Genomic DNA, 72,089 nt, shown 5'->3' with positions numbered 1-72,089 from the left:
TCCCTTGTTGGCTGTACGGCTATCCTAAGGGGATACAATTCTGCGTCCGTGTAAGCGATTCTCCCCCAATGTCAAGCAAAGTAAATGAGCGGTGACTGACATGCATGTGGATCAGTGCATTTTATATAGACTGACCATTCGGCCCACATAAAGACGTCTTACATTTATACAATGAGTGATAATTACTTCACTTATTGTACATTGTTCAGTTTTTGCAGATATAAAAATCATACGACAATCGGCCTGTGTAAACAGATAGTCATTCATCTAGGAACGACTGCCTGTATACTATGAATGGAGGCCAGAAGAGATCTCTGATGCGTTCTGCACTCACCGAACGATTATCTACCTGTTCACATGGCCGTATTTTTCACAGCTGTGTTTGTAAGAAGCAGCACACACTACTTTTGTCGACCCTGTTTTTGCCTTCATTGTTATTATTTTTTGTTGGGTAGATATGGGTCCATATTTGCACAAGAGAAAATAAAACCAAAGATAGCAAAAGCAGAGGTAACAACAAACCAAATACTAGTGACTGGCCGCACCCAATCATCACTAACACAATGAGGGGCGTCCGGGAGGTTTCTTTTTTTTTTGCTGCTAACTAATTGTTTTTGAACAAGATTCAACAATTACTAATTGACTTGTGTATCCCAGTGTCAAGTAGTCCATTATATGTATGCTAAGTGATGTGGATTGCTAGATATAGTTGGGTGGAGGGCGAGTAGACCGGATTTGTGAAACTGTTGCTTAAGTTCAAAATTAAAAGCTTCAATAAAAATAACATGATAAAAAGAAATGCACCAACATCAATTCTTTGTGCTCTGATAGTAAAACCTTTCATGGACCCAATCAATCATTTAGGAGGATCTTGACAATCAATTCAACAATCTAAAATTAAAGCAACTCTCTAGTTTCAAAAGAAATTTCAATCTCAGGACCAGAGGGGGCAAGAGAATATTTCCTGCAGTTGTTCTTCTCTGCCACCCCTTTCAATTTGCCACTCCAGGTACCACTTTTGGCCATCCGAGATGGCCAATGCAATCTACAGACTACCTAATCATCACAGTGCACTGTTAAAACTATTAATTCACTATACCTGCTCTCTGATTGGTCAAAGCTACTCACATGATCAGCACTGCTCGATCAGAGATCAGTGCACAGTGGGCAATAGGTAGTTAAAAAAATTACAGGTTCTGCTTCAGAGGCCCCCGGTAAGCCCCGCAATGCTCTCCCCTGCCCACATGTAGTAGGTAGAGACCTTTTAAGGTCTGTGTGAGCAAGCACTTTGGGCAAGGCCTACTAAAGCCTGAAAAACTTCCAGCTGCGGCTCCAGCCACAACCGGCAGCAAGAACAGCCCAGGAGAACACGGCTAAACCACAACACCCACCCCAGACCACTGTGGCAGAGGCAGGGCGAGAGAAAGGAGAAAGCATCAGGCGACATAAAGAGACGGAGAGGAAAGTTCTAACTATTGGTATACAGAGATGAAAAAAAAGAAGACCTCATTACTGGCTTGTAAGTAAAAAGCTAAATAAGAAGGTGAAATGCTTATAAAAAATTACAACCAGTTTCTATAAAAAATGGCGTACAGTACAAACAAAAACAATTACAAAAATAAAATGGAGTTAAAGTAAAATACCAGACCTTACAATTCTGGGAGCAGGAGCTTCACTGAAGAATGTCTCAGGCACATCTACAAGGTGTTGATAAACTCTGGAATCTAACACTGTACTTTGCTTCATAACACCTTTTAACATGACCGAGCCACACCCCAAACCCCTCCTCCTGACCATGTGATAGGGGTGGGCTGAGTGTATGCAAGATTAAACACTTTTACCACTAGCATTCTAATTTTAGTCATATTTTCCCATAGTAATTTCCTTGGGAGAAAATATGACCATTACGTTTCAGTACATAAATTTAGCAATCTATCAATACTAAACACGAATGTCATAGCTGAGAGGGTTGAGTAGATATTGAGTTTTGGCGGTTTCTGATGTCTTATTATCCCACTGTTTGGAATACAAGATGCGACTAGATTCCCCAAACACAACCATATCACTGGTATTACCTAGAAAATGGATTATGATGGGGAAATCCTACATTTTGATATTTCTGTTGTAATGTAAATGATTGTGCATTGCCAATGTGGTTACAATATACAGAAAGGGGTCAAGAAGAGAGCCTGGTAACCACAGGCCGGTAAGTCTCACTTCAATAATTGGATAACTTTTTGAGGGGTTTCTGAGAGATGCCATCCTAGAGTACCTCAAGGAAACCAATGGTATAGCTCCCCATTAGCATGGGTTCATGAGGGGTCGATCATGTAAAACCATCTTGATCAGTTTCTACAATTAAAAGTAAGTTCTAGGCTGGACCTGGGAGAGTCTATTGATCTTGTATATCTAGATTTTTCGAAAGCATTTGACACCGTGACACATAATAGGCTGATATATAAAATGAGACAGCTCGGTCTGGGCGAAAACATATGTAGCTGGGTAAAGAACTGGCTTGGAGATAGAAAATAGACGGTGGTAATAAATGGCTCATACTCTGATTGGGCCACCGTCGCTAGTGGGGTGCCAGAGGGTTCAGTATTAGGCCCTATTCTGTTCAATATATTTATCAATGACCTGATAGAGGGACTACACAGTAAAATATCAATATTTGCAGACAATACAAAATTATAGAAAATAATTAATACAACGGAGGACATGTACTTCTGCAAATGAACCCAGATAAGCTGGGGGCCTGGGTAGAAAAATGGCAAATTAAATTCATTATAAAAAATGGGAGGTTATGCACCATACACTAAATGGGGTACTGCTAGGGAAAATTGATATGGAAAAAGACCTGGGGGTAGTAGTTGACTGCAGACTTATTGGGGGTAAAAGCTAAAAATAAATGCTTTTTTTAACATTTATTGTTATTTTTTTAATTAGTATATTTATGCTAAAATAATATGTGAATGGGTTCTTCCTTTTGTTTCAGACGTTTTGATATATAGTATGTACGGTTTCGGATTACGGGGCACATACGCCGACAGTTTTGGTTGACGTCAAGTTTAGATCATTTGTTTTTATGCATATATTTTTATGTTATTCTGTAATTTTTTCTAACTTATTTTTGTAACTTTTTTTACTACTTCTACTTTTACTTTCACTTCTCAGTACATAGATTTTCCCTTTTCCTCTGGGTTCTCAGCTGTAAATCGCAGCTGAGAACCGGTCCTGCTCCTGCTTGATTGTAAGAGCAGAGACTTTAATCCTGTGCCATATTAATGCTATTGGCATTAATAAAGCCCGGGACCAAGTGCCATAAATGTACAGAGCTGGGTCCTTAAGGGGTTAAACCTAATTTCTAAGCTAGATATTTGGGTTAGGAGGGAGTTCACATCTTTGTGTTACGCCTCTGCTTGAAGCCTCTGATAGACTGACCTAAGGGCGCTTTCAGACGAGTTTTTGCGTTCAGTTTTTTGTGAGCCAAATCGAGGAGTGGGTCCAAAATACGAAAGACATGCAAATCTTTCCATTATAGTTTCTCTCCACTTTTGGTTTTGGCTCACAAAAAACTGAACATTAAAACTGTTTTGTGAACGCGCCCCAATTCCTTCATTTCAATGCATTACCCTTGGTCTTTCAAAAGACTCCACCATGGGTTTGTTTACTGTAAATACACAAAGAGTTTATTGATTAAAGGCAAAAGGCTGCAGGAGAGAACAATGGAATCCCAATGGGCAGAGAACCCCCCCCCCCCCCCACACACACTAAACACCCCCCCCCCCCCACTGCTACTGAGAACCAAAAATTAGCTTTTATTTATATTTATTAAAATTGGCGTGCGCACTGTATTGCATATACTTCAGAGTCCTATATGTATCCCGAATTTATGGATGTTCACTTGGGATTGATCAATATGATTAGATATACATGTTTTCTAACACATAGTAAGAGGGATAAACATATTCAAATGTAACTTATTTTCTTGCACTGTATTCCCGCTAACAGCTCTCTGAAGAGTATAGTATATGAAAAATGTCTCTTATATACATGTATATGCAATAGTATGACGGTAATCACTGCACATACATGTGTATGGCTGGTATTGATACATGAAGACCATCAAACCAATGGCCACTCCATATATCACTGAAGGAAACAGAGTCCTTCTCTAGATAGGAATTCTATGCCTATTCAAGTCCAGAGGTCCTCAGACAAAGAATCTCCTATGGGGGGATGAGATGTAGTGATGAGGTGATACTTTAATTGTGTTTTATTTTCAATTTCTTAATACTACAAACAGGGAGCATGGGACATCAGTGGTTTACTGATACTTAGAGGTGAAGGGTCTGTGCAGATTTTATTCAACACTAGAGATGAGCAAGTATACTCACTAAGGCACATTACTCGAGCGAGTAGTGCCTTAGCCGAGTATCGCCCTGCTTGTCTCTAAAGATGGGGGGGCGGGGAGGAACGGAGGGGAGATCTCTCTCTTCCTCTCTTCTCCCCGCCGCAACTCACCTGTCACCCGCGTCGGCCCCCGATTCTTTAGAGACGAGCGGGGAGATACTCGGCTAAGGCACTACTTGCTCGAGTAATGTGCCTTAGCGAGTATACTCGCTCATCTCTAATCTGTATTTTAGTCCATGTTGGCCTTTACAGTTGTTCGAAGTGGCCATACATGATTCAGGGACTGGCGCGGGTGACAACAGGTGAGGTGCGGGGGGGAGAGAGAGATCTCCCCTCCGTTCCTCCCCGCTCTCCCCCGCCGGCCCCCCGAATCTTTAGAGATGAGCGGGGAGATACTCGGCTAAGGCACTACTCGCTTGAGTAATGTGCCATAGCGAGTGTACTCGCTCATCTCTATTCACCACCATTAAACAGCATTTCTTTCACACCAGTAAGCTAATAACTGCTGACACTGTTATAACTATAGAGGATGCAGGGGATGCAGTTGCACCTGGGCCCAGATGTCTTAGGGTGCCCATAAGTCTTCTCTTCTCCATAAAAGAAGCCTAGTACTAGGAATAAAGCGTTATAGTTGGAGGCCCTGTTACAAGTTTTGCATTGGGGCCCAGGAGCTTTAAAGGGGTTGTCCCGCGAAAGCAAGTGGGGGTATACACTTCTGTATGGCCATATTAATGCACTTTGTAATGTACATCGTGCATTAATTATGAGCCATACAGAAGTTATTCGCTTACCTGTTCCGTTGCTGGCGTCCCCGTCTCCATGGTGCCGTCTAATCTTCAGCGTCTAATCGCCCGATTAGACGCGCTTGCGCAGTCCTGTCTTCTGTCTTCTGAATGGGGCCGCTCGTGCCAGAGAGCGGCTCCTCGTAGCTCCGCCCCGTCACGTGTGCCGATTCCAGCCAATCAGGAGGCTGGAATCGGCAATGGACCGCACAGAAGACCTGCGGTCCACCGAGGGTGAAGATCCCGGCGGCCATCTTCACAAGGTAAGTAAGAAGTCACCGGAGCGCGGGGATTCGGGTAAGTACTATCCGTTTTTTTTTTTTAACCCCTGCATCGGGTTTGTCTCGCGCCGAACGGGGGGGCTATTGAAAAAAAAAACAAACGTTTCGGCGCGGGACAACCCCTTTAAGTTACGCCTCTGAGTTAAGGGGTAAAGAGAAGTTGGGGACCCCAAGATAAATTTTTGCACGTGGGCCAATGCGCTTTTAGCTAAGCCCTTGACTGGTCACATTTACTTCCTATTCTCCTAATATGAGACAAACACAAGACCACTAACTTTCCAAATATAAGAAGTAACAACATAGCTTGCCTAACCCGGCACATAGTAGACTGGATAAAGAAGACTGATCTGTATTCCTGCAGAAAAATTGAATCCAACTTAGCTGCACCCTGGAACTTAGTTGCTTGCCTGCATACAGCCTATTCAAATCTCCCAGCAGACATAAAGAAATCCCAACTACTAAGAGACACCAAAATCATATAAAGGAAATTGAGAAAGACTTACAGCCCCTCTTTCCTCATATCTAAGAATATGCCCCTGATAGGTCACCCCGACTTCTGCAGGGGACATTATGGCAAAGTATATAAGACATGGCATGTAAATCGCCCAAATCTAGCCACCCACTTAATGCATGACACACAGCGAAGATGGCTCACCCAACTAGAACTACAAAGGAAAATCCATCTACCTCCCTCACATTTCTTGCAGATTAAACAGGCCCTTTCCTTTTGTAAAAGCAGGTTGCCAATCTACCAAGAGAAGCCGTTGTCATTGATTTTTACACTCTCATTGAGCAGTCGCATATGACACCATCCCTATCAAGAATACAGAAAACCATTAGAGGCAAATTCAATGAGCCAGGTACACATAAACTCTTTACACAATGGACAAAAGTCATACAAAACCACAACTTAGAGACCAAAATTTTCTGAAGTTGTAACACAATATACAAACATGTACAGAACAAGATGTAGAGATAGCCCTTTTGTCAATATAATGCACTATGCCATATATGGCAACAAATCTAGACGAACTGGTAAGGTGCCCAAAATATGGCCTTCCTGCCACAGACTTTGAGCATGGCATTGGGTCATGCACACAAATAAACCTATTCTGCGGATTTATAACACATCCAAACTAAATGGAAGATAAAAATAGGTGTAAACAGGCTCTCCCTACTTTTGTTGAACCATAAGAGACAGCAGACTTGACCAAACAACCAATCCCACCCCCTGTGGTATCACAGAAGTACAACTACAAGAAATAAACCTGTTTCCCTCTCCTCGTCCTTATATGCCTATGCCGATGGAAAAAGAAAGTTCTAGCTATTGGTACACAGAGATGAAAAAAGGAAGACCTCATTATTGGCTTGTAGGTAAAAAGCTAATACAAGAAGGTGAAATGCTTATAAAAAATTACAACCAGTTTCTATAAAAATGGCGTACAGTACAAAAAAATACATTTACAAAAATAGAATGGAACAAGAATAAAATACCACACCTTACAATTCTGGGCACAGGAGCTTCGCCATAGATGTGGGCAATTCCAGAAGGTGTTAATAAACTCTGGAATCTAACACAGTACTTTGGCTTCATTCCACCTTTTAACATGACCCAGCCACACCCCAAACCCTTCCTCCTGACCATGTGATATGGGTAGGTTGAGTGTATGCAAGATTATGCAGATGGTTGAGTAGATATTGAGTTTGGGGGGATTTCCAATGTCTTATTATCCCACAGTTTGTACCTGGATTCCCAGAACAAAGCTATATCACTGACATTAGCCAGAAAATGGATTTTATTGGGAAATCTTAAATTATAATATTTCCCTTCTTAATTAATTAGACTTTTTAGATGAGACTAGGGGACGCCTGGAGGACTACTTTTGTCTGAATGACATTGGTGGCACTCCAATAACATTTATTTGTTGCGTTCACAAAACTGTGATAAGAGGTCACATTCTAAAAAAAAGCAGCTTACGAATAGAAAAAAAGATTTAAAAAAAGATAGATGACCTTTTGTCATATATTAAGCAGTTAGAAGATTTTAAACAACTTTTCCGGTAAAATTCTATTAGAATTGAAAAGGTGAGATTTACTTTATACAATCTTATGAAGAAAAAGTATGGGCTACACCTTCGCAATACGAAGCTCATTGAGTATAACCAAGGGAACAAGGCCTCCAAATTCCTAGCTAATAGGGTTAAAGTTAAAGAAACCAAAACAAGAATTCCATTCAGCGCCATATTCCTTCTTAATTTGGATGTAAGAATCTTTGCTAAAATCCTAGCTTTACGCCTCAATAACAGTTTATTCCAAAATCATCAAATGGACTTCATAAAAAATAGGCATTTTTCGGACACCACTAGGAGATTCATCAACTTGATTAATTAACTGGTTGAATCCACTCTCTGCTTTTATCATTAGATGCAGAGAAGACGTTTGACAGAGTCCATTGGGGATACCTGCAGGCAGTTCTAGAGAAATTTGGTTATCATGAAAACTTTTTTTCTGCTACAATGTCCTTATATTCCTCCCCTAACACCTTTGTTTACTCCTCATGTCTATCAGCAGTGACAAAGATAGTTGAAAAGTTCTCCAAAGTCTCTTATTACAGAGTTAATGCTTCTAAATCACAAATGCGTAATGTTGGTATTAAAAAACGTTAGTCACCTACCTTATGGAGAAATTTAATTTGTTGGGTCAAAGAGGCTTTTCCATACCTAGGTATTTACTTAGCCTCTCCCTCTTCTTAACTATTTGACCATAATTTTAAAACCCTATCCTCATTTATTAAAATGTAATTAGATAAACTCAAGACTTATAGGATCTCTTGGCTGGGCAAAATCTCAAGGATCAAAATGATGATTCTCCCAAAGATACTTTACTATTTTCGCAATATCCCTATTTTCTTCCAATTTTCTATCTCAAAAACATCCAAACTACTCTTCTAGCCTCTATATGGAGGAAGAAGAAACCCAGAGTCAGAAGGGACATTCTTTGCCTACATCAGAGAAATGGAGGCCTGGGGACACCCTCTGTTATTCAATACTATTGGGCAACTATTTTAGATCAGCTCAGATTCTCTTGGCTAATTGACTCTACGAAAGAATGGGTTTCCATCAAAAATTTAAGGCTAAATAAATACCCTCTGAAATTTCTTTTACTAGCCCAATTATATTTTAATTCTAAATTCCCCTACAGTTCAGCTACTTTTCTTGCTGCTGCTAACGTTTGGAACATGGTGACAGAAAAGGTAAACTTAATTTCCTTTCCAATTTATAAAATTGAAAGAACTCTATTGGAGGTAGCCTTTAAAAACGTAACTCTTTCTAACTGGAAAAAATAGGCTTGACTCATATCAACCAATTTTGGGAAAATAGGATTTTTTTGTCTTTTTCAGAACTTGCTATTAGATTTAATATCTCCAGATCAAACCTCATCAAATACCTTCAGATTAGCCACCTTCTAAAACCATTCCCCCTCCCACAAGAGTTAGCATTCCCTACAAAGGCTCTCATTGCCTCAAGGTTCCAATAAGGGCCTATCCACCTGCTTTCATATACTAAACACCCCGCTGGTGGATACCTTGGAAAATTTACACAGAAAATGGGAAAAAACCCAAATCTTACAGGACCAATGGAGTGAGGCATATTCCTCAATTAACTTGGTCTCTAAATGTACCTACCACTTTGAAAATTCTCATAAAATATTATACAGATGGTACTTAACTCTCTATGCCCTCTATGAATCCAAAGCTCATTTTGCTATTTGCCCAACTTAATAATTTAATTGTCTATCTGCTTTTATATGCCCAACTTTATGTTGCTATTTTATTTACCGTACAGAAGTCACATAGCAATAATTTGTTAATTTAGGTTTTTATTCTATTATGTACCTATTTAAATATAGTGTTATGCTTGTAATGATTCAAGTCACAGTGCCTATGAAGATTTCAACTTTTATGTCAATGGTTGCATTTTGTCTTGCATTTGTTAAAACATTTTAACAATTACAATAAAAACCTATTGCTCAAAAAAAGAATTATGATTAGAGATGAGCGAGCACACTCATCCAAGCTTGATGCTCGATCGAGTATTAGGCTACTCGAGTCGAGCACCACATGGTACTCGAGTACATTTAATTTCCCCTCCCCGCATGTTTAGCACCATTTACACACAACATCACAAGTTTCCGTGTGCGGGGAATTAGCCCCAGTTCTCAGCGCTACACAGTAGGTTAATTTATTTGGGCTCTGCTCTAACCTTTATCCGACATGATGAAGAGTAGGGGTAAGGGGCGAGGTCGAGGATGTGGACGCGGCCATCCAAGTAAGAGTGTGGCCAGAGGCTGAGGTCCTGGGTGGAGGGAATCAGAGCCTGCTGCTGAGGGATTAGGAGGGCGCCGTAGACCTTTATTATGAGCACAACAGTGCGATCAGGTGCTGACCTCGATCGCGAATAACGCGTCCAGCAATTTATCCAGCACCCAGTCTTCCACGCAGTCCACTCATGCCGGCCAAGGGACTGCACCTCTGAATCCCCAGGCTGCTCCTCCTTCCTCCCAGCCTGGTCACTGCAGGAAAAGGAGAGATTCTGAACAGGCATCCTCCCAGGAACTGTTCTCGGTTCCTGCCCTGAGTCGGAGAAAAATGTTCACTTGAGAAGTTTGTTGTGACCGATGCCCAACATTTGGAAATTTCCCAGAGGATTTTTTTGAAGGTCTGAAGAAGAATAGTGGGCTTCCAAATCATAATTTCCTCTGGTGTAAAGTTGGAACATGTTCCACAATTTTTGTTATTGTGTTTGGTAATCATTTCCCAGAAAGAATTAATGCCTGGGTGTTGCCACCATATAAGAAGGAATGTTCCCTTCTTTGCTTCGCACCACTAACAGACATCAGACAACTCAAGATTAATGCTAGATGAGGTGGCGGGTCTTTTGTACCATCTAGTAAGAATTTTATAGGAGACACATATGGAGAATCCATGAGAGTTATTTAATATTTAGTAGTTTCCTGTATAGGGACTTATAGAATTTCTCAAATTCCCCAGTTAAGTCTTCAGTGGACATTACTATTTTTTCCTGATGGAGCCTTAATCTTTGAGATAAGGATGTTTTCCTGTTGTTTCTTAATAACTTTTGACATCATTTTTGATCCCTTGTCTCCATACATATAAATTTTATATTTGGATGTGACTAGGGTTTTCGCTGCTTTTATGTTTTGAGTGTTTTTAAGTTTGTTTCTCAGGATCCAAATCTTCTTGGGTTTTACCACTAAGGGTGGGTTCACACGAGCGTTATTTTGTGAGTACTTAGGTGCGTACATACGTGCGCACCTAGGTAGGAGCAAAAACACGCATGAACACAGACGGCGGCTTCATTGAAAACAATGCTCTGCTGGCACCCCTGCATTCTTTTTCAGGGAAGGGCTTTACGTATAAACCCTTCCCTGAAAAAGAAACATGCATGTGGCAAATGTTTCCTTCACCGCCGCTAGTTAAAAGAATTCCCTGCTGCTACATCTACATGCAGGAGAGGAATTCTTCAATTCAGGTAGAGAATCCTGCTGCCAGCATCCCCGTCAATGGCTTTTCAGGGAAGGGCTTCATAAGCCATGGCATCGGCTTTGGGTCATTTTCTTTTTTATGTATATATTTTTTTATTTTATTCTGTAATTTTTTCTTATTTTCGTAACTTTTTTTAACATCTATGAACCCCATGACGTCATGTAAGATCTCTGGGGATCATTCACATGTCTTTTTTTTTTTTTTACTATTAATGCGTGTGCATTAGTGAGGGAAAAGCAATCATCAAGTGTGGATTGGCCTCTGAAAATAGGTCTAATTAAGAGGGTGTGCATAATTTGAGTGCAAAAAAAACATGCAGTTTTGTGAATCGACATTTGAAAGAATCTCTAGTTGTCAGGTTTGTAATCACTGAAAAACAAACAATGGCTAGTAAAGGCATTACTTTACACCATTTTAAAGCTTCCACCATGAGTGGCAGAACCTCTACCTTGGGGCGCCCAGAAATGCTTATGTTGGTCCGGCTATTGGACTGCATGGATTATGGCGGCATACATAGGTCCTACCTGCACCATTATAAGTTTAAGCAGTGGGTCCTGGGGAAGGTAGCGGACAAACTGCGAAGGAGCTACGGCACGGGTTAACAACCGTGTACAGTTACAAAAAAAAAACAGAGTGACCTGAAGTTAAAGGACCCACATTGATTGAGGGCAATCACCACTATTCCGATGCAGAGACAGAGGCAAGGGATTTTTGGTGACTGTTATTGTGTGATCAGTTTGATTATCGTTGCATAAACATTTGTTTTTTCACAAGATTTTTTTGTGGAATTTTGGATTTAGAGGAAATAATATTCAATTTTGTGAATCGTTCGTGGCAATTTTGGTGACAGCAGGGGCGTAACTATACGGGATGCAGGGGATGCGGTTGCACCCAGGCCCAGGATCCTGAGAGGGCCCATAAGGCCTCTCTTCTGCATATAGGGAGCCCAGTACTATGAGTAAAGCATTATAGTTGGGGGCCCTGTTACAGGTTTTGCATTGAGGTTTAGGCCTGCTGCCCAAAAGAAGGTGAGCTCTTTGTACAACTTTTTCTATCGTATGAAATTGCTAATGTGTTTCCTTTCATTTTTTTGAAACAATGTCCCTTTATCCCCATGGATGCAAGGCTGTTTTCATGCAAAAAACCCTTGCATGCATGGTCTTTCTCAAGGATGTCAAGGGTGATATTGGGCCATGACTCATGCCCTCGCCCATGTGAAACTTATTATTGTTCTATCTAAAAAAAATAGGCTCTAAACACAGGCTGTATTGCTGATATTTTTTATTCTTCATCATTCCTAGAATGTCCCCTGGATGAAGAGGCGGAGTTCTTCAGGGCCCTACAACAAATGGCTGTCAATGCCCAGCTAATCCAGTCAGTCACTGGACTCATGGTTGAAGGCATTGGCAACCTGTCGTTTGGGGAAGGGTCCGCTATCGTTGATGAACTTCGGGTCACTCCGTTTGTTGGATGGTGCCATAGCTCCTTTTCAGTTTCTGCCATTCTCAGAATCCGCTGCTTCAATGAAGCTAGAAGTAAGATGCAGATAGGGCCCATCCGCCGTCATTAACTACTGTTCAGTTAGCCAGGCTACTGTGTAGCATTTTCCGGCATCCCATTTAAAAAGTTCTACACTTTATTACATTTGGTTTATGTATATTAAATTTAAAAAACATGATTACTAGCTAAGACTGCATTTATATTTTTGCATACATTTATTACACATAACTCAATACAGTTCAACTATATACAAGCGTAACAAGAGTAACTTGATCAGGTCATAAAGATGTTTAATTGAAATACATTCACAAACACAGATGTCAGCCAGGTCATAGAATGGTAGAGTTGGAACCCCAACTTCAACCCCCTACTCAGTGAGGATTCACTAAATCATCCCAGACAGATGTCTGTCCAGCCTCTGTATGAACACTTCCATTGAAGGATAACTCACCACCTCCCGTGGCAACCTGTTCCACTCATTAATCACCCTCACTGTCAGAAAGTCGCACATGTCATGTGGAGCGACACCTGGTAGTCTGCAGATAACGTGTTATAGGGCATGGGGAGCTGACTAGATTGATACGTCTTTCATGGGAAAGGATCCAGTGTGAGTATTTCCACTACTGATATCCATATTGTACAACTCCTACTGAGTCTTTACCCCCCCAAAAAATGTATCAATCGAGTCAGCTTTCCATGCCCCATTATATGCTATCTGTGGACTACCATTTTTAAAGCAAACATGCATTTGAACAAGCATTGCCTATACATCATATCATTCCTGTCTTGAAGGTACTGCTTCAACCATGTAGAAATATGTCCTGTAGTGCTGGCGACAGTGAATAGCATCATTACATGACTGACGGATATGAAGGGGTTGGAGAGGTAAGATCACTGTTGCTTCAGAATGCCACTCTCCAAAGTCATTTCCGTGCTGTCAACATTTTTGCTATCAAGCATGATGGGGAGTAGGTCTGAGCATCTCGACGCCTCAAGTAGTTATGCAAAATGCAGCAGACTAGAACTACCTTGTCTATGGTACATGGGCCTACAGTGGAAAGGCCTCCTCGCCAATTAACACAAAATTTAAATTTTCTTTGGTCTCTGTATTGCTTGGTAGTTGCAGCCTACCCACTTTTAACAACTCCATGAATTCGGTTTGGTGTAATACACTGCCATTTGATGCTCGCCCGTTCTTTCCGACTTCTAGAATCATCAATTCGTAATTTGCATTCACGAGGGCCATCAAGATTATGCTGAAGTAGCTCTTGTAGTTGTAGTAGTACGATAGGAACCAGAGTGTGCAGGCTGTGAGATCCTAACATGTTTGCCATCCAAGGCCCCTCCACAGTTGGGGGATTGCCATCAACTTTCAAATTCATCGGCCACAGTCTTCCCATCTTCAGTGGTTCTTGGGAACTGTAGAAAGAGATCAAAGTTGCTTACAAGAAATGATAGCAGTGAAAGTTACACGCAAAAGCAAACATTTAGGCTGCTCTCACACATGAACGCGGCTAAGCGCCACGATTTTACTTTTGCTTTCAGCCACAGCTCCCTGATGGGGGTATGTGTTTTAGCACACCCCATTATTGCAATGGGTGATATGGTGCGCTAAACAGACAAATATAGAGCAGAAACTCGTGGTGTGATGTCATTGAGTTCCCTATTAAGTTCTCTCCCCGCCCCTCCCCATTCACTGAAGGCAACGGCCATTGAGTACTGAACAGCTACTGTTTACACTAAACAATTTTTGTCAAGTCATTCAGTTTCTGCATGCTTTTAAACTTTAAATCATAAAAGGCCCTCGTGGCTCTGTTGCCTTTTGCAGTACAATTATCGTCCCGTGTTAAAGGGAACAGAACTGCGAGGGCCCTTTATGAATGAGCAAACTGAGCATGAGCTGCAGAAAATGACACTTACCAGTCAACGCGGAGACTCATCCAGAGGTTGGCTCAGTGGGGATTCAGGAGAGCGTGTCATGTCCCGGCCAGGAGAAAAAAAAAATGACCGGGTGACTCTTCCTGTGCTGCGTGAGAAGATTACAGCGTGAAACCAAAAATTATGAACTCACGATGTTTATACCTATCAGTGTGCTGCTCCTCAGTCTCCTGTGGTGGAGATGGATGTCTCGCCTCAGGTGGACTATTTTTTGTGCGTGAAAGAGCCTTAACAAAGGCTTTGTGTGTCTCCCATAATATTGGAATTGGGGAATCAATAATTTTAAAGAACTCTTTGAGCTTCCCTGAGAGCTCTGAGCAGTGATCATCATTGCCAATTAAATTGCAGTTTAGACGCTAGTTCCATGCCCTCACAGGACAATTACTGATAGCCACTGTCATAAATGTTGGAGCGTGGTCTGATATTGTAAGCGAACCAATGTCTGCTGGGGTGACGGATTGAATAAATTTCCCTGAAATTAGTAGCAGGTGTAATCCCTCGTTTCTAGGTTCAGGATCCTCAGAGAGCAAACTTTTAAGCCTACGTATCTGTTTTGGTTGAACAGAAGGGGTATCTGAGTTAGTGTCTCTTCCCGGATCAAACATCAAATTAAAATCTCCCTCTACCACTATCTGGCCCTCTGCAAATTCCGTGAGTTTGGTAAAGAAACGTATGAACCAAGGTATGTGTTTTTTGTTTGGTTTGTAGAGATTTGCGAAGGGGACCCTATTATGTGCGATTGAGCCCTTCAGGAAGATGGATCTACCATTGGGGTCAATTTTTGATAGCAAAGAAATGAAGGGGATATTCCGTCATTTTGCTAATAAAGATCCTTCAGAGGCTGAGGAATGGGTGCTGTGGAACCACTCATTATAATTAAAGGTAGGGAGTTTGGGTATGTGGTTATGGTGGAAATTGGTCGTTTTAAGAAATACCCCCTTCGCTTTGAACTTCCTCAGAAGTGAAAGGAATTGGTTCCTTTTTTGAGGACTATTCGTCTTTCTGATATTAAAGGCAGTAAATTTAATTGCCACCATGGCGTATTGAGTGGAAATTGCTTTTGTACTGGTTATCTATTAGTGTCGCCCCCTAGGTCAGGGTAGTCTCTTTTGCTGTGTAAAAACTTATTATAAAACATGCCACTTGTTGTAACGTAATGAGGAAATTAGGCCAAACTAACCCAAGAAGGTCCCTGAGCATGCTCCTCAAATGTGCCCGAGACTGTGTAAGGGTCCCCAGAACTCGTTTTCATGCCTATGTTTGTGGGGGTTGGTTGGATACACCCCATTATGAGTGAGCAAGCCCCCAAGACTTTAAGAGTGTTTTGTATATCTATTTTTGAATCTTCTGAACAACTTAGTAAACATTTTCTAGTGTTTCTTAGCAGAACATAAGCACTTACTGCCAAATCAACTGGATTGTGAGTTTCAGTCACCAGTACATACAGATGTGTAATCCTGGGGTTTGATCATGTCTCGCAGCCCTCATCTCGTCTAATCTCCACCAAGGGACGGTGGATCTGAGAGTGTGAGTAGGTTATGGACAGGAAGCCTGATGTTCCAGAAACCCTGGAACCGTTCATTGTCCAACTAGCTGGATCCTATAGCAGGACCAATACAGGACTACATTGTAAAGGAATTTTCTAACTTACAGACGAGTTGTCGTGTAAATCGAGGCCTACTCCTTGTGCAAGATCATAGGGATGTCACCGGAAAAGGCGCTTAGGAAAAATCAGTCAGGAAGTGGTGGCATCAACTGAGGAAGAGCCAGATGTCTACTAGAAAGAAGCAAATTATTATTTAGGAGTCTAGTAATGTTTCGCAGTCTTGGTGGGAGTTTTGAGTTTCCAATTCTCCACCTTCTCAAGATGTGGAAATTGATCTTGAATTTGGATTGGCATCCATGAAGGGATTTCTATAGGATGGATATTCAGTTTTTTCCAAGCTTTTTTAAGGTCTTCTGGAGATCGAACAGAGATCTGTTGACCAACGGGAAAAGCCATTTCATGGGAAGTTTACTTAAATGCAGAGCCTCTGTCAGGGGTTTGAGTATATACCTTTTGGCTAATGTAATTGGGGCAAGATCCTGAAATAGTGATATCATAGCTGAGGTGTCAATGTAGCTTAGAAGGCCACAGATGATGTCTCTGTGTAGTTCTGCGTGAGAGGGTTTGGACCAAAGGGCACTATGGATGCTCTCTATTATTATACTGTCGGCTTTCTCCTTCCCCAGTAAAGATTGGAAAATTTTTGAGGTAACAGAGTTGAGAGCTTTCGATGCTGTGTTTTCTTGACCTTTCACTGTTAACAAAGCTAGGTTTAGATGGTCACGTTGTGTAAGCAAATTGGTCTAAAGGGCCTCGCTGTGTTATATGAGTTCCTCATGAGAGCTCTTCAGTTCTTTGATTCTGCGGCCTATATGCTGGACTTCTGTTTTAAAGGATTGGAACAAGTTTTTTTTATAAATGAAAGTGAAATTAGGCCTTATTTTGATCGGAAGTGATCAAGGTGAATTCCATATCTAAGTCTTCTATGTCATGGTCAGGAAGAATTTCATGTGAAGATTTGTTTCTATGTGTAGCTGAAGAGTTGTGTTTCTTTTTTAGATATTTGTCCATCTCTGCTTTTTGCTCATTTTGGGTGTATCTGTGGGTTCTCTGCTCCCATCCCTTCCAATTTTCACAATCCAGTGTTATGTCTGCTGGTTAGGATATGCTGAATTTTGGGGTGTGCTTGTGGGTAAATTACTTACTCATTTCTACTTATTGTTCTGTCATATCCCAGTTAGGGACAAAGTGCATCGGCAGTAATGCGCGAGCAGAATCTTGTTATTTGTGTTAGGGGCCTGAAGTCTCAATTTGTGTGTGCGGATTGCCCTCTTGTAGAAGATATCTGTGTTGCTCAGTGAGGTGGTGGTGGAGGAAATGGGCCCCACTGCAATCTCATGGGTATTTGGGAGTGTAATCTGATGTCTAGCTTCTTTCTCTGCTGTGTATAAGTAGCAGCTGTTGAGTGCTTACAGGCCTGCAGCTCCCACTCAGGGCTTCCTTCCTCACTCTGCCTCTCCTGCCTCTCAGCTGCAGGTGCTGACACAGCGGGGCTTTCCACCCTGCCATAAGCTGCCCCTCACCCTGCCACCAGGTCTTAGGGTCTTAACCAGTAGGCTCTCATTGTGGGCCCTTTCCCTGAGCTTCTAACCGCCGCCATGATATCTGGCTTGAAATTTAGACCCTGCAAAGGCCTCTGAGCTTCAAAAAGCACCAACGCTGCCCCCGGGTCTCTCTGTCGGCTGCATCCTAGCAAAAGAGCACCTCTAGTATCTTTCCTCAGGTTTTCTGAATTCCTAGAAGCTGTTTTTTTTTTAACTAAATGAGTATATTATGCTTATGAGGCTTTATCTACAGCCCCTTATGTCATGAAGTTATCTACCTCCATGACAGTGTATTACAAGGCTTTATCCCCAAGCCTTTATGTCACGAACTAATCTATCCACCCACCTTTTTCTTTCACAATAGTATAGAGATCACCAGCAGCTGGATGCAAAGTTTAAAAAGCTTTATTGAACACATGTGCGAATACAGAAAAAAATATTCTTATAGAATTAATACATAAATATCATTCATATAGTTACTGAGGTAATAAATACATCATTATATTAAATATATTGTATGAAGTAAAGCATTTGTATAAAGTTTACCCCTTAGTGACGACCTTATAGTGTTTTTACGTTCGGTCGATCGTGGCTATTAACCCTTTAAATGCCGTTGTCAATTCCGACAGTGGCATTTAAATCCCCAGAACGATGTTTGAGGGTCCTGTACGGCCCTACCGCGGTGAGATTGGGGGAGCCGTGCAGGTGTCAGGGCAGCCGGGGGCCTTCTGAAAGGCCCCAGGCCTGCCTTAGCAAACTGCCTATCAAGCCATCCCATGGGGTGGCTTGATAGATTGCCTGTCAAAAAACAGCATGACGTAATGCTATAGCATCGCTGGTTGTAGTCCTCTAAGAGGACTAAAAGAAAGTGTAAAACTAAGATCAATAAAGTTTTAGTAATTATTAAAAATAAAAAAAAAAATATAAAAGTTCAAAAAAAAACCCTTTTGCCATATTTGCAATAAAAAAAATCAAAATAATAAACCAAAAATATGTGTTTGCTTCACAGACGAGAGAAAGTCCAACTATTATGAATTAGGTCCTTCACAGGTAGGACTACATAAAACTTACTATTTATTATTAAATTATTAAAAACATCATTAGGGCATGAACACAATACAACATTTAACTGGAGCGAGATAAAAGGGACTATGAGGTGAAAGAAATTTATAACTGGAATAAAATAACATTTAATAGAGGAAATTATAAACTAGAGATGAGCGAACGTACTCATCCGAGCTTGATACTCGTTCGAGTATTAGCGTGTTCAAGATGCTCGTTACTCGTAACGAGTACCACGGGATGTTCGGGTTACTTTCACTTTCATCTCTGAGACGTTAGCGCGCTTTTCTGGCCAATAGAAAGACAGGGAAGGCATTACAACTTCCCCCCTGCAACGTTCAAGCCCTATACCACCCCCCTGCAGTGAGTGGCTGGCGAGATCAGGTGTCACATGAGTATAAAAATCGGCCCCTCCCGCGGCTCGCCACAGATGCATTCTGACAGAGATCAGGGACAGTGCTATCTTGTTGGAGCTGCTATAGGGAGAGTGTTAGGAGTTATTGTAGGCTTCAAGAACCCCAACGGTCCTCCTTAGGGCCACATTTAACCGTGTGCAGTACTGTGGAGGCTGCTTTTTGCAGTGTTGCACTTTTTTTTTTGGTATATCGGCCGTGCAGAGCATTGCGCCCTGCAGTAATTAGACATAGTGCAGGGCCAGTAGTGGTGAGGCAGGGACAGAAGACATATTATTGATTGAATATAGGCAGTGGGCCTTTGCAAAAAAATTTGTGGGAAAAAATCTATTTGGGCTGCCTGTGAGTGTCCTCAGTGTTCTGGGTCTGTGCTGGGTGTAGTAGTTCTCCAAGTTGATACGCAGCCAGCTAAGTGTTACAGCAGGCTTGCGCAGAATTATTTCCTGGCTCTGTCTGGGCTCTGAAATCACCGCTGTGTTGCAGTTCACAGTGCAACACTCTGCAGTTCTGTGACATACCCTAGGGCCAGAAGTGCTTAGGCAGGGACAGAAGACGTATTATTGATTGAATATAGGCAGTGGGCCTTTGCAAAAACATTTGTGGGAAAAAATCTATTTGGGCTGCCTGTGAGTGTCCTCAGTGTTCTGGGTCTGTGCTGGGTGTAGTAGTTCTCCAAGTTGATATGCAGCCAGCTAAGTGTTACAGCAGCCTTGCGCAAAATTATTTCCTGGCGTTCCGTAAGCGAAGTCAGCCTCCAACCACAGGCCAATAAGCGGCACATTTAATTACAGCGTTCTGTTTCTGCATTACTGGTAATACAGCATGCTGAGGGGTAGGGGTAGGCCTAGAGGACGTGGACGCGGGCGAGGATGCGGAGGCCCAAGTCAGGGTGTGGGCACAGTCCGAGCTCCTGATTCAGGTGTATCGCAGCCGACTGCTGCGGGATTAGGAGAGAGGCACATTTCTGGCGTCCCCACATTCATCGCACAATTAATGGGTCCACGCGGTAGACCTTTATTAGAAAATGAGCAGTGTGAGCAGGTCCTGTCGTGGATGGCAGAAAGTGCTTCCAGCAATCTATCGTCCACCCACAGTTCTGCGCCGTCCACTGCTGCAACTCAGAATCCTCTGGCTGCTGCTCCTCCTTCCTCCCAGCCTCCTCACTCCATTACAATGAGACATTCTGAGGAGCGGGCAGACTCCCAGGAACTGTTCTCGGGCCCCTGCTCAGATTGGGCAGCAGTGGTTCCTCTCCCACCAGAGGAGTTTATCGTGACTGATGCCCAACCATTGGAAAGTTTCCTGGGTCCGGGGGATGAGGCTGGGGACTTCCGGCAACTGTCTCAAGACCTTTCAGTGGGTGAGGAGGACGATGACGTTGAGACACAGTTGTCTATCAGTGAGGTAGTAGTGAGAAGGTACAGGTCCATAAAATGGAAGAATCTGTCTCAAAATGGCCGCTAGATACAAAATGGAGCATTATAAGATGTAAATAAGCTTGTGCGTAGTGAAACAATAATTCAAGCAGAAATAACTTTACAGCAGGATATTCGGTGCAATGTCTAATGATTTGTTTTTATTCATCCGAGAACATTTGCCTGGTACAGTCGCTATCAGAAGAGACTCCCCCACATCCTGAGCTTTGGGAAAAAAGCAAATCGTGCTGATAAGACGCTGCGATCATCCAAACTCACAAGGGAGGAATAATCATTTGAAGGACATTTTCTGCAAGATATTCTCACTACGCTGATTGTTGAAAATACACGATTCTTGATGTTTTTCTAACCCAATAAGATTAAAGCCGTGACTAATGACGTATTCCTTTCCTGTATTGAGAAACGCTATGAAAAGTTAATAAAGATTCAGAGTACGCACGCCTTAAGCAGAGTGAGCTGTATATCTGCCGCGGCTCAACTCTACGTATCTGTGGGAACTAATTACTATAAATCATATAGTTTTTGGCCTCCCTGATGCATCCAGGTGTGAACTAATTTGGAACCCAAGGCTTGAAAGGTTAATGTGACCGGTCATGTGTAACGGTCCTTAACAGTAGTAAGGTCAGTAAGTCCGAGGGAGGAGCGCACAGAGGATTCGGAGGAAGAGCAGCAGGACGATGAGGTGACTGACCCCACCTGGTTTGCTACGCCTACTGAGGACAGGTCTTCAGAGGGGGAGGCAAGGGCAGCAGCAGGGCAGGTTGCAAGAGGCAGTGCGGTGTCCAGGGGTAGAGGCAGGGCCAGACCGAATAATCCACCAACTGTTTCCCAAAGCGCCCCCTCGCGCCATGCCACCCTGCAGAGGCCGAGGTGCTCAAAGGTCTGGCAGTTTTTCACTGAGAGTGCAGACGACCGAAGAACAGTGGTGTGGAACCTTTGTCGCGCCAAGATCAGCCGGGGAGCCACCAGCATGCGCAGACATATGATGGCCAAGCACCCCACAAGGTGGGACGAAGGCCGTTCACCGCCTCCGGTTTGCACCGCTGCCTCTCCCCCTGTGCCCCAACCTGCCACTGAGATCCAACCCCGCTCTGAGGACACAGGCACTACCGTCTCCTGGCCTGCACCCACACCCTCACCTCCGCTGTCCTCGGTCCCATCCACCAATGTCTCTCAGCGCACCGTCCAGCCGTCGCTAGCGCAAGTGTTTGAGCGCAAGCGCAAGTACGCCGCCACGCACCCGCACGCTCAAGCGTTAAACGTGCACATAGCCAAATTTATCAGCCTGGAGATGCTGCCGTATAGGGTTGTGGAAACGGAGTCCTTAAAAAGTATGATGGCGGCGGCGGCCCCGCGCTACTCAGTTCCCAGTCGCCACTACTTTTCCCGATGTGCCGTCCCAGCCCTGCACGACCACGTCTCCCGCAACATTGTACGCGCCCTCACCAACGCGGTTACTGGCAAGGTCCACTTAACAACGGACACGTGGACAAGCACAGGCGGGCAGGGCCACTATATCTCCCTGACGGCACATTGGGTGAATTTAGTGGAGGCTGGGACCGAGTCAGAGCCTGGGACCGCTCACGTCCTACCCACCCCCAGAATTGCGGGCCCCAGCTCAGTGGTGGTATCTGCAGCAGTGTATGCTTCCTCCACTAAAGCACCATCCTCCTCCTCCTCCTCCAACGCAACCTCTGTCTCGCAATCAAGATGTGTCAGCAGCAGCAGCACGTCGCCAGCAGTCGGTGTCGCGTGGCGTGGCAGCACAGTGGTGGGAAAGCGTCAGCAGGCCGTGCTGAAACTACGCAGCTTAGGAGATAAGAGGCACACGGCCCACAAACTGCTGCAGGGTCTGACAGAGCAGACCGACCGCTGGCTTGCGCCGCTGAGCCTCCAATCGGGCATGGTCGTGTGTGACAACGGCCGTAACCCGGTGGCGGCTCTGCAGCTCGGCAGCCTCACGCACGTGCCATGCCTGGCCCACGTCTTTAATTTGGTGGTTCAGCGCTTTCTGAAAAGCTACCCATGCTTGTCAGACCTGCTCGGAAAGGTGCGCCAGCTCTGCGCACATTTCCGCAAGTCCCACACGGACGCTGCCACCCTGCGCATCCTGCAACATCGGTTTAATCTGCCAGTGCACCGACTGCTGTGCGACGTGCCCACACGGTGGAACTCTGCGCTCCACATGTTGGCCAGGCTCTATGAGCAGCGTAGAGCTATAGTGGAATACCAACTCCAACATGGGCGGCGCAGTGGGAGTCAGCCTCCTCAATTCTTTTCAGAAGAGTGGGCCTGGTTGGCAGACATCTGCCAGGTCCTTGGAAAGTTTGAGGAGTCTACCCAGGTGGTGAGCGGCGATGCTGCAATCATTAGCGTCACCATTCCTCTGCTATGCCTCTTGAGAAGTTCCCTGCAAAGCATAAAGGCAGACGCTTTGCGCTCGGAAACAGAGCTGGGGGAAGACAGTATGTCGCTGGATAGTCAGAGCACCCTCCTGTCTATATCTCAGCGCGGTGAGGAGGAGGAGGAGGAGGAAGATGAGGAGGAGGGGGAAGAGACAGCTTGGCCCACTGCTGAGGGTACACATGCTGCTTGCCTGTCATCCTTTCAGCGTGTATGGCCAGAGGAGGAGGAGGAGGATCCTGAAAGTGATCTTCCTAGTGAGGACAGCCATGTGTTGCGTACAGGTACCCTGGCACACATGGCTGACTTCATGTTAGGATGCCTTTCTCGTGACCCTCACGTTACACGCATTCTGGCCACTACGGATTACTGGGTGTACACACTGCTTGACCCACGGTATAAGGAGAACCTTTCCACTCTCATACCCAAAGAGGAAAGGGGTTCGAGAGTGATGCTATACCACAGGACCCTGGCGGACAAACTGATGGTAAAATTCCCATCTGACAGCGCTAGTGGCCGAAGGCGCAGTTATGAGGGCCAGGTAGCAGGGGAGGCGCGGAGATCAGGCAGCATGTACAGCACAGGCAGGGCAACACTCTCTAAGGCCCTTGACTGCTTTATGGCTCCCCAGCAAGACTGTGTCACCGCTCCCCAGTCAAGGCTGAGTCGGCGGGAGCACTGTAAAAGGATGGTGAGGGAGTACGTAGCCGATCGCACGACCGTCCTCCGTGACGCCTCTGCCCCCTACAACTACTGGGTGTCGAAGCTGGACACGTGGCCTGAACTCGCGCTGTATGCCCTGGAGGTGCTTGCTTGTCCTGCGGCTAGCGTCTTGTCAGAGAGGGTGTTTAGTGCGGCTGGGGGAATCATCACGGATAAGCGTAGCCGCCTGTCAACCGACAGTGCCGACAGGCTTACACTCATCAAGATGAACAAAGCCTGGATTTCCCCAGACTTCTCTTCTCCACCAGCAGACAGCAGCGATACCTAAACAATACGTAGGCTGCACCCGCGGATGGAACCATTGTTCTCTATCACCATCAAAAACGTGGACCTTTTAGCTTCATCAATCTGTGTATAATATTCATCCTCCTCCTCCTGCTCCTCCTCCTGAAACCTCACGTAATCACGCCGAACGGGCAATTTTTCTTAGGCCCACAAGGCTCAGTCATATAATTTTTGTAAACAATTTTTATACGTTTCAATGCTCATTAAAGCGTTGAAACTTTCACCTGAACCAATTTTTATTTTAACTGGGCTGCCTCCAGGCCTAGTTACAAATTAAGCCACATTAACCAAAGCGATTAATGGGTTTCACCTGCCCTCTTGGTTGGGCATGGGCAATTTTTCTGACGTACATTAGTACTGTTGGTAAACCAATTTTTTGGGGCCCTCGCCTACAGTGTAATCCAATTAATTTTTTTGCCCACCTGCATTACAGCTGACGTTACATCAGCTGTGCTGGGCACTGCAATGGGATATATTTATGTACCGCCGGTGGGTTCCAGGGAGCCATCCATGCTGTCGGTCCACACGGAGTTGTAACTACATGTGTCCACTTCTAAAGAACCCCAGTCTGACTGGGGCATGCAGTTTGGGCCGAAGCCCACCTGCATTTAATCTGACGTTAGCTCTGCTGTCCAGGGCACTGCAATGGGATACATTTATGAACAGCGGGTGGGTTCCAGGGAGCCACCCATGCTGTGGGTGCACACGGAATTCCCATTGCGGAGTTGGGGATTCCCAGTTGTACCTGCCTGTGACTATTTATAAAAAGCTGCGGTCTGACTGGGGCATGCAGACTCCTTGACAGAATGAATAGTGTGTGGCACAAAGGTTCCCCATTGCTATGCCCACGTGTGCAGCTCCTGATGGCCGTGGCACAGGATTATATTTCTCATTGCTTCTGTACAGCATTGTGGGCTATCGCCCCGCCCCTTTTAAAGAGGGTCGCTGCCTAGCCGTGCCAACCCTCTGCAGTGTGTGCCTGCGGTTCCTCCTCATGGCAGACGCACTTATAAATAGACATGAGTGTGGCGTGGCATGAGGGCAGCTGAAGGCTGCGCAGGGACAATTTGGTGTGCGCTGTGGACACTGGGTCGTGCAGGGGGGGGGGGGGGGTTGGGCAGCATGTAAGCCAGGAGAAGTGGCAGCGGAGTGTTATGCAGGCAGTGATTGTGCTTTGTTGGAGGTAGTGTGGTGCTTAGCTAAGGTATGCATTGCTAATGAGGGCTTTTCAGAAGTAAAAGTTGTTGGGAGGGGGGGCCCACTCTTGCCGCTATTGTGGCTTAATAGTGGGACCTGGGAACTTGAGATGCAGCCCAACATGTAGCCCCTTGCCTGCCCTATCCGTTGCTGTGTCGTTCACATCACTTTCTTGAATTGCCCAGATTTTCACAAATGGAAACCTTAGCGAGCATCGGCGATATACAAAAATGCTCGGGTCGCCCATTGACTTCAATGGGGTTCGTTACTCGAAACGAACCCTCGAGCATCGCGATAATTTCGTCCCGAGTAACAAGCACCCGAGCATTTTGGTGCTCCCTCATCTCTAGTGCACATTATAGGCTCTGCCTACACATGAGGGCAGATGTTGTTGCCGCATGTATGCGATTATTAAGTGTGGCCGAGCTTAGGGGAAAGGGGTACACATCATAAGCTAGGCTTCCCCAAACAGGCAGACATGTGAGGGCAGATGTTGTTGCCGCAGGTATGCGATTATTAAGCTAGCATGGATACCCTGCACTGCTTGGGATTAAAACTTGAATAAAAGACATATTTACATGTATTGAGATTTTAAAGAAAATCTGCGTTGCGCATAGCAACCAATTACAGGGCAGCTTTTATTTTACATTAGCTGTGTAAGAAATAGCAACCAATCACAGTGCTGCTTTTATTTTACCTCAGCTGTGTAAGAAATAAAAGCTGAGCTCTAGCAACCAATCAAAGCGCAGCTTTCATTTTACCTCAGCCGGCTGGGCTGTACGACACAAACACAGAGATTTTATCTTACAACTTGAACAAAAGACGCATTAACATGGATTGAGATTGCCCTTTCAAACAGCTGCAATTCCCTCTCAAATTAGCATTTGCAATAATGATCAATAAAGCGTACATTTAGAAAAAACATGGTTTTCTCATGAGCAACTGTAAATAGCCGGATCATGTGCTTACATAGCATATTGCAGTTACATTCCTTTCACTATTTCAACTTTTTTATGTTTCAATATACAGCAAAACAGATTAGATTTAAAAAAACACAAATTCCATGCGGACGAAGTAAGAAGCTAGTCATGTTATATTCTACTTCTGCTATGAAGGTGCTTCCCAAATGCAAAGCCTCTAAATCATGTATTCAATGAAGGCTGAGATAACAGGTTTATAAAATATCACAAGGTCCTAGTGGGCAATTTGTCTGATAATCAAAAGCTTAAAAATTGTTGATTTGTACACACAGTCCTGTCAAAGCAAGGACAATGCCACACATAGCCATCCCTTTGACCACTTCAGATTTAAGGGTTTTGTGCAATTCCACTAGATACATACTAGTCAGAAGTGATAAATATTGAGTATAGCAAGTACCACTTCCGGTTTTGCTTGGTACCAGGATCTGTGGTTAGTATTAAACCAGTCAATTCCAAATGGGACACCAAGTTAAAGCACAACTCAGTTTCGAAAACAAAATACAACCATGGTAACCTGCAATCCGACAGTGATTAAATGTTTCTGTCTCCAAATTAGCACACATGGGCATAGCTTACTTTTTAAGTATACCCTGCTCAAGATTGTAACAGAAGAATCAACAGAACCTTTTAGTGTATAGGGATATTGACCAGTGCAGGCCCAGAAACCTATTGTTACGGCACTCTGACCCCCGAGCGCCAGGTGGGGTGCCCTGAACTTCCCGCACCCCACTGTCCCTGCCTACTTGCCTCGGCCCTGGCTAATCCCAGGCGGACAACTGGGCGGCGGTCCCTGCGCCGAAGGGACAAAAGGTTTTCGATAAAGACTTATGGAACCCCCTGTGAACCCTCCTTTTGGGATTTCCAGAGGACCGACACACCTTCTGTCCCACCCTGCATGGCTCAGATACAGACAGACTCTTCCCACTACGCAACTGCATACGAGACCCCACCACTTCTAGATTCTTTTGCACTTCCTTCCGTCCCCCCTGCAGCACATCGGTGGCGACATCAGCAGCAGGACAGGCAGACGGGGTGGGAAGGGAAGTCAGACCACGGGGACTGAGCGCGGTATCAACTGAGCAGAGAGGAAGGGGGGCAAAATGGCTATGGCAGGATGGTCCCCACTGGGTCCGCTCTCCAGTGGCCCAATCGAATTGGGGGTTGTGCAACGCCAGCCACGGCATCCCTAGTACCATGTCTACCGACATTTTCTCCATCACCAGGAATTATAGATCTTCCGAGTGGCGACCCCCCACCGTGAACTGTAACACTGGGGTCCTCCATTGTACTAAGCCCAAAGCAAGAGGGTTAGCATCAATGGTAGCAAAACGAATTGGTGTCTTCAGCGCCACAAATTCAGCCATCAGGGGCCCAACGAAACGCATGCTTATCAGGTTAGCGGCTGCTCCGGAATCAATAAATGCCTGCCCTGGGTGGGAGAAGTTCCGGATTTTAATCTGGCAGGGTACCAGAAGTCTAGGACGTACCTGTAGTCCTAGGCGATCCTCCCTGCAATCGCCTAGGACTTGGAGTCTTTCTGCCCATTCAGACTGTGGGCGCTGAGGCCTCAGGGGGCAGGTTATCACCCAATGTCCAGCTTTCCCGCAGTAGAGGCAGAGATGATGCAATAAACGAATCCGGCGTCGCTCCTTGGGGTCCAGCGGGTCCATTTCCATAGGCTCGGGAACAGAGACTGATACGGAAGAGGAGGGAACAGGACAAACTACCTCGCTGACTCTACGGACCTGTCTATCTTGCTTCCCAGCCCTGAGCCTCCTATCTGCCTTCACCGCTAGCTCCATAGACTCCTTTAAGGACCCGGGAACGGGATGGGAAATCAATAGTTCTTTAACCGCGTCCGAGAGGCCCTGCAGAAAAACGTCTTTCAGAGCGCTATCGTTCCATGCAGTATCACCCGCATAGCATCTGAAATTGGAGCAATAATCTTCCACACAAAGCGACCCCTGATGCAACGCCAACAGCCGAGAAACCGCCAACCCCACTCGGTCCGGTATCATCGAAGATACCCCCGAGTTCCTGGAAAAAGGAGTCCACCGACTGCAGGCTGGGGGAACCCTCGGGAATGGAAAAAGCCCAGGTCTGGGCAGAGCCCCGCAGCAGGGACATTATAAGCCCGACCCTCTGAGCCTCCAACCCGAAAGAAAGGGGACGCATCCAAAAAAACAACCGACACACCTTTTGAAAAACAAAAAACTTGTTCCTCTCCCCAGAGAACACCTCGGGAAGAGGGCACTTGGGTTCAGGACTGGTTGAGGCGTCCCGCCCCTGCGACAATGCCCACTGCTCCTGGGCCACCATGCGAGCTGACAAATCTTGGATCACCGGCACCAGGGCTTGCAGCTGGTTTGTGAGGGAGCTGTTCGCCTCCATGGAAAAAAAACAGTTTAAAGGGCCAGTTATTATGTTACGGCACTCTGACCCCGAGCGCCAGGTGGGGTGCCCTGAACTTCCCGCACCCCACTGTCCCTGCCTACTTGCCTCGGCCCTGTCTAATCCCAGGTGGACAACTGGACGGCGGTCCCTGCGCTGGCTAGGGACCTGGCGACTGACAAGAGAAACTAACTAATGGGGGGACAGAGTGCCGACAGAGAGGCAGATGGAAAAGACCAACAGAACAAACAAAGCTACAGGCGGGCTGAAGGAAACTGACTGGCAAACTAGGGCTAGCTGAGGGTAGCTGCAGACAGACTAGCTAGTAGCAGACAGAACCAGAACAGACTGAGTAAAAGGCACACTAGAAAGAGACTGACTAGCAATTAGTACTGACTGACAGACACAGGCAGAACTGACTAGTGGCTAACAGAACCAATAACTGGCAGTGAGCTCAGGTCACTGCCAGCCTTATAAACGAAAGACTCCGCCCCGGGGCGAAGAGTGGGAGGAGCCAGCTCCCCCACTACTGCACAAGAGAGATGGAGGAGTGCGGGTGGCGCCCTACGGGCGGACACGCCCACGTCGCTGCACACCAGCCGTTCCACGTCACTGGTAGAGCCCCGACGTCAAGGTGGCGCGCGCTGACCGCGGGACCCTGCGCTGCCCTGCATGGTAATACCTATTGTGTCAATTATACCCTTTCTGTAATCTGGAATTTGCTTACAAACCATACTTCTGAAATGGAAACAGCCAGTATATAAGTTGTCGAAGAAATGACAGACAAGTGGGTGAAGAAACTCGAGCAGAAGCAAGATTCATGGTGATTGTTCTAAGCAAGAGAAACCAAGTAATATTGTAGATATTATACCTTTTAATGGCTAACAAAAAGACATGATGTTATAGAGAAATTTCGAACCTACTTATAGAAAGATGATGCAACACATTGGGAGAAGACAGGAGACTGAGTAAATGGTGTCTCATTGCTGGCCGTTGTTGATGAGACTTGATGCTTATTTTTTTTTCCTCAGCCTCCTCGCTTGACTTGGGTGCCACTCCAGTTCCCAGCCTATACACGTGTCCACAGTACTTGGCATCATCAATATCGTACTCAACAAAAAGCTATTAAAACAAAACGTTTCCAACAAAACTGCAAAACCTCCCCTGTAAAATGACAATCACTTCACATTATTACACAGAACCACAGCAGAGGTGTGTCAGTGCCTTATTCTTCATGCTTCTGGAACTGAAGCCTGCAATTTGCTAAAAGATCGATGGAGTCTTGAGAATACATATCCTCCCTAATCATTTTACCCCTAGAAGAAGCAACAAATGAAATGTACGTTAAAGCTTTGGTATGGTTTTAGTGTTGGCTGAATGTGGTGACAGTGCTTATTTGCGCTGCATTTATGTTATTTACCTTTCTATCCATTGATTACGATATATAACTGATATATATGTTTTTGTAACCAGCCTTCACACATACTTATATTATAGACATTGCATCCATTATTCTCAATCTTTGTATGTAGTTTAAACTTTCTGTGTTATCGAATAAAGTATTTTGCTTTTACACTTCGTGCTTTTTTTGCCCTGTGTGTGGATTTTATTTGTTGCTACATTTCTGTTCTTTGTAGAAAAGAAAGACTCAACTTTGCAGCTACGCATTGATTATAGGGAACTAAATAAAATTACTGTCAAAAATCACTACTGATAAGAGAAATCTAATCCCTTTAAGAAGGCCTGATGTCTTTAAGATGTCAGAAAAAGATTATACTGACGTTTAGAAAAGCCTTGAGTTAAACATAGAATATGACTTCAGAATTCCAAGAAAATGTTGGATTGATGTTATCATCCCAAAAAATACAGGAATTAGGGGGAGTGTGATGTCTATTTCGCAATATTGTGGAATACTGACGGTCAACACACCAGATTACATGATGTTTGCCAAATCTAAACCATGATAGCACATGTATTATGGTAAGATGATTTTTATGCCAAAATATATGCATGTATGTTATCTGATTATGTAATGTACCTCCTTTTTCGTATCTATAAAAACTATGAGGTAGGGATTGCTGGATTCAGAGCTTTCCCTTATTGAAATCAGAATGTTGTGTCATCTGGTTTTCTTTTAAGGTGTGGTTGTATATGACACTTAGTTTTAATTCTATCTGGTTTGGTGAATTTCTTTAACAATTTGGAGGCCCCAGCGAGATTTTGCTCATTTTGTTTTCCCTTTATCACTGAACAAGGCGGACCTTTTTATTCCACTGGATGAGAGCTGACCCAGGTAAGGGGCTTTTTGCCTCCTGTCTCCTCCACTGGAGGGGGGAAGGTCCTAGCGTCATTGCAGGTGGAAGCAAAACAGCAACCCGATCTCCCGATTGCTTACCTTGATGACATTCTTATATTTTCTACAGCTTAGAGGAACACTGCAGGCATGACTGGCTAGTCTTGGAACATCTCCAAAAGAATCATCTTTATAACAAACTGGAAAAATGTGAGCTTAAACAAACCATGATCCAATTCTTTGGATATATCATCTCCCCAAATGGTCTGAGTATAGACCCTAGCAAAATTAATGCTGAGGTCGATTAGCCCACTCCAAGAAACCTAAAAGAAATACAAGGCTTTATAGGATTTGTGAATTGTGATTCATTAATGACTTCTCAAAAATCATCTTACTAATCACTTCGCTCACAAAGAAATTCAAAACATATTCATGGTCTTCAGAGGCACAGGGCACCTTTGAAAAAGCTCTCTTCACTTCTGTTCCAGTAATGGTTTATCCAAAACTGGTACTAGCCTTTGTTGGGGAAGTGGATGCCTCTGATTCTGCTGTGGGAGCTGTCTTATCGAATTGAAGACAAGATTCAACTACACCCATGTGCATTTTTGTATCATATAATGTCACCTGATGAAAGAAACTATGACACTGGAGATAAAGAACTGTTAGCTATTAAAGTTGCCCTTTCCGAATTAAGGCATTTTTCAAAAGGTGCCAATTATCCTGTAGTCCTTACTGACCACAAAAATATAGTTTATCTGCACGGCTAGAAGACTATAGGCAAGACATGCATGTTGGACCTTGCTTTTCTCCAGATTTAATTTTATAATTTCTTATCGAACTAGTTCAAGAAATGGCAAGGCTGATGTCTTGTCCAGAATTCTTACTGAACTGGGGAGGGGTCTATTACTTTTTGGGAGAAAAAGTGAGGCCCCACACAACTATGTCGACAGACATGGCGGTCAGAAGATGTTGACAGAAAATTTTACGTTTTTTCAAAGATATTTTATTTTTTAAAAGTAGTACAGGAGAAGAAAACTATTTAATTTGGTATCGTAGTAATCGTACTGACCTATAGAATAAAGTTATCATGTCATTTCTGCTGCAGTGTGTACGCTGTAGAAACAAAACCCTACCAAAGATCGCAGACTTTAGGGGTTTTTTTTCAATTTCACATTTTTTTAGTACATTATATTGTATATTGGTCAGTCCCAAGATACACCAAGGTCTGAGTAGATTCCGCTGCTCCATCCTCCGTGTAGTGTCTGGCACTCTTAATTGCAGACATAGATCTCTTTGAAATCAATGGGACCTCACATTCACAGAGCTTAAACCTAAACTGGTCACACCATATTATCGAATTCCTCTGACAAGGCAACCAGTTTTGGTGTCCCTTAGCCCTCGCCAGATGTTTCTTTTTTTTTTTGCAGACTTATAACAAATAGTTTTTCCTTTGTTTTGTAGAAGCCAACCCCTAGTCTGTTTATCAGTCTATTGCATCTTATATGACTTACATTCTTTCTGGTAATGGAATAACACTCAATTGGAATTGCAGCAAATGACACTGACCCATTCTTCCTGCCAATTTTGTGCAATGCTTTTGTATCTTGGGCAGAAATTTTTGAAGGGCAGACCATTTTCTTTCCATTAGCAAATTGAGCCAGTGTTTGTACATTTTGAAATTATATCTTCAACTGTCGAGTTTTTCAAAGTTTTGGAAGATTTTGCCTTTTTATACAATTTTATAATTGCTTCCCTCAACTGGTCATGTACCAGATTGCCAAACTGTACTTTTACATCTTTTACGGAAAAGATTTGCGATAGTGGTTTTCTATACATTATACTGTACACTTCCTCTGGCTGAAACAGGAAGCCAAATTTATACAAATTTATTAGTTTTATTAACTCATCCGCAAACAATATGTGGACTATAATGATAGTTTCCAGGGGGTAGATTAACTATTATGCTACATAGCTTGATGCTAAGTTTCAGGACATAAATTTAGCAATCTATCAATACTCAACAGAGGTGTCATAGCTCACTCGGTTGAGCAGATATTGAGTTTTTGGGGTTTCCAATGTCTTATGATGCCGCTACCAAAGTCCCAATTTGAGGATCTCCTATGAAGAGAACATCTATTGCACTGATAATAGTTAAATCACTTGTATAACACTATGGCTATTCCGAAAACCTGACCAGTTGGGGGTTGTGAGGACTGAAGTTTGGGAAACACTGGTCTACTGATGAATGTTTCCCATCTTCAGTGCTCAGGGCACCCCAACAGGTCAGGATTTCCTCAGAATTGCACAGGTGATGTAATTATTGTCAGTGCCTCAAATGTTGCCACAGGTGTTCTTACTGTAGGATATCCTGGACATGACCTGTCTGGGTGCCCTGAGAACTGGAGTTGGGAAAACACTAATCTAGATGATGCAGGCAGGAAGAGACCAGCATGGTGCTGCCCCCATGACTCCAAGCTACGCTCAAAATGGAACTTCAAAGTATGCTTATTCTAAAACAATGCAGTGTTTCAGAATAAGGTGTGCATTCCAAAAATATAAATGCTTATCTCGGTCCGGGCAGTGTGAACCTGGAAACAAGTTCCCTTTAGTTATGGCTGAAGCTGTAGCATAAAGTGTTATTCCTCTATAAATAAAAACTGTTGTCCCATCTTATACTATCGTGACCTACTTCTAGAAGTATTGAGGTCCCAACTTCTGGTATCTACACCAATCTAGTATCTACACCAATCACAGGCCGTACTGTATGCACATCAATCTTTTTCACTTCCACATCCGCAATTGGTGTTGTCGCTGTACAGGGAGAAATTAGGAGGGGAATAAGCAGTATATCAGTAGCCCTTCCTTTTTTTTTAGTATCAATTGAAACCCCTTAAAAGGGGACTTGACATTGCCTATTATAACATCACTGCCCCTTAGCAAGTACTTGTTCCTTATAAGATGATGTTATCATTCAGCCAGTGACATCATACCTGTGATGTCATCACTATGGAACCTAAACACACTAGGCCTCCTACATAAATCCACAGATTTCAGCCCTTGCAGTATAAAAAGGATGCCAGTGTATGTCCTGTACAACCCACCCAGTTAACATCAAGTGGTGACATCACCAGCCTACAGATTCTTAGTTGTTTGCATTCTCCTGCCTACTTACAGTGATTGACCCTCTCCCTGTGTACAGAAGACTCCTACAAGAGCAGTGGTCAATCACTGTGTTTGGGCAGAGAATGCATGAATCTCAGCCTTTCACTGTGAGTTCTGGCAGCATTTAAAGTTTTATATATGAAACTCTAAATAAAATTGTAAAAAAAACCTATAGCACCATGAAGTTCATAATCTCCTCCCCTATTTTGTGCTGCACTCAGAAAGGAGAACTAATAAAATTAGACTATTAGTAATATCAGAAATGACAGTATTCCTGTAAGTAATACAGTCTCATACAGAAGTCAGTGGGTCAGCGACCGTCCATTATGTAAATGGCTCTGAGTTACACTGTAAAGCAAACATCTAAATGCTATGAACTGTAGCTCATTTTTCGAGAAAAATAAATATAAACATCGGAAGCAGAACCGATCGCAAGAATTCTCCCCACTTCCACTTCCCTCATCCAGCACTTTCCCTCCTGCATCCCCTCCACCTCGCTCCTTATATATCGGACTGGTAATGTTTTTTCCTGCCAGTCTTTCGCAGACTACTTCGATAACTGTGTGCGAACTCTACACTACTGTTTACAATTGTATTAAAATTACCTACTGAGAGTGAATACACTAATTTTTAAAAATTCTACAGTTTGATCTGACAATTGCGTTTTAACAATAGGATTTATTTTATTTTTCATTTTTTTTCTAATTTCATCAATAGGATTTATTTTTGATTTGTTTCGGAAACAGCAGGCTCCCTATTGAACTCGCAACTGGCCTCATTTCCTTCCCAGAAGATTTTTGCGTAATGGTGTTGTCGATAGGTAGTGGAAAAGATTGACAGCCTATTCCCTGACAGCCATCCTTGTGCTTAAAAAGTAAACCTTGGTACTCACTGTAAAGTCTATTTCTCACCTCGTCCATTGGGGGACACAGCTCTAGACCATGGGATATAGCTACTGGTCATTAGGAGACAGCACTAAACACGGAAGCGTTAGCCCCACCTACTCGCTATATCCCTCTTGCCGACACTGAGCTAACCAGTTTTGTACCAAGCAGTAGGAACAACCAGTATGCGGTACACACAAAAAAACAATGTATGTACAAAGGAAATTGATAATAACAGACAGAGGAAATGCCACTTTGAATGGCGCTTTTTTTAAAAATCTTTCCGCTTTCCTTCAAATTCACTTGAAATTATACTGACACTCATACAGCCGATAAAAATATAAGAGAATAAATCCGCTCAGGTTAGTACTATGTATGACAACAAGAGAGAACCTTGAACAAGGAAGGTCAACAGAAAAACAAAGTACCCAAATTGGGTGGGTGCTGTGTCTCCCAATAGATGAGATGAGAAATAGACAATGTGTCATTCAAAGTGGGAGCTCGAGGACGCATGCGATCAGCTAATAGCAGTCTGCAGAACTCCATGCCCTAGAATGGCATCTGCTAATGTATCGACCTAGCAGAAGCCCCATTTTGAAAAGCCCATGATGCCCCCACTGCTCGAGCCAAACACGATAGACTTCAGAGACGGACAAACAAATCCAGGGAGAGATAACTATCTTGGAGGCAGAAAGTCCATGTCTCAGACCCTCGGGGATGACAAAAAGAAAATCTCAATGCTTAATAGAGGCCATCTGCGAGAGATAGATCTTAAAAGCCCGTCCCGGGTCCAGCCAGTGGGGGGGGGGGGGGGGGGGTGCAAAACCTCAGATGATCGGTGGCAGGGCGAAAAGAGGGAAGGACAATTTCCTCATTAAGGTGGGAGGCTAATACCACTCTAGGAAGAAATGATGGAACAGGATGGGGGACGGTTTCGCCAAAAGAGCTGGCAACTCAGATACCACCATGCGAATGGGAGTAATGGCCACCAAGAAGGCAACATTCAACGTCAAATGATGCATAGGAACCTCCTTCAGTGGTTCAAAGGGGTGAGATTGTAATGCCATCAGTACAAAGTTTAGGTCTCAAGGCCGCACTGGGGAACAATAGGGAGGAAAGGCATGAGCAACACTTTGTAAGAAGGTGCAGACCATCAACCTTTAGGCCAGACAACGCTAAAAAAAAGCCCAGCCCCGAGTCCAGACCACTCTGCAAAAAGGAAAGGGCCCAAGGCAAAGAGAAATGCATATGGGGAGAATTTTGTTGACCGCACCAGAGGAAGAAGCTCTTCCATACCCAATAATAGACCTTGGATGAGAGGTTTCTAGCCTTTATCATAGTTTGAATGACAAACTCTCTAAAGCCATGAGATCTTAAGACCGCGGCATCAACAGCTATGCCGTTAAATGGAGTGTGGACAAATTGGGGTGGCAGAGGAGTCCCTGAGAGTTCGGACTGGAAGGCGCTATGGAGCGTCGACTAGGAGGTTGACGAGCTCTGCGTGGCCAATCTGGAGCCACGAGGATGACTTCAAGGCACTCCCGCCTGATTTTCTTAATCAGAGAGAACGGAGGGAACATGCATGGAAACTGGAATCCCTCCCACAAAATTACGAGAGTGTCTACTGCACAAGCCAAGGTATCGCGGTATTGGGTCACAAATGCCGGCAAGCTGTGGTTGAATCTGGAGGCCATCAGATCCATGTTCACCCTGCCCACCTTCGCCAAATTAACTGAAATACTTCGGTATGCAGTTCCCACTCCCCTGGAGAAGCCTGCTGAGGTAGTCAGCCACCCAGTTGTCTACCCTGGAAATATGTATTGCCGAGAGAGCCAATGGATATTCCTCGGCCAAGAATAGAATTTTTGCCACTTGCACCATGGCTCTCACCCTGGGTCCCACCGTAGTGGTTTATATATACACACAACTGCAGTCGTGTTGTTGGTCTGGACCCATACTGGAAGACCTCTCAACTGACGTGCAAAGTGCTGAAGGAGGAAGATGGCTCGACGTTCCAGTATGTTGATGGGCAACCTGGATGCCTGGGAGGTCCAGACGCCCTTGTATGCTGAAACTCTGAGAGGTTCCCACCAAGGCAGTCAGGCTAGCATCTGTAGTAAGCACTTGCCACTGGAGGGGTCCCAGGGGGCATCCTCAGGGAACTTGAAAATTCAGCCACCACTGGAGAGTATGAGGTACTGAGATCCTCCGTTCTAGAGACCCCACAAAACCATTCCACAGTGAGAGGATGGCCCATTGAAGGAATCAGGTATGAAAAAAAATGCCTGTACTGAATCACCTCGAAGGCTGAAACCATGAGTCCCAGCACTCACATGCAGTGGTGAATAGATACGTTGTCTCACATCCGTAGAGAGCCCATCTAATTCCTGGAGGCAACACAATTTCTCCGGCAGCAGAGAGACCCTGGCATGGGTCATATCAAATAGTAGACCTTGAAAAAGTATGCACTGGGCTGGGATGAGGGACAACTTGGGAAAATTGAAGACCCATCCAAACCTGTCCAATGTGACCTGAAGACTCTGCTGGTTGGACTCCCAAGTAGGAGCTTTTATCAGGGGCTGCCGCTCATTTTGAAATTTTGGCAGAATGCCATGCCGGTCTTGGTTTGAAGGAGAGATCTAGTCACTGGTCCTGCAATGTCACCTGAGGGGTTAAGGGGGCGAAAAAGAAAATTCTTTGTCTTGTCTGGAACCAATAAATCTAGCCCTACACTGAGGAACATGGGAACTACTCCCTCCCCCAAGGCATCAGAAAGGATTTTGTCTAGCCAAGAGCCGAAAAGCCTAAAGCTCCCAAAGGGGAGGCACGCAAGACATTTCTTAGCGATAGAATCGGCTTCCCAGACCTTCAACCATAGAATGCGCCATATGATCACGAACAAGGCAGATGCCCAAGGTATGAGCCTGGCCGCATTAAGGGATGCTTCGCAGACATAGCTCCCAGCATGATCAACCTGCTGAGCCAGCTCCAATAATTGATCCTGAGCGCAATCAGCTAAGATAGCTTTCTGCAGCTGCGCAGCACACTAAAATGGCCTTACTGACCCAGGTGGTGGCGTACACTAGTCTCAAGGCCACTCCTGCCGCTTCAAAGCTGGACTTAGCTGTCTGTACGATTTTTCTGTCCCGTACATCCTGTAAGGATTAGGACTCTGCCGTGGGCAGCGTAGTGTGTCTTGATAACCATGACACCAGAGGATCCACAACAGGGGAAACCGACCAGCATTTCACCAATTCTTCAGAAAATGGATACAAGAGATCCAACCCGTTATGCTTAACAAAGAGCTTATCTGGCTTACTCCATTTGCTGGAGATCACATCCTCAAAATACTCATGCATAGGAAAAAACTTAGGGGTAAGTCTAAGGCGTCGGAAGGACACGGACGCCGCAGGAGTCGTCAGAGGCTGGTCAGTGACCTGTAAGGTATCAGTAACCGCTGTAATAAGGCTTTCAACCATTGAGGAGAGTTTAGAAGTTTGCTAGTCATCAATGTCAGACTGAAGCTGAATCAAAAGGCTCACCCTGTGACTAACTAAAACACCGAGAGCAATAACAAAACTCCGCCTGGGCGCAAGACGGCGGCAACCGATCTGAGAATACAGGCGCAACAGATGACTGCCTGGATCCTAAAGGCCTACCACGAGGAACGTTTTGTGACACAGAACTCCCTCTTTCAGACTCTCCCTTACCCCCAGCTAGGAGGCCCCGACATCCAAACTCTCCAAAATAGCAAAGAAAGCTATAGCCAAATTGGAGACCGCCATCGATAGAGACTGAGCCTCTTAGTGACCAGTAACTATATCTCATAGTCTAGAGCGGTGTACCCCCAATAGGTTGGACGAGTAAAGTGATAGTGTCAGCACGATAAACCTTCAAAATCCAAGAGAGACCTCCCGGTTCCATGACTACATATATGTGGATTGACTCAGTTATAGACTGTGGGATATGTTACAGCCTGTTCACTGAGTTCCTCAATTCTTTGGAGCCCCCTGAAATTCCCCAACATAAACTTATCTTGAAGATAGGAGCCCCGATAATGTTGCTTACTAACCTTTACCCAAAATTGTGAAACATTACAAGGGTATGTGTCAAGAATCTCATGTCCAATGTTACTGAAACAACAATTATTACAGAAAACTCCAAAAGAACAAAATGCTTTCTTTCCACGGATCCCATTGCTGACAAGCGATACGGCTTTTGATTTTAAACACCTACAATTTTCGGTCCGACTTGCATTCGCAATGACTATAAACAAATCACAAGGCCAAATCACTTAAAGTAGCCAGTATTAATTTGGAGAGCCCATGTTTTTTGCATGGTCAACTGTACATTACATGGTCTAGGGTGGGTAATAAAAATCTTTTTATATATGCACTAGAGGGTAAAACTAAACACTTACCCAAAAGCACTGCATTAGACACCCACATTGTAGCTGTAAGAAAATTGCACGCCTTGCTCAATTGAGCACTCTCTTTTTTGGTTTGCAGATTTGTAGCATCATGAAAACGTTCACAAAATCATATTAGGTTAAACAAAAGCAGTCTGCTGCCTATGATATACCACGAAAACAAACTTTTCGCATGTCAGCAACATCGCCAACAGTGTCCACTGGTGGGACTAATGCAGCAACTAATGAAATTAATGAACATTTCAGCTAGAAGAAATATTACTGAAGATGATTGCATGCAAGGATGATGTGCCAATTGTGCAGCGTCTCATAATCAAATCTTTGACAAATGATTTGGAACCACTGCAAAATGGCGTAGTAACATCCATCATGTAGAAGAAAATTACTTTGAAAGCCCAATTTTCAATAACAAATCCCTGCACTTACAGCACTGTGCAATGCACGGGTATATCACCTAGTACATACACACCCTATATAAACGCATAGACAATGTATTTTCATAGAACGCATATGAAATTAACATCCTTCATGTAGGCCTTAACTGACCAACTATTGCTAAATACTGCCAATGACAAGTTTAAAATATATATATATATTTATTTATATTAAACAAGTTAATTCAAGACTAACCAGCTAACTTACAGGCAGGGTGTGACCTGGGAGAAGGTCCTGCCTATAGATTGATGTCACTACTTATGCGGAGTTTTAATAAACCAATAACAAATTAATTCTAGTAGGCTATGCATATTTATGTCTAAAACCTATAAATATTGCTGTCTGCTCACAAAATAAAGTAGAAAGTTAGTATTACAAAAATGCTGTGTGACCAATCATTCTGCAAGCAGCTCGTAACTTAATCCTTTGAATTCGGAACACAAGAATATTCTTGTTGCGTTCCATTGAACACGGTCATCAGATTCATGCTGCTCGAACCAGAGCCAGCAGAATAAACCCGGTACAAGGATGCCGCTCGCCTCCAAGGGCATGTTATTCCGAAATGCTACTGCATTTCAGAACACACCCAAGGAGGCAACGGGCATCCCTGTCCAGGGTTCATGCTGCCCGTTGTTGAAGCAGAATGAATCGGATGACAGAATACCTTTAACATGAAAACTTGATACAATAGTTCATTATTCTGATGATTCTTTAAGAAGGTGACAGCCAGTACAGCTTCACTTCCTGTTATTACTCTTGACTATCGCAACAAACTAGAAAAATGGCAAAATCACCAAGTAAATAAATCATCATCACCAACCAAGTAAATAAACTAATGTGGTGTTACCAACCTCTGACCTCAGCTCTTACTTCTGATTTACTAAATAGTTTTAAGGAAGTTCACAGCTTTTAATTATTGGGGACCTATCCGCAGCGCAGGTCATTAATAGCTGATCAGCTGTTCACTAGGCTGTTGCTGTACAGAGCAGAAAACAGGCCGCTCCCTACATCGTCCCCAGCATGATACTACAGGCACAGCTCCCATAAAGTGAAAAGAACTCTCTGCAATACCACGCTGGGCCACTGCACAACGCGCGGAGCTGTCCGATTCCTGCTCCATACACGCAAACAGTGCAGCAGACTCCTGCTGATCAGCCATTTGTAACCTATCAACAGCTAGAAAACCCATTTAAGCTGTGTCCAGAATTCTGTATCTGACCTATGGCAGGTTCAGACAGCCGTAGGTGCAACCACAGTTGCTGACACGGAGCATAACTGCACCTGAACAAGGGAAATTTCTTCCCCTTTGCCGGCTTTTCAAACTCCACGCCGAAGAGCTAGTGAAAATGAAACCACTGAAATCCTATTGAAATCAGTGGTTTGGTTTTGTCCCATTATTGCGGCCGTAAGAATCACGGGACGCAAAAGGGGAGAAAACCGCGTTCATCTGAAACTGCCCTTAAGTGAACCAAAAAGCTATGATTTGGAATCCATACATTTAGCTTGTGCCGCCATTCACAACATACCCAGGCTACGTATAAAACATCTTCACTAAAACGAAAAAGAAAAAACAAAAATGAATCATCTTTATTTTACAAATTTAAAACCATAAATAATATTTACACGCGTCTTCAACTCCAGCTTACAATTGGGACATTACAAAACCTGCTGGGGTAAAAACTGCAAGACTTACAGGAAACTGATTTTTTTTTTTCCAATGCTTTCAGTTATTTATTACATATTCATAATATTACAGGGACATAAAGAACAGGGCAGTGTTTGATCTCATGTTAGGAATTCGGGGCTCAATATATACATAAAGAAAATAAAACATTCCACATTAAAAAAAGGTTTGAACCCTTTTTCTTTTTTTTTTTTTTTTCTTTTTAAAGGGCATAAAATGGCGGGAAGAGGCCAAAGCATCAAGCATTGGAAATTGGTCATTAAGAAAAATAAAACATCTGTTCTGGGTATTCGAGCCGCACAGTAGAAACAGTCAGCAAGTCATACTCTTTTCATTGGAGGTTATCCATTTGTTTTCTTATACAATGAGACTGCATGCAATCGTAGACACACAACAGATGCGGCCGTTCTGTTGACTGTTTTAATATCCATTAAAAAAAAAAAAAAAAAGAAATATTCAAAAATTCCCAGGTAATAAATGAAAGGTCTGATAAACAAGATGCCCTGTGTACAAGTGATACCAACAAAGCCAGGCAAAGATTATCTTATCATGTACAGCCGCTTCATCCCAAATGGTCACCTTTACTATTTATTTTTTTTTTTAGACAAGAACTTCACATTAAAGGGCAGCTATCACAAGTCCTTAATGGAAGCTCCACCTCCACGCCCCTTTTGTGTTGTTGTACTACATCTAAAATGAAGTTTGCAAATGGTATTAACAATCTCTTCGATTCTGTGTCTGCAGTTCTAATGCAGAACTGTGTCACCATGGTAACAGACTACAAACAAATCCTGCAGTCAGAACGTGCAGTTATACTCCCCTTACATCTGTCCCCTATAGTTTACTAACATACACTTCGCAGGTTAGCAAAAATTAGGGGATAGAAGAATTACGACATGACTGCATGATCAGACTATACAGTTTTTCTTTGTTCGTAAATGGCGAAGGTGGAGATTCCCTTTAAGGCGTCTCAAAACCCTTTGGCAAATTAAATTTGTATGCAAGAGTCCAAGTTAATACAAATCTTTATGCCTTCATTAATGCCCAAATATTCAAGTTTGTGGTCAAGTTGTTAAGGAAAACATCACGTCTTCTCAAGACACTCTTAGAATATTGATCGTTCATAACATTTTCTTAGATGAATGATCTAAGTGTGGAGGAAGGAGATGGTCAGGTTTACAATATTAGAGTTACCATAAGACTGCCGCTGCTCTCGGATTTTCTAGGAGGTAAACATTAATGCGATTCTCCCGTAATCTCTTCGAAGCTTGCAGCTAAAGAAAACCCATCAGATCTTCACTGAAATGTCCAATGCAGATATACCGGTACCTGGACAGGCAATATTGCCAAGAGCAACAATATTGACTACGCTGGTGCAGATGTAACTGCATAGAACTGCATACCCAATGAAGAAGCAATGGCTGCTTTCTACTGCCAGGCCAGAAGAGACAACACTGGACCTCTTTAAAGGTTTTCAGCTTTGTAGAAGTGGAGGACAAACACTGACCCGATCAAAGTGATTCTCACTATGCTGCAGTTATATATCCCACACTGAAAGCAAAGGAGATGTCTGCAATTGTACGAGGATGAGCAATGGATTGAGGTGTTCCTATAAGCCACAACCCACAAAATTGGTCACGTGTGGAGAAGTGGTCATTCATGACGTTTACAAATTTTTTTATTTATTTTTTTTTGTAAGATGCGGACGTCTTGAATAAAAGTTTTAAAACAATGAAAAATGTGACATATCTGGCACAATATTTGTAATCACAGTCATTCCGACAGCCGCTTGGGCTCAGAAAAATCGCCTTGTGAAAGCTAGGAGACGAGCGGATCTCTGCAAGACATGGAGAATATAGGAAGATGATGTAACACATTGGCAGGAGACAGGAGACCAAGTGAATGGTGTCTCATTGCTGGCCGTTGTTGATGAGAGACATGATGCTTATTTTCTCCTCTGCCTCCTCGCTTGACTTGGGCGCCACTCCTGTTCCCAGCCCATACAGGCGTCCACAGTACTTGGCATCATCAATATGGTCCTCAAAAAACAGCTGTTAAATTTTTAAAAAAAAGACAATGTTATTTTTCATACACATTTCAACATAGGAAAACCACTTTAACCTGTTAGTGACCGCCTGCCATAAACATACAATGGTCAGTAAAGGGTGAGATATGCAGCTGGCTCAACAGCAGAGCCTGCTCCATATATGGCATGGGCAAACTGTTTGAAATAGAAAATGCCCACCCGCAATAGCTAGGAAGACATTCTACTACTTGTATGCTGCGGTCAATGCAGACCACTACAATTAAGAAGCTAGCCAAAGAAGTGGACTCCTCCATTACTTATTTAGCCCCCCAATCATGGGGTGTGGATGGGTTTTCAAGCCAGCCCAGAGGGTCGCAGGGTTTCCATGTATTGCAGTCTATTAAAGCAACATGAGACAGAATTTACCTGTCTTGCACCACTGCTCCATTCACTTTAATAGGACCGCTGGAGATTGCCAGCTCTTTCTCGGTCGGTCCCAGTGTAGTGAACAAAGCTGTGGTGAGCATGTGCGGCCAACCGCTGCCATACACTTTCGGACAAGCCATGGCTGAGCTATCTGCATGACAGGTAAAACTCAAGCTTTGCCTGTAGAAACTTGCAAACTTCCTCACTAAGGCCTCATGTCCACGGGCAAAATAAGAATTTAAAAAAAATAGGGATGCATTGACCACCCGCGGGTAGATAAATACTCATGGATGGTCAATAAAAGGGAATTTAAAAAAAAAAAAATGGAGCATGAAAAAATCCGGACCATGCTCCATTTTCGTGCGGGTCTCCCGGATCCGCGGGAGACCAAAATCAGAATATACTCACCTGCTCCGGATCTTTCCTTCTTCGCGGCTTCATCTTCTCTCCGTCGCGGCCAGATCTTTTTTCTTCAGGCCGGCGCATGCGCGCGGCACGCAACCGACGTGCCGTGCACATCCGCCGGGCCAAAGAAAGAAGATCCGGCCGCGACGGAGAGAAGATGAAGCCGCGACGAAGGGAAGATTCGGAGCGTGCGAGAGGCAAGTTAATTCTTATTTTCAGCGCTCATGTCCGCGGGGCAGGAGGGCCCCACTACGGATTCTCCATGGAGAATCTGTAGCGGGCCTGATTTTCCCCGTGGACATGAGGCCTAAATGGTACAGAAAATAAACCCACCTCTTTCATACGGAAGAACGCCATGCCAGTTAGAAGCGAATCAGAACCTGCTTGATGCTGTCGACCAATCCTCTGCAGATCCAACTGATCGGCCACCTCCTGAAGACCCCCCTGTGCAAAATAAACGTATTGCTTTAGACAAGACAAACTTCAGTAGCGTTCATTATTCCATCCGCATAGATGATGCTATAATCACTCCCACACAGAGCAAATCTAAGGCCAGGTTTACACAAGGCAATTTTATAACCCACCTTGAGATTTTTGCAGCTTTTCATCAAGTATTTTACATCATAGATGGACGGGAAGAAGAGATTCAATATATGGAAGAACTCGTGTTCCTCCTCCGGAAGTCGAGAGTCTGTTAGAAGTTTTACCATATAGCCAAAGTCATAGCCGCTGTGAAGGACAGAGATAATATTCAATGATATAACAAGACTAGAGGGGGCTAAAACAATCCATCAACACCAAGAAGAGAGATTATACAGCAAAAATCCACAACATATGTACAGTGACCGATATTTAACAAAAAAAAAAATTTCTAACTACTATTTAAAAACTACTTCACACCTCAGATTTATCTGATACGGATATTTAAATCCAGGCTCCGTGCTTTACTCTTTACCCAGAGCCACTGTTGTGGGGCATAGATTACTAAATGGCGCTGTCCTACCTTGATAGGTTCAGTGTTTATAAGAAAGCAATATATGGCTATAGATTAATATATAGTTAAGGCCAATGAGTAAGATATAGGCATCCGGATCCGCGAAGACCCGCACCAGAATAAACTCACCTGCTCCGGACGCTCCGGATCTTCCCTTCTTCGCAGCTTGATCTTCTCTCCGTCGCGGCCGGATCTTCTTTCTTCGGGCCGGTGGATGTGCCTGGCGCACGCGCGTGGCACGCAGCCGGCGTGCCGAGCAAATCCGCCGGGCCGAAGAAAGAAGTTCCGGCGCGACGGAGAGAAGATCAAGTCACGAAGAAGGGTAGATCCGGAGCGTGCTGAGAGATGTGTAATTGTTATTTTCAGCCCTCATGTCCGCGGGGCAGGAGGGTCCCGCTACGGAATCTCCATGGAGAATCCGTAGCGGGCCCGATTTTCCCCGTGGACATGAGGCCTTAGGGTCATCGAGGATCATGAACAAACTAAACGGCTAACAACAAAATCTTACACCTGTGCCCCACTTCCTCAGCATCTCTCATGAGCTCCCTTTGGGGGTGGCAGATGGGCACAACAGTTTTGTGCCTAGTCTTAGAAAGTCCTAACAATTCCTATACGACTGATTTGTGTATTACTACTGATGGCTATCTTATTACTGAGCCTATATTCTGCATTTTTCCTCTAGTTGGACAAGAACGTAGGTTAAGTAGAACTGTAATAGTTTTTTGCTGAAAATGTTTTTACTAATAAAAAACTGCAATGTGACAAATCCTAGCTTTTAGATTTTATAGTCTACACCTCACCCATTTTAACCTGTATAACCATGTATGTTGGATGTGCGTTGGCTTCGTATGGAGTGGGTGCTTCGTATGGAGCGGGTTAGGGAGCCGAGACCACTCTATACATTGCAGGTGTTGGCTGTCAAAAGATATCAGAGAACTCCAATCCTGGCTGTTAACACTTTAGATAAAGCGGTCAATATTTAAAGCCGCATTTAAACAACTTTAACAGAAAGAGGGGACTTCTGAAAAGCCACCCATGACAAGATCATGAGTTGACATTTGTTTGCCATGGCAGCCTTGGGCTTTGTGACGGTCCCCTGAGTTGCCATGAAAATTTTCCTGCAAAATACAATATTCTACAATGCTCAAGTATTGCAGTATATTGCATAAGCCATTGGAAGATTGCAAGTTCATGTCGTGTATGACTAAAAAAAAAATATATATATATATATTAAAAACACATTTAAAAGACATTTTCCCATTTATAACATAAAGAGGTACATTAAGTTGTGCATTAAGTGGCACCAATAAAAAAAAAATTCAACTTGTCCTGAAAAAAGCCAGCTCTCATACGGCTAGGTCACCAAGGAAATAAAGTTATGATTTTTTTTTTTTTGAAAGTGAGGAAGGAGAAAAGAAAAATAAATAAATAAAAGTGGCCATGTGTTCAAGGGGTTAAAACCATTTTAAGATGTGACTCCATATGAGCGTTAACGGGGTATTCCCAAATATACTGTAAAACCTCACCTGTGAAATGACAGCCACTTCACATTATCACACAGAACCACTCCAGAGGTCATGAGCAACTCTGCAAATGTCAGCGTGTCGATGCCTTCTTCTTCATGCTTCTGGAACTGAAGGCCGGAATTTGCCAGCAAATCTATAGAGTCTTGAGAATACATATCCTCCCTGCAAGAGTAGAAGAAAAAGATCAAATTCCACGACACATTGCAGAATTCTCAGACTCTGTACATCTGTTGCACACAGGGAAGACTACCAACACTGTTACACCATAATCTAGCCAACAGGGACTTTTTCACCAAAACCAAGATGCAGACTGTAAGGCGGTTAGAAAAAAGCAGACCACCACCTAAAGTGTTCTATAGCTTGAATACATCTGCGCTAAACGAACGAAAAATCCCAGGTGCAGGTACCGGACTGTTCGCTTTAGAAGTTCATGTTTGTATCTGCTTTACAGACTCCAGCACACTTTCAGCATAAAATCCAAGATGAGAACTCAAGACGTTCATCGAGTGCTGCATTGATTCGGCTGAGCCACGGGGCTCGAGAACCATCAGAGCCAGCGCTTCCTGGAGGCGGGATTTATGAACCCCCTAACCAGGAAGCGGCGGGTGAAGACTGCAAACAAGTGTGACGGAATTCGGGAGAAGTGCAATGGAGCAGACAGTGCCCATCAGGTAATGTATAGTTTGCAAGTTTTTTTTTTTTAAATGCAGCTAAGGCTTATTTTCAGGGTAGGGCTTATATTTCAAGCCCCCAAGAGCACTACAAAGTCTCACGAAAAATGCAGCGATATCACACAGAAATTGGGGGAACACAGCTGCGATATCGCTGCGATTTTCTCCAAAGTGAAAGAGGCCTTATACTCACCCCTTTGCTCTCTTAAAATTCGGCTCTCGGCACTGTTAATGTGTCAAATGGATGGTACCCATTGTTCAATGGGAGACTTGATTGACAGTGAGCTGGGAGGACCGCCCACTTAAAAAAATAAGTGCCTAAAATCTAAGGCCAGCTGCACACGAATTGGTCAGATTCCGCATGCAGGAGCCCACAGCGGAATCCGACCCTGTGCCCAGCCGTCATCCACAAGTACCTGATTCTTTTTTCTTTCCCTGTACTGTAGATGGCCCGTATGGCTCACCGCCGGTCACGAGTAGCACAGGTTGTTTTTTTTTTGTTTGTTTGTTTTTTTAAATCCCTGCTTTTCCCGCATCATGGCTTAGCAGTAATGGGGGTAACTGTGACCCGTGCAATGTTATTGCGGAAAGGCCACGTGTTGGACGGCTTCTATTGAGTTCAATGGAAGCAGTCTATGCGTAGCCCATACAAAAATAGAGCATGCTGTGATTTTATCTCAGCGAGTGGGGGGGGGAATTCGCAATTTATTTCCGCTTGAGTGCAGGAAAAAAATGCCTTTCCATAGCATGCTATAGGCGGTATTTGCTGCGGAATCCAGAGGCGGATGCCTGCTCTGGATTCTGCAATGCAAATCTGGCCGTGTGCATTGGGACTAAGAAGAGGGAACGGGGGGAGCGTATAAACCAAAGAAAGACATTGTTGAAGTTAGCGGGGCTTCAGCTACAAAGCTTTGCATCCGATCTTGCCAACACCCCTCTCAGGCTACCTACAGACGGGCGAGTCTGAGAAAGATCGGCTTAATATCTCACGTCACTTCTGTGAATTAGACAATTCCTCTGCGTGGCTTTTCAGGTGTGTTACCCATTGTTTTCTCAGCGTGCAATGTGTTTTACTCTCCCACTGAAAACAATGGGCGATGCCTTCCAAGGAACGTGAAAAGATATGACATGCCACAAAATACTCATGTATATAACTCCATTCAAAAGAATGGGGTTCATATATGCGCGAGATTTGTGAGTCTTGCAATGCACAAATCTTGCATGACACTCTCTGTCGTGTGAAACCAACCAGGCTTAGAGAGAATCTCATATTATATTAATTATATATATATATATATATATATATATGCCTAAGAGCATCTGATATATACATTTAAGTCATCCTTTGGGTCCAATTTATCTGGTAAGTCAATTTCGTAAATTAAAATGTCCAGTGGGTTTGTGCTACAACTCCCATTAAACCCTTTTACAATGATCAGACTTACGTGAGGTTAAACTTGAAGTTAAATTGCCAGGTGTTGGTTCCGGGTGGGTACTCGCCCTTCTCATTCATGAAGGTGAGACCGAGCTGTATAATCTTTAGCAAATCCACATTGCAGCGCAGGAGCTGATACTGATAATCTATAGTACTTCGAAACTCCCCAATTGGCCGCACCACCACACCGGGAAACTCTGTGTCCTGCAAACAGCAATGGGAGAAAAATCATCACAGAGTCAACCAAATGTAGTCTGAATACAAAGTTTCAGGGGATCAATTGTAATAAACTACTACGAAAATATACTACACAGTTTATATCTAGGTTTATAGGGAAACTCTGGGATAGAAGAAAGTGTCTGTCTGAGAAGTGGGCAGCAAATGTTCAATTTCCAGGCAGTGCCGCCACAAGGAAAGTGAAGCATTATGTAGTGTCCATTCAAATTAATAGGTTTTCTGTGCACTCTTGGACAGGACAGCCCTCCACAACATATAAGGATCCTGAACAAGGAACAGTCCCTTGTGAACTAAGAACTCCCTTACGGAGTATAAAGAGGTTTTTCTAAACTGGACCAACCCTTAATGGAGTTGTCCACGGCTAGAAAAACATGTCTGCTTTCTTCCAAACACCATGTAACCCTTGTCCTTCGACTGTCATGTATTTTAGCTCAGCTACCATTCACTTCAATAGGGCTGAGCTGTAATACCAGACAAAACCACATGGACAAGGGTGTTGCTGTGTTTAGAGAAGCAGCCATGTTTTTCTAACCCTGGACAAACCCTTTAAGCCTAGTTGCTGTGTAGTAAAATAAGCTGCACATGAGGCATAACTGGATCCCCATGCTATTGCCGTAGAAGACAAGTGCTGCTCCCCTGTATACATAATAGAGTCCATGATGCAGGGAAACACACTCTAGAGCTGGTGAATATGACTTTAGTATTTGCAGACACAGTCCTATAACTTAGAATCATAGAATGGTAGAGTTGGAATGGACCTTCAGAGATATCGGTTCCAACCCCCTGCTCAGTGCAGGATTCACTAAATCAGGGGTCCCCAACTTCAGTCCTCAGGGACCACCAACAGGTCATGTTTTCAGGATATCCTATACTAAGAACACATGTGGCAATGTCTGAGGCACCGACAATAATTACATCACCTGTGTAACACTGAGGAAATCCTGAAAACATGACCTGTTGGCGGTCCCTGAGGACTGGAGTTGGGGAACACTGCACTAAATCATCCCAGACAGATATTTGTCCAGCCTTTGCTTGAACACTTCCATTGAAGAACTCACCACCTCCCATGGTAACCTGTTCCATTCATTGATCCCCCTCACTGTCAGAATTTTTTTTCTAATATCTAATTTGTGTCTCCTCCCTTTCAGTTTCATCCCATTGCTTCTAGTCTTCCCTTGGGCGAATGCGAATAGGGCTGATCCCTCTGCACTGTGACAGCCCATCAGATATTTGTAGACCGCTATTAAGTCTCCTCTAAGCTTTCTTTTTTGCAATCTAAACATTCCCAGATCCTTTAACCGTTCCTCATAGGACATGATTTGCAGACCACTCAACATCTGGGTATCTCTGAACTTGCTCCAGTTTGTCTATGTCTTTTTTAAAGTGGGGTGCCCAGAACTGGACACAGTATTCCAGATGAGGTCTGACTAAGGAAAAGTAGAGGGGGATAATTACCTCACATGATCTAGACTCTGCTTCTCTTAATACATCCCAGAATTGTGTTTGCCTTTTTGGCTGCAGCATCACATTGTTGACTCATGTTCAGTCTATGATCTATTTGTATACCGAAGTCTTTTTCACATGTGCTGCTTAGCCCAATTCCTCCCATTCTGTATGTGCTTTTTTCACTTTTCTTGCCCAGAAGTAGGACTTTGCATTTCTCCTAGTTAAATAACGTTCTGTTAATCGCCGCCCACTGTTCAAGTTTTTTTTTAGATCTTTTTAAATACTCTATCTCTCTCAGTCTCTTCCTTAGGGCTCTTTCCCACGAGCGCATATCGGCTGGCTGTTTTCACGGCGGGCCAATATGCGCTGTGGTCTGATGCATTGGATTCCAATGCATCAGATTACATGGGCGTATTTCTGAGACGTAAAAACGCCGGCCAAGCCAATATAGCGCCGGGCATTTTTACGTTGAGCCCGAAAGATAGTCCTGGAACTATCTTTTGGGCCGGAATACGTCAGCCGCTGCATTGGCTCTTATGGGAGCCCATGGCAGTGGCCGAAGGTGGGAGGGAGTTTAGCAGCGTGGCTGCTAAAATCCTTCCCTCGGTTCTCCTCCCCCCTTGAAGGTTCATCTCCTGTTTCTCCCTGCTCGTTCTGTGCAATTGGAGGGGCGGGGTGGAACCAAGTACCGGTCCACCCCGCCTCCTTCCATTGATGGCTATGGACAAGAGCCGGGACATGGGCAGAGCTAATCGCCTGCCCTCTCCCTGCCCTTGTCCATAGCCATCAAGGGGAGGAGGCGGGGCAGACCGTCACTTAGCTCCACCCCCACCCATTGCACAGAACGAGTGGGGAGGAACGAGAGGTGAGCCTGTGATGGGGAGGGAGGGAAAATGGGCGATGGCCTGGTGAGTTCACCAGGCCATCTGAACAGGCGCAGAAACGTTTGATTTGTGTGCCCGTTCACCAGATTTTTCTCCGACAACGTAGCGTATATCGGCCGGCCATGAAAACGACAGCCGATATGCGCTCGTGGAAATAAAGCCTTAGTGTTAGCTATCCCTCCTAGCTTTGTGTCATCTGCAAATCTGATCAGTTTCCAATCAATTCCCTCCTCCAGATAATTTATAAAAATGTTGAACAACACTGGGCCTAGGACAGAGCCTTGTGGTTCCCCACTTGATACATTCTTACACTCGGATGTGCAGCCATTTATGACCACTCTGAGTACGATTACTCAGCCAGTTGTGAATCCACCTAACAGTTGCCTTGTCAATCCCAGATTTGGTCATTTTTTCAATAATTGTGGTATGAGATACTTTGTCAAATGCTTTACTAAAGTCAAGATATACTATATCTACCGCATTTCCCTGATCCACTCAGTCAGTGATTTGGTTATAGAAGGAAATTAGGTTTGTCTGGCATGACTTGTTTGTTTGTCACTGCTAGCTCTGGTTAATTACTTCATTTTTATCCAAGTACTTGCATACATGCTGTTAAATAATTTATTCAAAGATCTTTCCCGATGCAGAAGTCAGGCTCACAGGCCTGTAGTTTCCTGGATTCTTCCCTCCGGGACTTCTCTTGTTCTCCAGGAATTTTCAAAGCTAATGGCAAGTGGTTCAGCAATTACCTCTGCTGCTTCCTACTTGCAGATAACACCACTCACCATTGCAATGTAGCCATAGGTGCGGACAAGCTCCCTGATCTTACGCATCTCCTCCTCCAGGTTCACTGCCCAAACCTCACAGATCACTTGACTGTTGTCGACCACGGCAGCGGGCATCGTGATAGGATGCGTGGTAATCGCGGGATGATGACTTGTATAGAGGGAGGCAGGGAGGGGCTTGTCCTGGACAGAGGGAGGGTTTTACACCTGAGGATTTCATACAAACAGATATTATTACAGTGTTTGTGATTCAGGTTTAACTATTTAAAATGGTCCAATTGTTCCACAGCTGATTGTTGACTTTCGGTAGACACAAAGTTGGTCGCTAATTGGCTGTACAGCTGGCCTAAGGGGTTGACTAATTGTGATTACAATTGTTCGTCCCCATAAGAGATTTCTATGCCTGCATGATGAACAGCACATTTTACATTGGTCAGACAATTTGGTCCGCATAAAGACCTCTTACAGTCATACCAAGTCACAATCAGTATAATTGTTCTCATTCTCACGGCATTTGAAGGGTACGTTTGGAAAAGCTCCCAACATTCACAAACACATCTCAACCAAAAGTTACCACAGACATCCATACTAAAATTAAAAAAGCGAAAGTAACTGTCCGTTAGTTACCTTTTCACGGCTAAACTGCTGAAGTGATTTCAATGAAATTTGGCAGGGATATAGCCTGCATCTTGTGGAAGGACATCAGCTACATTTTAGTCAAAAGTTTAAAGAATTCTTTAGTGAGCGCTACAAGACATTTATTTGGTGATGCGGCACTGGAGTGCAGGTGTATCTGGGCATTGTGCGGTGAGGCAGAGGGGAAGGGGGCGCACATCATAAGCTAGGCCTCCCCAAATGGGCAGACGTCACGCATCTCTCACAGCTAGAGATACATTAGATCAGGGGTCCCAACTCCAGTTCTCAGGGACCACCAACAGGTCATGCTTTCAGGATATCCCATGGTAAGAACACCTGTGGCTATGTCTGAGGCACCAACAATAATGAGGAAATCCTGAAAACATGACCTGTTGCCGGTCCCTGAGGACTGGAGTTGGGGAACACTGCATTAGAGCATTGTCAGGTCTGCAAAACTTCAGACGCTCACCGTCATGCGTCTTTTAGAGCTACACAGATATTGGAGCAATCTGAGGCCCGCCAGACCTTAGACGCCAGTCACACATCCCTTAGGCCTCATGTCCACGGGGAAAATCAGGCCCGCTACGGATTCTCCATGGAGAATCCGTAGCGGGTCCCTCCTGCCCCGCGGACATGAGGGCTGAAAATAAGAATTAACTTACCCGGGCAGATCTTCTCGTCTTCGCGGCCGGATCTTCTTTCTTCGGCTGGCGGATGTGCTTGGCACGCCGGTGGCGTGCCGCGCGCATGTGTCGGGCACATCCGCCGGGCCGAAGAAAGAAGATCCGGCCGGGAAGAAGAGAAGATCTGCCCGGTCCACTGCGGGTAAGTTTATTCTTATTTTAGGTCTCCCGCGGATCCGGACGGCTTCAATAGAAGCCTGCGGGAGCCGTCACCGCGGGAGACCCGCACCTAAATGGAGCATGCCCATTTTTTTTCATGCTCCATATTTTTTTTTTTATTCACTTTTATTGACCATCTGCGGGTATTTATCTACCCAGATTTTAATAATTCTTTTGCCCATGGACATGAGGCCTTAGTGTTTTTTCACCTACTTTTCCAATCCAAGATCAAGTTCACTATAGAATTGGCTCTTTGCTTCCTACAGATAATCAGCAATATAAGTTCTTACAGATTTAATGGGGCATGAAAATAATGAAGCTGACCGCAGATATCAAAATATTCAAGGGGTTGAAAAACATACTGTTCCAAAAATCCAAAGAATGTTGCATGAACTTCATCTCATCACCACTTTGAAAACTGCTTTAGACAGAATACTGGGAGAAAATTATAAATTAGTGATGCACCCAGACCGTACGCCAAGTGGGGAACACGGAAGACGATATAACACCATTGATAAATGAAGTCGCAGCCATGTTTACAGGCGAACAGTTTGCAACCCGTGATATTGTTTTACATGCCTGTGATTAACCAGAGTGTCTGATACAAATAAATATTATGATGCATTACAATATCCGCTCATTTTTAGTAAGAGGCATGAAAGGCATCACTTTGAAATACCACAAATTAACCCTGTAACAGGCTTTTCCTTGGCAAACAAAAAGGTGTTTGTATGGATTTTTATGCCTACAACATGCTGATACGAGAAAACGATTTTAATATGATACCACAATGTAGACAACTGGCCAATCAGTTTTATGTCAATTTGTACGGTAAGGTTACAAGCGAACAACTGCGAGATAGATATATACAGTGGTGCCATATATACAGTGGTGCCATGGATTAAGAGTTTAATTCGTTCAGTGACGGAGCTATTAACCAAAAACACTTGTTAGTCAAATCAATTTTCCCCATTGAAATGAATGGAAAAGCCATTAATCCGTTCCAGATAGCGACGCTTTTCCACTGATTTCAATGGGGATGGCGTTGCCCAATTGAAAACAATAATACGCTGGTACCCCCCGCAGTGATTTTCGGGGAAGGGCTTTAAATATGTCCTTCTCTGAAAATCATCCCTAGCTGTAGTAAAAAAATATATACTCATCTGTCCGCTGCCGCTGGGGTTCAGGCAGTCTAGCTGTCGCTTGTTCTCCTTTCACTGATCTGAAGCTTTTCAGCAGGCGGGGATTAAAAATGCAGAGAGAACAAGCGGCGGTTAGATGCTCCTGAGCCCCGGCAGCGGCGGACAGGTGAGTATATATTTTTTACTACAGCTAGGGATGATTTTCAGGGAAGTCTTATATTTAAAGCCCCTCCCTGAAAATCACTGCAGGGGTTGCCGGCAGGCCATTGCTTTCAATGGGGCCACCGGCAGCAGCGCTCGCCCCACTGAGAGCAAGGCTTGTAACCCAAGTTTTTGCTCTTAAACAGAGCAAAAATTGAGGAGAAAGCCTGCTCTCAAGGCAAAAAGCTTGTAAGCTGGGGCACTCAACCTAAGGTATCACTGTGTGTGTGTGTGTGTGTGTGTGTGTGTGTGTGTGTGTGTGTGTGTGTGTGTGTGTGTGTGTGTGTGTGTGTGTGTGTGTGTGTGTGTGTGTGTGTGTGTGTGTGTGTGTGTGTGTGTGTGTGTGTGTGTGTGTCCCATTAAATCAGAATTTAAGTTAACCCTTTCCAATCCAATTTGTATCCTGGTTTTCCTAGGGGGCTTACTCTTCTTCTGCCGTTATACAACAGCACTATATGCTGGCCAAAGCCAGTACTGCATGAGGTGACACGTTGGATAGGCTCCGACAGCAGAGAGGCTGGCAATATACAGTAAGAGAACCCCGACGGACGTCTTCCAACATCGGAGCTGTACAGCCTTAAATCATAATGTCTTCAGAGGTCAGACAGTGGATTGGAAAGGGTTAAGATTAAAAGTTAAAACGCCAATGTCTGTTATAACTAAAGAGAAACTATATGGAGAAGAGTTGTGCTTTATGTAATCCATAGAATAGCAGAAGTGCGGCTTACCTACCACATGTCCACATTTTACTTTGGTTAAAAGACAAGTTGACCCCCAATCAAACTGATCTCATCAGCGTTGAAATACCAGATTCAAGCAGTGACAAGGCACTAAATAGCATTATTGTTAAAAATGATTCATGGTCCATGCGGCCCTGAAAATCCCCAATCTTCTTGCATGAAAGATGGGAAATGCGCAAAAAAAATTCCACATAAACTACACAAAGACTGTTCCAAATGAAAACGAAGACCCTCTATACCAGTGATGGTTAACCTTTTAGAGACCGAGTGCCCAAACTGCAACCCAAAACCCACTTATTTATTGTAAAGTGCCAACATGTCAGGGGGCGGGGCTTATCACAACGCATGATTTTTCCCCCTGTCGTTCTAAAAAGGACAGGGCCGTTTCAAAATAGACAGCGTGCAGATTTTGATTGCTTTTTGGATGCGGAAAAACTGCAGAATGTCCTCAGTGGAAATTTCGGTGGAAAATTCTGCAGCATTTCCACATCCAAAAAGCAGTCAAAATCTGCACCCGGTTGATTTTGAAACAGCCCTGCCCATTTCCGCCACATGTAAACATATCTCAGCGATAATAGTGACACCCCCCACCCCGCCATAATAGTAACCCCCGCAGCGACAATAGTGACACCCCCCCTTTCCACAGCGGTCCCCCGGTGTAATAGTGACACCCCACAGCGGTCCCCCGAAACCCACATACTTACCCCATTCTCCTCTGCACAGAAACATTGCTGCTGGCGCTGATCCTGGTGCACACTGACGTCAGTATGCTGCCGAACGCCTCCTGCCCCTGCTCTTGCAGAACCTAAGAGGAGACATCAGGAGAGGGGTAGGATCCCGGGACGTCAGTGTGGCCTGGATCAGCGCCACTAGCAGCGCAGTGAGTGAATGCCGGCAGGGGAGCCGCAGTGAGGGCTCTGCGTGCCGCCTCTGGCACATGTGCCATAGGTTCACCACCACTGCCCTATACCGACGAGGAGAGTGAGCAGACGGAGGTCAAACCGAATCTATAAAACTTTGAAATGGCAGTTTCACTTATATCGATAATAGTTGGGTGGTTCCTCATTCCCCTCTTTTGTCAAAAATATTTAATGCCCACATCAAATTCCCTCTAAAAATAGCATTTGTGATGACGATCAATAAGGCTAAAGGGCAAACGGTAAGGCTGGGTTCACGCGAGGTGCAATTGCCACGGAATTTCCGTGTAGACTTTCTGCACAGAAATTCCCCCTGCAACTTTAATCCTGGGATGGGCCAGCTAAGTGGGCGAAATTTGTAAAAAACTCGTTCACACGCTGCGGCCAAGCCGCGCTGACATTGACATGCTGATTCAAAGACTCGGCATGTCAATTCTTTCTCCGTTTCCGTGGCGGCCTCTCTCCTCTCTATGGGGAGAGATGACCGCAGTGAAATTCAAGAGGTGAAGCTGTTCCAAAAACCACGGCAAAAGGCCGCGAGTTTTAAAGCTGCATTTCTCCCGCAGAAATCTTGCGGTATTTCTGTGCGGTTATCCTGCAAGAGTTCAGTCCCGTGTGAACCAAGCCTTAGGCCGCCTGCACACGGGCGGAAATCCCGCGGCGGTATTTCCCGCGGGATTTCCGCCGCTGAAAGTCTGCACAGGAGTGCATTACAATACGCACTCCTATGCAGACGGCCACGGTTTGGCCACGCAAAATCTCGCGCGGCAAACAAACCGCGGCATGTCCTATTTTTGTGCGGGGCTCGCACTCACCTGGCCGCCGGCTACGGTCTGCGCATGCGCCGGCTGCGCCGCAGTCGCCACATGAAAGAGTCGGGGCCGCCAGGCGCGGGTGAGTACGCGCTCGTCACTGAAGGCTCTCGGGTCGGGTCCCGCGGCGAGAATTCTCGCTGCCGGATCTGACCCGCTCGTCTGCAGGCGGCCTTAAGCTGTCTGCAGGAGGAAGGGGTTAATAAGACTACTGTATGCCCGTTGGCCATCTGTCAACCATAACCCCTAGACAGGCACCATGGGGGAGGCAGAAGGCTTGGGGGTCTTCTTACAAGGGCCGATAATCAGTCAACAACTGAGCAGTGAATGATAATTCCTTCACTTATTGTTTGGTTTGTGCAAGTATTAAAAAACTTTATATTATAAATACACCCACCCATGTAAACAGGTAGGCATTCCTCTATGAACTGCCTGTTCACTGTGAATAGAGGCCAACAGCCAGAAGAGACCTCCGATGCACTCCGCCACCATTCACTCAACAATTTTGTATCTGCTAGAGCAGTGATCCCCAACCAGGGACCGGCTTCAAGCAAGACCATTTTTCAATAACTCGGCAGGGCAGGGCTGCGACTTTGGTGATATGAGGTGGGGTTTCAGTGGCTTCAGTGATAATGTTATTACTACTGGGGGCGATGTAGGGGACACTATCACTAATAGTATCCCCTATATCAGCCCCAGTAGTAATAGCGCTCTCCCCTGAGACCCATATACTTACCCCTTCCACCTCGGGCAAGCGCTGCTACTCCTTTGCTCAGCACTGCTAGTGGGCGCTAGTGATCCCGATGCACACTGACGTCAGTGTGCTGCCGGACAACTACTCACCCTGCTCTAGCAGAACCAGGTAGGAGACATCAGGGGAGGGAGGGAGGAGGATCCCGGCTGCACACTGACGTCACAGTGTGCGACGGGATCAGTGCGCTAGCAGAGCTGCTTAGTGAATATCAGCAGGGGAGCCGCGGCCCATGCCGGTATTCACTACTGACGTGGTGAGCGGCTGACGGCGCCGCAGAACGGCAAAAAAAAACAAAAAAAACTAGCGGTCTGGTGGTTAGGGACCCCTGTGCTAGGGGATATACGCGTACACTGAACGACACTATGAGTGCAGGGATTGGTTATTGAAAAGTGGGCTTTCAAAGTTATTTCCTTCTACATAAGAACGGATGTTACTACGCCATTTTGCAGCAGTCCCAAATTATTGGATCGTCAAAAATTTGATTATGTGGCGCTCCACAATTGGCACGACAACCTTACGTGCCATCATCTTCAGTAATATTTCTTTCAGCTGAAAGGTTGAATAATGTCATTAGTTGCTACATAGTTTTACCTCAGCTGTGCAAGAAGAGTAGCAGCGACCAATCACAGGGCAGCATAGGGTAAAGTTCTAACAGTTTCAAATTTGGACGTTTAAAAAAAAAATAAAAAATTGCACATGTGAATAAGCCCTAAGGCGATGCAATCTTACAGAAAGAAACGCAGCTTTCATGTTACCTCAACTGTGTAAGAAGTGAACTGAGCTCTAACAACCAATCACAGCGCAGCTTTCATTACCTCAGCAGTATAAGAAATAGTAACCAATCACAGCGCAGCTTTCATTACCTCAGCAGTATAAGAAATAGCAACCAATCACAGCGCAGCTTTCATTTTACCTCAGCAGTATAAAAAATAGTAACCAATCACAGCGCAGCTTTCATTTTACCTCAGCAGTATAAAAAATAGTAACCAATCACAGCGCAGCTTTCATTTTACCTCAGCAGTATAAGGAATAGCAAAAAGAATCCCAGAAAATGGCCGTTACTTACTGGGTGAGGAGTGCATATAGATGCATCCTCCTCTCACCATGCAGGTAGCTGACTACCAAATGGAGGAGCCAATAACACCTGTGCAGGACACCGATGAGACAACCACTCACACTGCCTCCTGATAATGAGGGGGGTGGATGCTTGGTGTACACTCCCACACATAGTGGATACAGGGTGCCAGACCATTCTGATATATGTAGTTCACCATGCAGACCAGCAACCTATTAATGACGCCATGATAATTCGGCAGGTTGCCCTGCATTTCCATCAGTGAACCACATTGGTACTGCCACCCTGGGCTCCCCCTGGAGTCTTAAAGCCACACTGCATGTGAATGATAGATAATAAATGCAAGGCATTGGTTGGATTTTGGCCAAGATACATGAGCCCACTAACCACTTCACGGTTCCTTGCGTTGTAGTGGGTCCCTACACTAATATAAATGCATCACAATCACAGCGCAGCTTTCATTTTACCTCAGCAGTATAAGAAATAGCAGCCAATCATAGAACAGCTTTCACTTTACCTCAGCAGTATAAGAAATAGCAACCAATCACAGTGCAGCTTTCACTTTACCTCAGCAGTATAAATAGCAACCAATCACAGCGCAGCTTTCACTTTACCTCAGCAGTATAAGAAATAGCAGCCAATCACAGCGCAGCTTTCACTTTACCTCAGCAGTATAAATAGCAACCAATCACAGCGCAGCTTTCACTTTACCTCAGCAGTATAAGAAATAGCAGCCAATCACAGCGCAGCTTTCACTTTACCTCAGCAGTATAAGAAATAGCAACCAATCACAGCGCAGCGTTCACTTTACCTCAGCAGTGTAAGGCCTCAGGCTCACGGCCATGTCAGATTCGCGAGGGTTTCGGCCGGCGTACATGCACAGCTCATGATGCAGATTCCAGCGATACTTCCGCAGTGCTCACTGCAGAACTGTTACGGGGCGGACGACTTCCATTGACTGCACTGGAAGCCGTCCGTGCAATTTTCTGTACAAAATAGAACATGCTGCGATTCTCCCTCACGAGCGGGAAAGAAACACAGTTGGTTTCTGCTCGTGGGCAGGGGAGAATCTTTTAACATAGCATGTCAATAGACGGACATTGGAGCGGAATTTGCAGCGGGCGTCTGGCCGTGGGCATTCAGCCTAAGAGATTAAAGCTGAGCTCTAGCAACCAATCACAGCGCAGCTTTCATTTTACCTCAGCAGTATAAGAAATAGCAACCAATCACGGCGCAGCTTTCATTTTACCTCAGCAGCATAAGAAACAGCAACCAATCACGGCACAGCTTTCATTTTACCTCAGCAGCATAAGAAACGGCAACCAATCACAGCGCAGCTTTCATTTTACCTCAGCAGTATAAGAAATAGCAACCAATCACAGCGCAGCTTTCATTTTACCTCAGCAGTATAAGAAATAGCAACCAATCACAGCGCAGCTTTCATTTTACCTCAGCAGTATAAGAAATAGCAACCAATCACAGCGCAGCTTTCATTTTACCTCAGCAGCATAAGAAACGGCAACCAATCACGGCACAGCTTTCATTTTACCTCAGCAGTATAAGAAATAGCAACCAATCACGGCGCAGCTTTCATTTTACCTCAGCAGCACAAGAAACGGCAACCAATCACAGCACAGCTTACATTTTACCTCAGCAGTATAAGAAATAGCAACCAATCACAGCACAGCTCCCATGTTACCTCAGCAGTATAACAACCAATCACAGCGCAGCTTTTATTTTACCTCAGCAATATAAGAAATGAAAGCTGCGCTGTGATTGGTTGCTGTTGGCAACAAACATTACCAGGGGAAGTCGGTGAGTTTTCGTTTTCTAATTCCGCCAGTATTCGCCGCCTGCCGCCGTAGGACGATCGGGCAAACTTGTGGATTTGTATCCGACACAAACAGATTTTGCATTTGATATAGAAGATTCAGACGGCCATATTTTTCCCAGCCGTAATTTTAAGGCCTCATGTCCACGGGGAAAATCAGATCCGCTGCAGATTCTCCATGGAGAATCTGCAGCGGGTCCCTCCTGCCCCGCGGACATGAGCGCCGAAAATAGCAATTTAAAAGAATTTACCTATCCGGCGCGGGCGACGAAGGTCAGCTGTTCCTCACGGCCGGATCTTCATTTTCGGCCGGCGGATGAATTCCTGACGCCGGCGGCATGTCGCCGGCACGTCGTCGACGTGCCGCGCGCATGCGCCGGGCACATCCGCCGAGCCGAAGCAAGGAAGATGCGGCCGTGAGGAAGAGAAGAGCTTCGCGGTCCGCTGCGGGTGAGTAAATGCTTTAAATTCCTATTTTAGGTCTCCCGCGGATCCGGACGGCTTCCATAGGCTTCAATAGAAGCCCGCGGGAGCCGTCCCCGCGGGAGACCCGCATGAAAATGGAGCATGGTCCAGATTTTTTCATGCTCCATTTTTTTTTAAATCACTTTTATTGACGATCCGCGGGTATTTATGTACCCGCAGGTGGTCAATGCATCCCTATGGGGTGCGGATCCGCGCGCGGGAGATCCGCTGCGGATCTTAAATCCTATTTTCCCCGTGGACATGAGCCCTAAGGCCGGTTTTAAATAGGCAGCAAACATCACACGATTGTCTCGCGATGGCGCTACAAATCATATGTATGTGAAGCCCCTGCTGTCCAATGGGTTCCCTCACACTAGCGACGTTTTGTAGGCTGCGGCATTGAGTGGGAATACAAAATCGTGGGTTGCTGAATATTGCTGTGATTTGCAAGGTTTTGTAGCCCGTGATTACGGAGCCTTCCTTTCTGTTGCCCTTGCTACAGCGCCTGAGAAAAAAAAAAATCTGTCAGGTGCCGTCGGTGGGTACTACCGTAATATGTCTCCACCGCAACTAAGGGTGGAGACATGGGTTGGTCGGTCTCAGTGACAGGGAATTCCAGGGGCACTCCTCCCTAAGCTCCCGTGGTGGACACATAGGACAGTACAGTGGGCAAATCCCTGGGGTGAGAAAGCTCCCCGCTGGCTGAACATCAAACGGTTATGCACATAAAACCAAGTTCCCCACCGGCTGCACAGACAGCTTCTGCGGGGTGACACTGACCTCACTGATTATACTTGTTGGTTCCTCGTCCAGGGGGGAGCCCCAGGGGTGTACAGCCCCAGAGGCACAGACAAGTTGTGCGCCGTTAACACTGATTGCTGTCGAGGGAGGGGGTGGGGGGGGGGGGAAGGAGAACAACCAGATATGTACTGCCCCACAGCCCGACCTTGTGAAAGCTCCCCTCCGGTGATGACAGACCAGAGGTCACTGAGGGTTGCAGGTCAGGGGGCGGAACACAGGCTGTCAGTTCTTGGGAGCCCCACTTCCCCCCCATAGCGTCCGAGAAGATGCTGATAACAGCTAATGTGTTACGTGGGCTTTCCTGTCCCTGTCACTCATGCCGGACAACCCATGTCTCCACTGGTGACATAATGCACTAGTACCTCGTCGGCCGCTCTCCGGAGCTTCGTGCAGGCTTGACAAGCCAGCAGAGCATCTTGCTAGTAACGGGGAATTGAAATCCCACGCCTCCAGCAAGAGATTGCTCTGATTGGCTGAGTTGATAGAGTGACAGCCCGCTCAGCCAATCACAGCCAGCACTGGATGCTCCAATCACAGCCATTTATACATGAATAGCTGTGATTGAAGCAATCCATGAATGGCTGCGACGCCAGCAGCAAGGTCACGTGGGCCGGCGAAACTAAAAGCAAGCGTGAGAGGTAGAGACGAAATTCGAAGTGAATAATTGACTAAACTAGAAACCGTCGAAAGACGAAGGCGATGAAAGCAGAAGTATGACTGTACATTACCTGCTTTTTGGCACACATACAGCTATATATGTCCCAACTGCTGATGCCCTGCGCAGGATTTTTTTTTACACTTATAGTTTTTATTTAAATTAGCATATTTACGTTCAAATAAAGTACGGCAATGGGTTCCTCATTTTGTTTCGGAGGTTTTGATATGTAATATGTATGGTTTTGGGTTTACGGCGACAGTTTTCGTTGGGATCGGCTGTGTGTCATTTTCTTTTTTATGTACATATTTTTATTTTATTCTGCAATTTTTTTTTTACTTATTTTTGAAACTATTTTTTTTTACCTTTTATGTCCCCCATGACGTCATATAAGACAACTGGGGGACAGTGACATGTTTGTTTTTTTTTAAAATATACACTGTAACAGGGGGACCCGGCGGGGGTCACGTGATCGCTGGCTCAAGTAGTGGAAGAAACACTTTCCCTTTTTAGTACATAGCGCTCATTGAGAGCTATGTACCCTGAAAAAGGAGAAGGCAGAAGCAATTAAAGACTGCTTCTCCCTTCTCCTCCGGGTTCTCAGCTGACAACCCGACCTGCTTCTGCTTGATTGCAGGACAGAGCTTTTAATCCAGCGCTGTATTTTTGCTATCGGGCTGGAAAATTACAGTGCTAAGTCCTTAAGGAGTTATATCAGAGGTAGGGGGCTCTGAACCTGGCTGTGCCCCCCAAAGTTCCCCACCTTAACAACATAGCTGTGGGGGAAATGGCCATTCATACGAGTGTATTTCTCGTCCGCATATTTCACGGACAGAACATGGACCTATAGCCTATATCATGTTGGTTTCGCGAGAGCAGGGGGAGGTGGTGTCCGGCAGGAAACTGACGTCAGTGTGCACCTGCAATCAGCGCTGCTGGAGGGTGCACCGGGCAGATGAGAAGCGGCGCTTCTCAGGAGGAGGAGGGGGTCTTAGGAAGCCGCTAGGGGGTATCACTATTGCTACTGGGGGCCGCTGGGGGGGGCGGGGGGGTTGGAATATTATCGCTGGGGCCGTGCGCTGGGCACTATTATCGCCGGGGTATGTTTACATGTGGAGAAAATGGGCAGGGCTTTTTCAAAATAGACAGCGTGCAGATTTTGACTGCTTTTTGGATGCAGAAATGCTGCAGAATTTTCCACAGTATTTTCCGCTGAGGACATTCTGCAGCATTTCTGCATCCAAAAAGCAGTTAAAATCTGCACACTGTCTATTTTGAAGCAGCCCTGTCCTTTTTAGAACGACGGGGGTAAAATAGTATGTTGTGATAAGCCCCGCCCCCTGACATGTTGGCACTTTGCGATAAATAAGTGGCATTTGGGTTGCAGTTTGGGCACTCGGTCTCTAAAAGGTTCACCATCACTAAAAAACAAAACCGCCATGCACCTAAACAGACAATTAAATTAAAGGGGTTGTCCCGCGGCAGCAAGTGGGTCTATACACTTCTGTATGGCCATAATAATGCACTTTGTAATGTACATTGTGCATTAATTATGAGCCATACAGAAGTTATCAAAAGTTTTATACTTACCTGCTCCGTTGCTGGCGTCCTCGTCTCCATGGTGCCGACTAATTTTCGGCCTCTAATGGCCAAATTAGCCGCGCTTGCGCAGTCCGGGTCTTCTGCTGTCTTCAATGGGGCCGCTCGTGCAGAATGCCGGCTCCGTGTAGCTCCGCCCCGTCACGTGCCGATTCCAGCCAATCAGGAGGCTGGAATCGGCAATGGACCGCACAGAAGCCCTGCGGTCCACAGAGGAGCAATTGGTAAGGACATGAATGAGATCCAGCAGAGCATAGCTGTTGACTACATAGGTGTTGATTACACTAGATGTGAACTGTACTGTTCAGTGTATTTTATGTTGTTTTTCCCTTGTCTGATGCTCCTGCTTATTATCATCTAGGGAAAAACAGTTGGCCCCTAGGTTCCAGCGTGGGGCCGTCCATTTCGGGACGATTGACCCACTTGAAGGCAGGGTCCCCCTTTCCTTTCTTGTGGTTGTCTTGCGAGTTCCTACACTAACAAGACAACAAGGACCCTTGACTTGGGCTTGTGAGCTTATGCCATGTTTCCCAAAAAATAAAACCCTGTCCTTTATTAACCCTTAAAGGGCGGGACCCTTTTATTTTGCCCCATCTTCTTCTTTCCTCTGCACTCTTATTTATACACACGTAGCTGTCTGACGGCTGTTTTTTGCTGGACGAGCTGTAATTTTCCAAAGCTACTATACAATGTACCGTATAATGTACTAAAACAACTTAAAACAATTCTAAGTAAAGTGAAATGGAAAAAAAGTGCAATTCTGCCATCTTTGGGCGGTCCTGTTTCTATGGTGTACACACTGCAGCAGAAAATGTATTCTATGGGTCAGTCCGATTACTACGATACCAAATTTATATACCGTTTTTCCCCGAAAATAAGCACTACCTCTATTTTCAGGGGGGTGTCTCTTGAAATATAAGTCATCCCCTGAAAATAAGCCCTAGCTACACTAGGTTAAAAAAAAAAAAAGCAATACTCACCTAGCCACCGGTGTCTGTCCCCCGCGCTGTGGCAGGCTGCAATCCTCAACGCTGACAGGATTCTCTTCTAGTGACGGAGCTTTAAATACCCCGCCTCCAGTAAGAGCGCGCTGTGATTGGATCGAGCACCAGCCATTCAAAGCCGGCGCTCGAATATTCACAGCCATTTAGTGATTGGTTCATCGAGCACCGGCTCTGATTGGCTGGAGATTCTCTTCTCCTGGTAACGGGGCCTTGAATACCCCGCCTCCGGTAAGCGCTGGGATTGGATCGAGCGCCAGCGGGGTATTCAAGGCCTCATTACCAGGAGAAGAGAATCCTGTCAGCGCTGAGGACTGCAGCAGGGACCAGGGCGAGGGACACAGACACCGGCGGCTGGGCAAGTATAACACAACCTCTGCTAATAATTAATAGGGAACAAGACCTTGCGATGGTTTGATCCCTCCTGTGGTGCGATGTAATACCATAGTATTACATTATACCATGATCTGACAGCCAGTCTATTAAGCTGCCCCACAGGCATGGCTTAATAAGCAATCTGCAATGGCAGCCCTGAGGGCTTCAGAAGGCCCCCGGCTGCCATGGCAACCTAACAGCATGGCACGATCTCATCAAGGGGATCTATTTGGGACCCACTAATTCAAATCGGGGCATTTAAAGGGTTCACCGCCACGATCAGTGGGAGTGCCGATCACTGCTGTTGCCGGCGGGTGTCAGCTGTAAGTACGGACTGTTGTACGGGCCGCGGCCCCCACAAGAGCGCAGCTACCCGTCCAATAACCGGATCTGTGGGGGTACGGCGCCACACCGATCATCATAGGGGCATGGAAGAGGGTGACGGTAATGGCGGTACACCACACACTAATATATATATATATATATATATATATATACATACACACATACACACATACACATACACACACACACACACACACACACTATATAGTTTATCCACTGCTCCACAGGCCACAACTATGGAAGCCAGCATCCCCCCATTCCCGGTAGCACAGCCATCACACATGTGTCCCAGGCTCACATGCCCATACAGGCCTGCCAGCCTTCCTTATTCCCCCCCGAGCTCACCTCCCAGACTCCGTCCTGAACTGCCAGGCACCAGGGCGCACAGACGTCTCTATAAAAGTGTCACCTACGTACTGACTTCTCTATGGTACCGTCTGTTGCTAACCGCCAGGCTACTCCAGCTCCTCGTCTCTATGGTGCAGGAGGAAAATCAGAAAGCCACGCACCGTACAGCGAGACTCAGTGCCGTGAACTAACTCAGTACGCATGCGTAAAGAGGACGACGTACTGCGGTTCGGCTATACTGCGCATGCGCATCATATAAACACTTCGGCCGTGATGTTGAGACGTCACTGGGCTCCAGTAATCTACGTCATGCAGCAAAGTAGCGGATGGCGGCCGAGGTGGCTGCGCGTGCAGTGACTGCCACAGAGCGCTCTGCTGTGCTGCCCATTATGTCCCCACGTCTCGTCATGGTCACACTCTGATCGTGGTAGTTAACTGTTTCGATGCCGCAGCTCAGCGGCAGGGGGGGCTGCTGGTGGTCTAGCATGGCAGTCTGATCGCGAAAGTCCGTATGACCTTCTAATGTTAAGAACGCATCGCGCGAAAATCGCAAGTTCGTGCGATGCGATAAACAGGAGGCTCCATAGGGAAACGGGCGATTAAAAAACAGATTTTTGTTTTTTCCCCCTTTTTGTTTTTTCCTGCCCGCCTTCCAGGCGCCATAACGTCTCATCTTTCCGTTGACGGCCGGGGGTGCGCTCGTTCTTTTTATTGCCGCCATCCGGGGGCCCCACCTGTCGTATGGAACAATGGAAGGATTCTTAAGTAGGGCGAAATATTTTAAAAGCCCCTGCGCCTTTTTTTTCTGGAGGGTTTAGTTTTTACGGAGTTCGCGGTACTCTAAAAACGACATACGAACCTCGTTCTACGGGTACAGCTGCCCGCACACGACCAGAATCAAAGTGCGGAATCTGTGCCCGCCGCCCGCGCGGACGATCCGCGGTATTCTGTACCCACTGGAAAAATAGAGCATTCGCATATCGGCTCGCATGAACGCATAGCGATTGCGATTTTTCTATCTTTTGCACGAGCTCCGCACAGCCCATCCACAATTCACATTACGGATGGGCCATGGGTGCCCGCGGCAGTGCGGGAACAGAGATATGAAAAAAAAATCTGTACTGCGCATGACTGACAGCGGTCATCCGCAATACAGGAAGCGAAGGAACGCCGGCCGGCCGGGGTCAGAGACGGATTCCGCTGCGGGCTGCCACATGTGACCCGGTCGTGTGCAGACGGCCTACGTAAGGTTACAGTGATACCAAATTTGTATAGTTCTCTTACTGTATATTGCCAGCCTCTCTGCTGTCGGAGCCTATCCAACGTGTCAACTCATGCAGTACTGGCTTTAGCCAGCAGATAGCGCTGTTGTATAACGGCAGAAAAAGAGTAAGCCCCCTAGGAAAACCAGGATACAAATTGGAGTGGAAAGGGTTAAACACGTGAGTGCGATGCGAGGTTTCCCATTGATAACACATGCCGATCCTCCGATGCAGCTAAAAGCCGCGCCGAAGGATCGCTACTTCACAGAAGTGATGGGAGATGTTTTTGCCAGAAAAACGCCTTGCATTGCTGTAATAACGCACGCTGGCACGTGTGATATTGGGCCAAGTTACCCGACCTGATATCGCACTTGCCCGTGTGTAGGTGGCCTTTTTGGGAAAATAAATCTTTTTCATCACTTTAACCCCTTAAGGACACGGCCTATTTTGGCGTTGAGGACCAAGCGATTTTTGGTATTTTTCCATCTCCATTTTTCAAAAGCCATAACTTTTATTTTTCCGTCGGCGCGGCCGTATAAGGGCTTGTTTTTTGCGTGGCGAACTGTAGTTTTTATCGGCGCCAATTTTGGGCACATAGACTATATCGTAAAACTTTTATTATTTTTTTATGATAACAGGGAGAGAAAACGCATCAATTCTGCCATAGGTTTTTTTTTTGCAGCGTTAATCATGCAGCATAAATGACACACAAAAATTTTTCTGCGGGTCGGTACGGTTACAACGATACCAAAAGTCTTACATTTTTTTTAGGTTTTTACACTTTTTTGCAATAAAAACCCTTTTTTTTGGAAATCTTTTTTTTTTTTCTCTATAGCTGCATTCAAAGTCCTGTAACTTTTTTTATTTTTCTATGTACGGAGCTCTATGAGGGCTTATTTTTTGTGAAACGAGCTGTAGTTTTTGTTGGTACCATTTTGGGGAATGTACGGCTTTTTTGATCACTTTTATTGCATTTTTTTGGAAGGCAAAATGCTAAAAATTAGCATTTTGCCTGTATTTTTTAGCGTATTTTGTTATGCTTTTTGCCGTACAAAATAAAAAGCGGTTTCAACTTTTTGTACACGTCGTTACGGACGCGTCAATACCCAATATGTGGGGTTTTAATTTTTTTTTACCTTTTTTTATGCTATTATTAGAAAAAGCATAAAAAAGGGGTATTTTTACATTTTTTTTTTTTACATTTTTCTTTTTTTTTTTACACAATTTGAGTCCCTCTGAGGGACTTGCAGCACTGTGCCTATGATCGCTGTATAAGCGATAAGGCATGGCAGAGCAGTAGAGCTGGCCGGAGACACAGCGGGAGCGCGCTCCCTCTGTGAACTCTTTCCCTGCAGGGAAGGGGTTAACAGCGGCGGGCGCATCTCCAATGCCCCCCCACTGTTGCAGCGGGACACCGGCTGTGACTGACAGCCGGCTCCCACTGCGGGATAGCGCGAGGTCAGTCATGATCTCGCGCTATCCCAATGACATACCGGTACGTCCTGTTACGGGAAGTACCAGGCTCCCAGGACGTACCGGTACGTCCTGGGGAGGGAAGGGGTTAAATTAGAATTTTTTGGGGGGGGGGGGCGGGAATAGAAAAAAAAATGAATTCTAGTATTCCATACCGTGCGGGATAATAAGTGTTGTGATACTTCAATAGTTTGGACTTTTATGTATATTGCAATACCAAATACATGGGTTTTTAACTGTTTATATTTTTATGGGAGAAATGGAGAAATGGGCAAAGAGTTTTTCTCTTAACTTTTCATATATTTTTCTTTTTTTTTTTTACTGATCAAAACTTTATTAAATCTTTTTGGATTTAGGCCCCACAGGGGACTTGAACTTGCAATCATTTGTACTACATAGTGCCATACTTCAGTATATAGTGATTTTTGCCGTTGCCTTCAGTAGACTCTGGGCTGCTATACTAGCCCATCAGCAGCCCTCCTCCCGCTGACTGTTTAGACATGCGGTCAGTTTTGACCCGCGGCATCTACACAGTTAACTACCGCGATCACTGTGAACTCTGACCGTGGCAGTTACCAGAAGCCGTCAAGGACAGCTCCTGGGTATGGCATGGACTTGGCAACGGAGCCCGCTCCAAACACCCTTCACCCTTTGCATTGGACTACGACTGGGTTTTTGATCCGGATCCTGCTGGGCTTTTGCATTTCCCCTCCTTGCTGCTATTACAATAATTTGAGTAATTAACAGGATCTTTGATCCCTATTTAGTGCTGCAGTTGATTTGCATCTTCTTCACCAGACACCCTTCACGACTGCCCAACATAAATTTACTATTGAGGGGTTGTTAAGAGGCTGAAGCAGTTGGCACAAGTATATGGTTGGGTCGTATTCACATGGCCGAATATAACTTGTGAGTTCTATGTGATTGCAAGATGCACACAATTTGTGCGTTGTAATAACTCCTTATCTTCAATGGGTTAATGTACATGAGTGATCGTTCGCTCGCACCAATATTGAAAAATCGCAGCATGCCCTATTTTCGTGCAAGAATAGAACTGGCAATGCGCGGCCTCCCGTACGGCGCACGCACGGGGTGTCTGTGTGCTGTATGATTCAAGTTACTCATTGTTGGCCATGTGCCTATGGCTTTAGGGCTCAAACAGACGCCTGAAAAACATGATGACGCGAACCCGTTGATTTCAGTAGGTTCGTTCTCGAGCGTGTTTCTCGTGCGCAAATCCTGCATGCGTGCCTTGCCCTATCCTTCTGCGTGTTACCAAGAAAGCTGTCATAGAAGTCTACGCGTGTGTGAACCGGCATTACTAGGCACTGGCACATGTGTATCAGCCTGTGTAGGGCCATCTCCAAACCTTATTTGCATATTACCCAGAGGAGCGTGCATGGTAATTTGAGTCTCCTCACTCACCATGTAGGTGCTCTCCCTAAGGAGAAAAGATAGCGTTTCTGACCCCCATCCCAGGCCTCTTACTAGCAAAGCCAGACTCCTACTGTACACCGTTGAAGGGCAAGTACCCTGAAACAGCTGTCTGTACATGGAGTTTGGCTGCGCTTTTAATCCCCAGTCATTGTTACAAGGCTTGTATAAAGAGTCTAACATCGACTTGAAGAAATGCTGCCTTCCAGTAGGTGGTGTTGTGGAGGTATTATTCTATCTCACTTATTTGCTTCAAACCTTTTTCATGCGTACATACCCTCCACGGCAGCAAGTGTATTTGCGCAAACGTTCATATATAGAAGCCCTTACTGTCACTATTTATGGCACTATTATGTAACTACATGAAGAATGTGAAAAAATAGAAAAAACTTTTTGTGTACTTTCCTTTTGTTTGAGAAAAAGAAAGTAATACAAAAAAGGCATGTTTGGTATCACTGTATCCATAGCAACCTGTACAATAAATTCAACATACTTTTTATCTCACCTGGCAAACACTATATACCATAAAAAACAAAACAATGGAGCCAAAATGCTTTTTTCTGTCCATTTCGCCTGCCAAAAAAATTCACTGAAAAAGTCATCAAAAAGTCATATGTAACCCAAAATGGAAGCACTAAAAACTACAGCTTGCCATGCAATAAACAAGCCTTCACAGAGCTCCGTCCATGGAAAAATAAAAAAGTTCTTGGTCTTTAAATACAGCCATGTAAAAAACCAAAAAGCAGAATTTATGTTTCTTTCACTCGGCCTCCATAAAAAATTAACAGAAGTTAAACAATAGATCCTATGTACCCCAAAATGGTAGTAATGAAACTAAAGCTCGCCATGCAAAGAACAAGCCCTGATATGGACATGCTGACGGAAAATAGAAAAAGTTATTGCTTTTAAAAAGTGGAGATGAAAATCTCAAAATATCGTTACATCTTTAGGTCCAAACTAGGCTGCGGCCTTCAGAAGATAAAAAAAGCCTCTTCAAAAACCCCATGTACCACTTACAAAAACCGCCTGCTTTTTTAACATGCTTTTTAATGTGGCAAAAAATGTGTGTGAGAAGCGTCACAGGCCTCTCACCAGCCCAGCCAGAAACCTACTGCACCCTAATGAGGGGCAAACAACCC

General features: G+C 44.9%; 1 protein-coding gene across 1 annotated transcript; it reads right to left on the bottom strand.

Annotated features, from left to right (window-relative positions):
• Nucleotides 1-41,288: 41,288 nt before the first annotated feature.
• CNOT8 (CCR4-NOT transcription complex subunit 8) lies at nt 41,289-66,971 on the bottom strand. Its single transcript, XM_066590460.1, has 7 exons — nt 66,779-66,971; nt 52,243-52,449; nt 48,901-49,094; nt 46,785-46,946; nt 44,849-44,993; nt 44,598-44,708; nt 41,289-43,458 (listed from the first exon to the last, which is right to left on the bottom strand). Exons 2-7 carry the CDS (start codon nt 52,357-52,359, stop codon nt 43,318-43,320), a joined length of 870 nt encoding a protein of 289 aa, XP_066446557.1. The 5' UTR covers nt 52,360-52,449; nt 66,779-66,971; the 3' UTR covers nt 41,289-43,317.
• Nucleotides 66,972-72,089: the final 5,118 nt, after the last annotated feature.

The sequence above is a fragment of the Eleutherodactylus coqui genome, chromosome 2 (assembly GCF_035609145.1).
Source record: "Eleutherodactylus coqui strain aEleCoq1 chromosome 2, aEleCoq1.hap1, whole genome shotgun sequence".
NCBI lineage: Eukaryota > Metazoa > Chordata > Amphibia > Anura > Eleutherodactylidae > Eleutherodactylus > Eleutherodactylus coqui.
The sequence above is the reverse complement of the archived record's forward strand: the minus strand, read 5'-3'. Positions and strand labels throughout refer to the sequence as shown.

What these genes read in the sequence shown, in the direction of transcription:
- CNOT8 (XM_066590460.1), bottom strand. Translation starts at nt 52,359, where the DNA reads ATGCCCGCTGCCGTGGTCGACAACAGTCAAGTGATCTGTGAGGTTTGG. An exon ending in CCTATGGCTACATTGCAATG is followed by an intron (nt 49,095 to 52,242) that starts GTGAGTGGTGTT and finishes TGCTGTTTGCAG; the next exon opens with GACACAGAGTTTCCCGGTGT. An exon ending in CGTTCTTCCGTATGAAAGAG is followed by an intron (nt 43,459 to 44,597) that starts GTGGGTTTATTT and finishes AAAATTTAACAG; the next exon opens with CTGTTTTTTGAGGACCATAT.